The sequence below is a fragment of the Opisthorchis viverrini genome (genome assembly GCF_000715545.1).
Source record: "Opisthorchis viverrini unplaced genomic scaffold opera_v5_77, whole genome shotgun sequence".
Lineage (NCBI taxonomy): Eukaryota > Metazoa > Platyhelminthes > Trematoda > Opisthorchiida > Opisthorchiidae > Opisthorchis > Opisthorchis viverrini.
Window position 1 is genome coordinate 139,276 of NW_008751733.1, and position 69,387 is coordinate 208,662.

The window sequence follows — 69,387 nt, forward strand, 5'->3', positions numbered from 1 at the left end:
AATGTGGCCGATCTTATCGAAAACTCTAACACCGGAAAATATCAGGAAAGTTTTCCCACTTTGTTAAAAATGAACGACCCATTAGACGTGGAATATTTTGAATCGAATTCTTCTGGCTAAAATTCACAATTTTTTCAAAATCTGTTCTGTTTTCCAGTCTGTCAGTCTTAGTGAACTGGGAGACTCGTGGCAACCCCCTCTGTTGTCTTCGCAAATGTCGCGATAAGAACCTCTTGAGATCAATGTGACCTGACTAATCAGCTCAGGACTGAGACGCAACAAGCAACAGATATATGGACATTATCGCATTCGTCAGAACTTTTACTGCGGCAATGCACATGAAATTTCTTGCCAGTGCCAGTAGTTTTTAACTTGTCATTTGCGGCGTCTCTTCTATCGCATAGCCACCCACTTATCCAATAATGTCCTGTGCGCATGGAGGCACAGGGCACATCGTATTGAAGATTGGCACAGTGACAGACGAAGGCGCACATGTGCGGATAAAAGCACCATGGCCACCAACACAATCGGATCGCACACACCTTACTTGAAGAGAACGTATTCGCTGTCACACGCTGTAGTACTTCATCTATCACACAACCATATGGAGTTATTCAGTGAAGTGCCTGCTGTATTTTCCGGGGTGAGGTTACCCGTTTGTTCATCATCCTCTAACACACACACATACATATATATATCGTCCATCCCATTAACACATGATGCCAGAGGTGCAGCGCATGCCCTTGGTTCCTCGGGTGAAAGAACTGAGCGAAAAAATCAACTGATAAGCGACCAGCTATCCCATCATATGTGTGCACGATTCGCTCTGTCGAGTGTGTTGGCAACCCTTTATGTCCAGTGTGGGTCGGGTTGGGGGCTAACGTTGCTGTGTTTTCATTTCTGGTGGAGAGTTTCGTTATCACCACACTGACTATGCTGCCATGCCCATGAAGTCAGCTTTGCTGACAAAAAATCACCTCTTTGGTTTGCATCTTGGTGTGTTTGTGGGTGTGCAACTCGGATTTATAGTCTGCGTCACCTGGCCGAAACTGCACATTAATTGTCCATCAACCGGCTATTACCAGTGGCCTTCTCACTCCAGTGCGCTGTCCTTCGAAGGCTTCATAAATATTCACTTGTCAGCACCAGACGATGATGATGGCTCGATACAAAGCCATACCCCCAACCCCAACCCACATACCCCATCCCGGACGACGAACGGTTAGCGACAAAAAATATAACGACAATCGATAAACGGTGAAAAACAACTTCTTCAGACCACTTGTGGAAGTGACTGTTTTTTACTTTACTACCGTCTAGGTTTTGGATGAGCGAAGTCTTTGGATGTATGGTCCTCCACAAAAGTGAAGCGGCGGAAGATTGTGATTCAGAAATGGTGGTGAATTACTTTGACATTAGCTCGAGATGCCTCAATGGTTAACCCGCGAATTCACTGACCAGAAGTGCCGCGGTTCGAATCCAACTCCAGTATCTACACTTCTTTTGTCTATCGTTGGACGACCAGCCCTTATGGTTCCTTTGAGTGGCATGACAGGTGTGCACCGAGAGAATACTACATTTGGCTTGTAGCTCCCTTTTGGTGCTCAACTGCCATGCCACCCGAAGGAAGCACGAGGGCTGTAATACTGCCAGGTGGCCTTAGCATAGACAGGGGAAGTCGAGAGGCAAGGGTCGGATTCGAACCATGGACCTTCCGGTCAGCAAATTCGCGCCCTAACCACTGACCCATCTCGTCCCCAAAAGGGTGTTACAGATGAGTGTTTATTATTATTTCATTACTATATCATAGCATAGTGCAATTTTTGGCGTACAGCGCAGTCCACACAAGGAACGGATCTCATCAGAGCAAATGACATTTCGCAATTCCAGGCAGCCCAGTCATTTTCATTGATATCGATAATTTTGGATGTTTCTCTTTTTTAATGCGTCTGCTCACTGAGTATCTTTCTGTCACTATCTCAATGCAAAAAATTTTTATCCCTGTGTAGTGCAGTCACTGCCATATTTGGACGGGGAGTCAGTTTTGTGGCAACTTGACCGGCGGTCTCACGACGGTTTAAGGTCCGTCGATATGGTATGTATGTATCCCTACACTTTTCTCTTGCACCGATGAAGCGAACGCATCAGCCTCTGCGTCACAACATCCAGAGCCATCTATTAGTCCGCTATACCAATTCGATGAGGATGTATTCCTTCGCCAAAAAATGCACACTAGCTGTTCGTCTTCGACACGCACATAAAAATGTGATGAACATGTGGTGGTGGTGGTTGCATTCGCATGATCCATTGAGAAAGATCTTATCACTCCAGACAGCACTCACGCCTAAATTACAGGCCCCAAATCATATCAAAGAACATCAACCCTGAGTCAATGTAAGACGTACTTTCTGCCTGCAATTTATCATTTAAGTTTAGATCACAACCAACCAACCTATGTAGTGTAAAGTGAACGGCAGCATTGTTGAGCTCAAATCCTATCTTACTGGACCCTTGGAGCAAGTGCTTGACTTGCTACTGAAGTCAGCCGAAGAGCAGTGACTTAACCTGTCACAGCACACGTAGGTAGTGTGCCCAAGACAGCGTATTTTTAGTCATCTGTGCCATTTCCGGTGCAGTTCGCCTTAATGTCGCCATGGCTCGGTGAATCAGCTGATCTCAACGTGGTCTCGATCCCACATTATCACCGGAACAGCGCTAGACTACAATCAAACCCACACCCATTTAGCCTACACGTTAAGGATGCCCTACAGGTGGCAGCGAGCCTAACCCAGTCAAGGGGCTTGTTTACGCCATGCCGTTTGGAAGGATGCCCTCTGATAAGGTTCTGATTATCATGTCAATCCAGAGCCGGGTTAGATGAGGGTTTAAACAATCAATCAGTTTGTGTCAAGGCACCTATCCCGTGTGTCACACGCTCATTCGCCTCCGTCTTTTGTCTAAACTACTCTCCGGGACTTGGAGCCCAAATACGAAGTACCCGAACACTATTAGGTTGTCCGGTCATGGGTACCCTCTATCGTAGGCACTAAAACGCATTATGGTGCACATGTCTCCTTGAGAAAATAAACTAATTCAGCTAAAAGCATCAAACCCATTGTGACAAGGACCCCTGAAACTCAGTCGACCGACAGCGAGTGTTGTTCGAACCGCATAACAGCCGCATGTAGGCTTGGGGAACCTGAACAATAGCTCGGTAGTAACTGTCGCAAAACTGAGCTGATGCGACTATAGCCAAAGCTGGAACTGACAATACGGATAATAAAAGAAGCAAATGCGGCCAAGTTCAGCAGTCGAGATGTTCTGGTTTTATCAGGCACTAGACAACTTATTACACATGGTGATGTTGTGTAGGCGGTGCAGATCCAATGACAATGGGATTACGTGTTGGATCTGTACAGTTGTCGATTATGTGCGGCCAGTAGCGGAAAAATATGTTTTGGAAATTGCGGCGAAATATCGACTCGCTGACACGGTAGACAACACGGATAACGCGTCACTACGGACGAATTCGATTTTATTTGATAAAGCAGACTGGAAATTTAATAGGAGTACAGGGGAATCTTCCCAGCTGTGTAAGACCAAACGATATCTCATACGTCTCATACGAGGACATGATAAGAAAACGCTGAAGTTGATTGTACTCTAATCCGCTCTGATCGAAACAGTTGCAGTGTAACAGTCTGGAAATATCGTAGGTTTTCTGCACCGGTTTTCAAATCACAGAGACTCATTTCTCACCCCGGCCAATTTACAACTGAATGACAAGGTTTTACACGACTGGGTTTTGGACCAGATAAAAAAACCCAGACGGTCAAATGCTTCACATCAAGCTTGGGACTAAGTTGTTTGTTCAACTAGGCATTCCACCACCAAAATTGATGGATCACACTTTCTTTCCGGACAACGTGACCGTTAGAAGCTGTTGCTAATGCTTAATTGATATTCCTAGTGGCCAGGATATGCAAACACCTGCTGCAATACTGAGTAATCCCATTGTTGGTAGAAGCAAGCCCAATCAATATCATTTGGGTCTGAGAGAATGGTGCTCCACCACGCTAGGTTCGAAAGGATGCATTCGAAACTCGGCAAATCGGGGATGGAGAGCCCGTTGCCTGGCCGAAATCGGGTCATATGGTTCATTTCTTTTCACCTTTTCAAAGCAATGCATCTGCAGGAATTTATCACGAAAACCTCATGCAGACCAATTTTTACCTCAATCAGTATAAATGATTGCGTTCCGCGAACCAGCTTCATCGTTATACCATGCAATCCCTACTTGGATCCTGAGAGGGACAGGACTCGGAAGCTTCAAAATAAGCTACGGATGAGTGACTGATTTATCAAAGCCTAACGGTAGTCTGTTCATCATGACTCGACCCTTGCACGACCAGTCTTACGTTCACTCACATAGGCTAGCGCACTGACTGACTGATACAGCGGTTTGTTTACTACTCAGCATAACCTACCACAGTGCGAGATCGGTTACCACGATTGAGTTTGATCTGCGGGTTGTTGAACGTGCACACAGCTTATTGTGATAAGCCTAGCTTCCGAACAGGTGACTTGGAAATCTCGACGCGGGTGACCTAGAGGGCTCAGGCACCACCGGTAGGTAGCACAGTAAGCAGGCACGCTTGAGCAATAGAAATGCAAACCAAATGATCAGCGGATACCAGGAAGCCTTTTCCAGTTTTTTTCTGGACTGAAAAAGTTACTGGAATACACATTCCATTGGATGCATTCAAAAGGCTTGTCGATGATATCCTGCACAGTTTTGCAGTATAATGATAGTTATACCTTGTAAGTGCTCATGAAGTAATGACCTTCGTTGGATCACAACAAGCATATCAGCCGTAGGAGACGCGTTACCCTGTTCATGTTTTCTGAAATGACAATTTTGGGATGGAGGCGTCATGCAGAGTGAGGACAAGAGACCGATTTTCCTGATCAAGTAATATTCTTTGGCTTGACAATACGAATACATGTTTAGTCCATGAATCGATGGAACAAATCTGCTTCGATTTGACCGGTATCAGTACTTTTTTTCTCCACAGATAACTGGCTAGCTCTTTTCCATGTATCTGCTGATAAGCAACATAAGCTCTTGAAGTTGCACTCTCAAACTCTCTCTCATATTGCCGATGTAACTGGGTAAATGTGACACATATATATTTTTTTAAACTCCCACATAATTTCATTGTTTGATATAGCATCAGATTCCTGTGATTCTGCAACAATCAATCAATAACTAGGCAGTTTTGTTGGAGCAATTATCTGGGCCATCTCCAGGATCCATTGTATAGTTCAGTACGTCGCTTTACTTGCGGTGCTTCGAAACGATTTTGGTTTCTTTAGCTTGATAGGGACTTTTGAAGTCAGTCCATTCATATCCGGTATGCTCAATGTACTGAGGTGATAAGCTTGAGGAATTTAAAATGTTGATTAGAAATACGACAGAACAGAACATCTTTTGTTATTAGAAGAGGATAGATTAGTTCTGGTTTACATACCTCGGTCGTTGTATTAGCTATGGAACGCAAGACAGCTCAACCGTCAAGGAGCCAACTCACTGAAAGGAAGGTCCGTGGTTCGAAACTAGCCTCTGTGTCTCGACTGTTCCTGTCTAGGCTTAGGTAACCCGACAGTACATCAGCCCTCTTGTGATATGGCAGCTATGCAACGAAAGTGTTACAGCAGAACTGTCTGATTTCATCTTTGATTTGTATTAATTTTGATGAATAGGGACTAGTGAAGTCAAGGTACGAGTCTAAGTTTTCCCAGACTTTTATCGTTAAGAAATGGTTCGTTTCCCACTACAGTTTATGATTCGACCCCAGGGCGCGTTGTGCGAAATAGCCCTAGCGAGGATGAAGAAGCTGTCCATCGCCCAGCTAGTCTCTTTTGGGACAAAAATTGTCAAAACGCCTACACTTTGGTTTCTTCGTGATCTCTTCAGGCCAGGACGACACAATGATGTACAGCCATAATAACGATTTTTGCAAGTCGACCGTTTGGGTCGATTGTAGGCGGTTTGGGTCAAATTATTGGTGAGTGCATGGTGCGTTTATCGCATAGAATTTCTAGCAGCTTCCAGTTTGGAGCGAACATTCTGCTGAGTCATGTGATCTAAGCCAGGGATGAACGAGGAAGGGTTTGCAAGAGACTCACCTTGAACCCAGCTGAATCTCTGTTTGTAATGTTTCCAGGCAACTGAATTTGTTGCACTAGGCCGCCTCATGTTTCATGCTGCGATACTCTAGATATCACGATACATGTATATTCGTAAAGCTCTATTCATAAGACTGCTATCGACGAAGTTTCAGCAACCTTATGAGTAGTGCACTACGAATACTTAGGCTGTTGTTCCAATCAACACCTCACGGGATGGCGGTAGTGTGAACAGAAAACAGGTTCGCGGGAGGTTGAGAGGTCGAGAAAAGAAGGAAGTGATTTATTAAACAGTAGGTGTGAAACACCGTTTGAATCAGGTAGCGTTCCTCATAAACGTGATGCGTTTTTGTAAAGAATGAATGCAGCTTGTACACCACATCGCAGTGTGAATCATATTACAGTGTAAAATTACAATCACAGATAAAAATAGGAAAGGAATGTGAAGGTCACATCAAAAGGCCTAAAATGATTGACTGAACAGTGAGTTGGCAGGCGCTGAAAATAGAGTGTAGTTTTGCATGATTTAGAGGAATTGGGCAGGAAAAAATTGTGGACAACAGATTGAAGAGATACCGATCAACAAAGGGTCAATTTGAGCATGAAGAATGAGATGAAGTAGAGAAACTCCGTGATGCGCTTGTGGTTCGCCTGGCAAGTCTATTGTTCGTGTCCTCTTTCCGTTTTGTTAACTAAATCCAACCCACCAGCCAGTAGGTCCAATAAGGTTTGAAATAATCCATAGATATGTCCCAACACTAACATAGACATCGGTACATTGTTCCTGGTTCCCAGATTATCCACCACTGAGAATTCAAAGCATTTCACACCAGCTCTATCACGTTGGTTGTAAACTCGAACAACTCTGATAGTGAAACGACGCCCTGATCACACTAATTTTCAGAAGCATCCCAAATGGGCAATAATCAAGCGCTCTGAGCTTGTGGTGGATATGAAGTTGGGCCTTTGCCGGAAGCAAGGACTTCCTAAGAGGGTTCTCCTTAAATCAAAACTCACGTATACTAACCTCTTACTCTGTGATTTCGTATATCTGACGAAAAAAGAATGTCCCAGTAAACAAAGGCCTCTAGGGCATCGTCCCTTACAGAAGAGCTTTAGATCATGGAGACGAAGATCTAGAAGAGGTGTCTACTATTGTACTCTCTTATTCTTCGAACGAACATCGAAATGGACGTATATGGAGTTGTGCGTAAATTAGGGAGCTGTTACCGGGACAGTGAACTGGGTCTCTGGTTCAAACTTCGAAGCAAGGCGCAGGCCCACTTTCAAAGTCTTGTTTCGTAAAGGATAATGTGTCATGTACATTAGACATTGGGAAATGTGCCAGAATCTTTCAGTTCGTAAAGACAATATTTGTTTTCCCACAGCTCCCGTTTGAAGAGTCCTTCTGTTCCGAGTCAATTATTCTAGCCGAAACTATAATGCATGAAGTGTCCGATGAGGTTATTCCCATTTAACACAACTAGATACAACCTGAGATACAGCCTGAGAACATCACAAACGAGAGATTCAGCTGAGTTCCAGGTGAGTCCCTCGAGAAAATCAAATTAGTTTGCAAATGAGTGTATATTCGCTAATTTCGCGCAATTTGGTTTTAAGTAGAACATAAGATTGACGGAAACCCAGGGACTGCGCCTACCTGACGAGCCCCCAAAAGGGCAAAGCCGGTCGTGGGTTATCGTCGGATTTTCAGCAACCTTATGAGTAGCACATTACGAAGATATAGATACAGCCTGTTTTGTCGCTTGTTGCGACTGCTGCCCAAGCTTCGGCTTGTTCCTTTCAGGACTTGACACATTCATCCAGGAACAGTATTCGAATGCAGATTTTTTCTTGGACAGCTTTTCGTCCATAATGCTCCAGCAACTATCCTAAACCGTCCTTTGGCTCGGATTTTGGGGAGCATCGTTTTCGACCTCGGCATTCTTGGCATGTGGGGCATGTAGCTTGTCAATGCACACACAAACAGGCGCACATCGTTCGCGCCTATGGCACACAGCGTAGCAAGTCTATTTGCGGTTGCATCCATGTGACAGGAACACTGATTGTCATATAGCCCAACCGCGACCAGTATGGACAGTGACAACAAGGGTGGCAGTGGAGGGTGGAGAGTCACATATATATCCGACAGGGACAGTGCCTATGCGCATATTCTACTCGTATATTCCGGGTGAACGGACTATTCGATTGGCACCAGGATTGTTGTGCCCGTATACGGTCAATTAACACACGCGCATGCTGCCTGTGACGCTGATTGTCAAAGCGAACACGACCAGTCCCATTCTTGTTAAGATGGATTAGATAGAGCAAGTGCGCTAATATGTGGGGGAAGCAGCGTTTGGTTACTGGGCCGTTTTTTGTGTCTGAAGAGGCCTAGGGTGAGCCGGAAATGCTATGTGCTTTGTTCTTTTTACCCAAGGTGTGTGGCATCGGATGATATTGACAATGAAATCATGGTCTTCTAAGTAGTTTGCTATAATTTATAGCCCAACTAGAAGTAGCGAATACTTGAAACAAGTAACTCTGATGTCGTCAGGAGGATTTCCAAATCAATGACCTTATATGAAATTGCGTACGACTTGCCCCCACGCACAGAACCAGGGGATCCCGGTTCATCGACATTCGTCATCCACTACTCTACTCTAGTTTGTTCTGTCACACATTTGATGCGTCATATCTTGGCTATCTGACTAAAGCAACAGTTTTGCTGGCGTTGATGATCTTGCTGAGTTTCACATGCCTTTACTCTATCACCTATTCTGCGGTTTTAGATGTGATAAAACTGTACTGACGAAGTGAAGATGCACTGCCCGATCATTCACAGGTGAATAGGCTGCTTGCCCTCACCATGTCTATTGGGACCCTGATTTTGATCCCGATTAGATCAATAGTACGCGCTAAAGGCATAGATGGACATTAGCAGATTTCAACCTGGTTCTCTGACATCAATGTGGGGAGGTGCGGACACGCAAGTTATTGTGATCGTCACTTTATTGCTCATACACAAATGGTTTTAGCTACTTTATAGACAATGTTCAGCTTTTTCCGTTCGGTACTGGCCAGTCTGATGTCCAAAGTTCTTCTGTCGAATTATATTTTGTTCACTTGATATTTCGGATTGTAGCCAGCTTCCTCCAATATTTTTTCCGTGATGAAGAGAGAATCTAATGTGAACGCAACGTCCAACATAATCTATAGGTCTGGATTCCCAAGAAGGCTTAGTAACTATATGCGATCATCTACATAATATAGGGGCAAGTATCACCCAAGGCTTTATTGTTATCCCGAGGCACTTTAAATTAAAAAAAAAACAAATCAATTAAATTATCAGGATTTCTTTAAAAAATTCAGATCGTTTACCAAACCGAACAATGACAAAATCTGTCGATGGAATATTGTAAAATCCATAGTCAAGACTATGGTGACTGTGTATTTGAAATACCATCCTTTATGTGACAGAACCATTTGATGTGGCTTTATTTCTGCTAATGTTTACACATAAGTGTGACGCCTATTTTTTTCGAAGTTCATCTTCGTTATTACGTCAACATCGATTGAATGCCATATGAATAGAAATGTGGTGTGACGACGGTGAGCTGTACTCGACAATTTCTTGGAATAAACTACTCCAGCAACTCATGTTTTGCCCACAATGGTTGGTTCATATGACAGGTACTCATATCTGGGCACAATACAAGTCAGGTAGCTGTATGGCGGAATATAGCACCGCCTGAGTTCAGCAGAACATTGAAAATTGATTGAATCATCAAGGACGGAAATGTATTCATTGCTTAACTTACCACATGGCTCGGAATGTCACCTCGTTCTAAATTTGAAGTGTTTTATAGTTCCCTCTTAAGGACTTTCTAACATAAACAAACAACAATAGATTCACATGAGTGTTTGAGGATGTCAGCTTATGATAGCCTACTAGGCAGCCTTGAAGACGATTTCTTTGCGACGTGAAACTCAGTTGTGTGGAAGCTTGTACTTGTATTTTACCAAACTGGGTTATCTTACTCGAGTAACGTGTTCAGCTTTCCGAACAGCTGATAAATACGGTTCTCTAATGAGGAAAATTAAGCCTGACAGGTCTAATGGACTAGCAAGATAAGTGATTCCATCTTATCAGGGCATCTTTGTGCATGGCTTGAGGCTGACGCTGTCTGAACCTGAAACAGAGAAAAGGCAACTGGCAGTCCAATTGAGCAAGCTACAAGGTTGTTTAACACCGACACAAATGTGCTGTTCTTTGTTTCGGTGTCATTCAAAATAGTCTGCTCTAAAGGACACGGATTTATAGATGACAGGGGAGTAATTCTTACAGATCAATGGTCTGAACTCAAAGAAAGACTACAGTGGAAGGTGTGCCTGGGTGGCAAACCCACAGACCTATCCGAATGACTGTCTTCGAACCAAATGTGGTTGTAAACTAAAACCGATTTGCGCAGCTCCGGTTTAGTGATTTGGGCTCTGCGGTTGTTGTGTGATTCCATAGAAGCTCTATCAAAAACCAACTTTCGTCAGCAGTTGACCGAGTGAAATCCAGCCAGCGCGAGCCATTCAGTTGCTAGCCCGTCGCCGCGACACCCTAGCCTGTGGTGACCTTGCGCCTAACTGATAGGCGTGACATCATTTTTAGTTCCACTATTTCCGGTTGTTTTCACGTTGGCACATGACAACAAACCAGACAGTAACTCATTATCACGGCTATTCTACTGCTTCACCTGAGTGCGTGGCACAGATCACTTGCTTTGGTTACTATGGTCAAAGCTGTGTAGGTGTCATATCTAATCCTTGTAGAGTGTTGGAGCACATCCGGTTGAGCGTATCGGCAGGAAACCTGGTTTGGCAGATCTCCAATCGGTCCGCAATCAACCATTCTGGTGTTAATGATGTTGGGTGCTGTGGCATTTACACCTTGATATGGCTCAAGACAAGGACGTGGCACTAGCGCCCACCCAGTACAAACAATAAGAAAACTGGTTGTCTGACCCTGATTAACAAACTTTTTTACGGACCAGTTGGGTCAACAGAGAGACAGCAAAGAATTATGGAAGGGGACAGTGTGTTTGCCCGGGTGTGAACGGTCAAGCATAGTCGTGCATCAGAAAACGAAGTCAGGCGTAAATTCAACTGGTCGCTGATCACTTCGCCTAAAAGGTTCTATCCGATTCTGACAGTGGTAAGGTCAGCAGTGAATGTTCATCAGATCTTAAGTCACTTCAACGAAGCTCATTAGTTACTATGGTGAAAGGCAGCTTTAACCTAAGTGATGTTAGGATGAACAAGATCACTTTGATGCACTGATCCAAGCAAACTTGAGACAGCTTTTAATCTGGAAGTTACTACGCCAGTTCACAACTGTGTAGCCGTTACTCTTCAAAAGACCAATTATCGGTGATGTCTGGCCTGAATTTACTTACTGTATGGATAACGTATCAGAATGACGAGCTGATATTTTAGCGGCCTTGTGTCCTCCTTTTGACGACTGAATTAAGATTATGCAGCTTATTTCCACATGGATTTATACTGAAAATGTTGTCTTTATTGATGGCGTATCGCAGTATTGTCACCCTGCCAAAGGCGTTATCCCAAATCCTCCTTACTTGGTAGTATTGATCATGCAGCATGCAATATCTGGAACCGACGTACCTTCTGTGCATGGTTTATTGCTGACAGACTGGCTGATTGGCTGAGTGCGTGAGAGAGGGAGAGACTCTGGAAACAGTGGCAAACGAAAGCTTCGTACTCTATATGCTCGATTTGATAAATCTTGTGGCAAATCCGTGGGGAACTTGAAGCATTCACTCGAGATTTCATCTCACAAGACATCACACTTGTTTCATCCTTGTAAAAAACTATCAGTAACTACCAATTTTCCCCCATTAGACTACACTCGGCTGACTGGAAGTGAGAAGATAACCTCGTACTCTGATGATATAAAGTGCAAGTCATTCATCACATTTGACTGTTGATTGACGTTTCATGTTTTCAGATGAAGGCTCGTATTGCCGTCAGTTTGTTTTCCTCTCTGACTTACATTGTGTTCCGAATCTCAGTGGCTAGTGAAGTTGATGATTTTGAACAAATTTGAAAACGCCAAACAGTGAATTCCAGCTCCTGCGTATGGCTTGACTCCACTTCAGATTTGAATGTTCAAAATCTCTTCACTACCTAAAAATCTACTTCGCATTTGTTAGAAGTCATATGCAACCTGCAGCTCGCGAATCATGTGATGGACTCAAACCTGCCACCGTTATCGAGGCAGTTGTGTACCTATTTCGGGTGGATCATCAGTTTGGCGCTAGTGGTCTTCGAATGTGTTAGTGTCTGTTCAAGTACGTCGACATCATGCAAGAAGTTCTTCTGTTAAATTCACGACAAACGTAAGAGTAACATACGTGATCTTTCATTAACGGTATGCAAGCCTGGGTCAAAAAGACCGAACAATCTCTTACCGCCCAGTTCGTTTGAAAAGTTTATCTCCCGGAAGATTTTTCTGGTTGTTTGACACCGACGGAAAAGAGCTGAACCGAAATTTTGCCACTCAGTAATCTATATAATCGGGATCAGGAAGATCTGCGGGGCTAGATGCGTGTCAGTTGCGTCGGAGCCCCACATTATTCTGTTGCCACTTTTAGGTAATCCATTTTGTTCATAGCTTTAGATGAAAAACGTGTGTCACAAGGACATTGGTCAACCATCGCCTTGTATGAACGTAGTGTGACAAAGAGATAGACCACTCGAGTTCATCATCTATAGAAGCGATGGCTTCTGTTAACCACTGAAGTATCAAGTTTCATGTGCCAAAATTTTCGCTAGGCGTTGTCGTTTTGAATGGTGCTGCATCAAATGATGACCAATAACAATGGAGAATCCTACATTCTTTGTGAGAAACTTTCATTTTTTTACTTGTACGGTGTGAAGAAGACTAATCCGGAAACACTTGTTCCTACCAGATCCAAACGCATAGAAATGCTAACCTTTGTGAGTTTAAAACCCAGTGACTGGAGTTGACTTGATGAGGTATTAATTGAATTACGGACTGGCAGTGAGACAAACAGCTACGAAGTGTGTGTGCGACCCAGTCTTTTGGACTTCAGTTTGGGTGCTATAATTTATTAAGTAACAGCGGTTTTCTAATCATCTAATCATCACTGAATTGTTGATCGTTCACAGCTTGAACCGATGAGGGAGTTATGTGATATAATAGGTGGATAAACTGTGGGACTGCCAAAACACATAGGCTGAGATTGTGAAAGAAAAAATTAGTGTGGTTCATGCGGTGTATCATGTATCCGGTACCACTGCTAAATTACTTGAAATATGGCTGTCTTCCAAGAGTTGTAACCCGTCCCATTCAATTGTTAGATTGAGTTGGCACCCTGAACATCACAGATTAAGTGTAGTTGTTGGCCATTTGGTCATCGGGTCCCTAATGTGAACCACGAATCCCGTCATTTCACAATCGACCATTTAAGCCCTCAATAGGTCACACAGAGAGGCTAGAAACCATCTAGAAACTTGCAGCCTATTTGGACAATGATGGGAAGTCCGAGAATGAATACGAAATGGCAAAAGGTGATCCTTCAAAGAGGACAATAAGCTGACTTTATTATAAGGCACAATGTTTTCGATGCCAATTAGGTGCAGTTATTTTAACAATGATTTCAGGCTAATTTCCCCGAAGACTGGTGATGCAAAAGTAATTTTCTCATTAATCATATGCAGTGCTGAGACTTTGTGCAAACTTTCTACTCTTCTTTCGACGAAGATCACCCACGGTGAGCTGAATGTTGAGTTATAAAAATCTGTAATCATCATTGGGCTTTTCCAGCACTACTCAACCGAAATAAGTAAAATAGTTTATTTAGTGAAGCCCACGTATTTGCATCACGATTTGGATTCAATGGGAGACACAGCTGAATCTCTTGTTTATGCTGTTCTTCAGTGAATATGCTGCACGACGGCTGCCTGTTGTTCGAGCTATCGCAGTATATTTTCTTGAAGGAAACTGCCCACGAAGCTGCTGAAAAATCTTCGACAACCCACAGAGGGTTTCTCCGTTCTTGAAGCTCACCAGGTAGGTACAAGGATTCAGTTGAGTCTCCGATTAAGACCAAATTGGTGTGCAAGTGAGTGCATTTGTCGAATTTGATACAATTTTTGTTTCAATAAGAATATAAGATTAATGGAAACTCAAGGACGGCGTCTACTTGAAAGTCCAAAGAAAGGCGGAGTTACTAAAGTGCTGTCGAAGAGTTTTCACTAGCCTTCTGAGTCGTTTCTTTCAATCAAATGGTTTAAATTTATCTCCGCTGGAGATGACTCAATAAAAGTCATTTGTCTTGACAAATGGCAATGGGGATTGTACACCAGAATGTCAAAACCAATCCGTCATGTGCCTAGTCTTATATATCACTTACCACGTGTAGACCAGTTCATAGTTTCCAGTTGGCTTCATACCTCCTGACAAATATGGACCGATGGATCGCCCAAGGTCGACAGGCTAAGCAGGCCTGATTTCCGATATATATGTAACATTGCCGCAACCGTTCGGTGAACTTTCGATTCGCAGGTTTGATATTGCCCCTCCAAACCTCTGTTTAACTAATCTGATTATCTGATAGTTATGTTGGTTTTAATTGACTCTTTTTTTAAGATTTTGACGTGAGTTAGATGACAGGGGCAGTGAACGATTCCGGCCTCAGTAAAACACGAGCTCTGTTGTCTATTACAATAATTTTGCTAGCACTTGCTCAAAACCTTGTCATTTTTCCACCTTGATTACATTTACGTTATTTGTGGACTTCCTACACGAGACATACTTTGGTCGTGAAACGAACTGGGTAGAGCGGGTTTGCTTTGGCCCCAGTAAGCAGTGAATGTAACCAAGCCAAGAAGTTTGGTGGGTGGCTATTTTTTTTTTGAAGATCGTGGAAAATCCCACAGGGCAGGTGGCTATTTTTTTTTTGAAGATCGTGGAAAATCTCCACAGGGCAAAAGATCCGGATACCGATGTTTCTTAGCCAAAAGACAACGTGACTGCTCGTCCTACGCCCAGATAACCTCCTTCAGCGCGGCATGAGGCACCGAATGGCAGGGTATTTTGTAGTTCGAGCACATCCTTCGTATTGGCTACCCATCTTATCGTCTTAATTTGAGTCGTTCTCATGAGTCCGGTTTGATAATTCGGTCTTCAGTACCAACTGGTGAATATCTCCAAGCCATCGTTTGCCTAAAGCGCGACTCGTATTTCTAACCGCAAATACAATTCTCTCCAGACTTAAAAAAAACAACTGTTAGTGCATTTAAACCGAAATCAGAATGTGAACTGACATAAACGAACCTAAGTGAACCGGGAGCCTGCCGTTTTTAGTTTTGTCACCGTCGACGAGATTTGGAAATTCAAGTATTGATTCGATCTTGCAAGTGAATTCATTTGGTAGCAAAAAAAACCGAGATGAATTTCATAACTGTTAAATCAGTACCGCATCATATTAGATGAATTATGTGCATGAAGACCCGTACCCAAACTATAGGTAACAACATTGCTAAGGAGGGCTCGCACATACGAATGGCACAGGGCTCAGATACTGGCCGGAAGATCGCGGGTTCAAATCTCCCCCTAAATATTTTTTGAAATACGCACCGTTGAGGATTCCCAACAAGAGCGAAACAACTGTTCAGAGTTTCTTGGCTTTTCAGTATAGATTTGTTTTACTTGCAAGAAGTTTGAATTGAAGTAACCGAGTGTTTCCTTATATGAATTTCAGCTAGTGGATCGAACCCAAGTAGAGAAATGCATCATGTTCGAGGCATCACAATTTGATTGTCGGATATAGGCAATGAATAGAAGTGAAGAGGCCATTTTATTGTAGTAGGAGGACATGGCAAATTCCTAAGCGGATCAGTTAGAACCACCACACGAACTTCGAAGTGAAAAAATTTTGAAGGAGATTCATATCAGTCGGCACAGGGTGCTTCCCGGTAAACCCACCGAAGACCCTTTATGCGTAAATAGGCTTGGGTGAACCAAGCGTGGAACTTTAAGCCAGCCAGAGATTTGCAAGTAGCTGGAGGTATCAGACTCACTATCTGATCTGACGCATCTCCACACCTGTGCGATCTGTACAATGCGACTTGCGGTGATGACAATGATGCTGACGACCACGTAGCAGTGACCTTATGGTTTCCGTTCGAACCTGACTTCATACTGTTCGTCCGAGAGAGAGAGAGAGAGAGAGAGAGATGGGTACGCGCTACATGCGAGCGGACACAGCTTGTCACACAGGACCGGAAATGATCCGACCAGTCGACCAGTTCACATCCTTTTTACCGCTCGTCGTTTGGTCCAAGGTGTTCTCTGCTAGGCGCGTATTTACATGTGTGCGTGCACGTGTGTCCTAGTGGGTCATAGATTGCTTCGCTCCGTCGTTATGCTCTAAAACGAGTTGAAGCCTCTTCACGTTTATGCGATTGTGTAGTGACACTGTCCAAGCAGCACTTGTATGTGCATGTGTGTACTTATGTGGCCAGGTGGGTGCGGATATACACGGGATAAGTAATGACAAGAGAAAAAACAGTTCAAAAACCAAAATGCTACCAGTTCCTGATTCTTATCTCGCGTGTTTGGTAAAATGTGCCTACCTGCTAGCCGGCCTGCCGTCTGTCATTCTGAAAATTTGTTTTTTGCTGGATGTGAGTGAATTCCGACGAGGCTGCCAGTCATATTTACTTCCGTTCTGGGTTCTTCAGGATGGTGTTGAAGCGTGGTTGTTCAATGACCTCTTTCCGTAGGACTTTATGCTACTTTCGTCTTTCATGTTTCCTACGACATTGTCGGAGTTATCAACTAGGTTAGTACTAAGGGGTGCAATGAGGGCTGATAACGAGCGAAATTCGTAAAATCACCGGGACATTCTACCTCGAACATGAGCCAGGGTTTCTCCGTTCCTTTCTTCTTCAGGATAGACGGATCTTTAGAAGAGGTATGCGTTTCAGATATGCTTATGTAACATCCAGCCTACATAGCTTGGATATAAAGTACTATTGTAAACTAATTCAATATGAAAGCGTTATCTACTTCGAGCTCATTAACCCGTCTTTCCGCCACAAAAACGCTTGACTGAGATGAAATATAGTTTGAGTGTATACTTGCTTGTGAGTAACGAAGTTGGTGGAAAACAGTTTTCCGAAAGAGTTTCTCACCTAGTACCCAGGAATTCGTTAGTGCAACAAAGTTCGACTGACCTACACAATACTGTTCTTCTTGCAATCTCGTTGGAACAGTCATATGGACTGACAGGTGAGTAAGCTCAAACTGAGCAGTAAATCAATAAATGGTTACTAATCAAGGCTTGTGATGCACTGCTAAAAGTGCTTTTTTTGAGTATGTTATCTTCCCATAATGGGGAACCACTATGCTATCCATAAGTTGTCCCAAATGACATCTACAAATTCTTCAGTATAATGTCTGAAGTAGTTCCCTTGTCTAATGCAACCAAACTGAAGCGTTGCAGACTCCTTGGGGAATTTTCACTTGATACTGAAACATGCTTACACTCCTGCTATGGAATTTTAAGGTTCATATCTTATGGAAAACACCGGGATATCTTAGTATAATGTGTCCTCTGGGTCGCAGCTTTGTTGCTGCTCACCGTATGCACAACAGTTAAGCACCATCTAAGTGACAGACACCCCTCGCTGTTATTCCGGGTAAGTGCCATCGTCCAAGCCTACTAGAGTATTGAGCGAGTCAGCACTTAATACCTCTGCGTTTCAAAAATTATCGGCACATATCAGTGCTCCCGTAGGGGTCAGCCTACACCAATCATCTGCTTGCATTCCTTATCCAGATAATAATCCAAACAGAATTCCTAAATGAAATTACTAAGAGTGTCACTGGATGGTGATCGCGACAATGAATCCAAAGACTGAAAGACAGTTATTCGAGGAAAGACGCAAATCCAATGCGAACGACTGGGTTACACATCTCTCTGGTTACCTGATCCCGCCAACAAAGACCCCGAAGATTGAGTACCAATTTCTTGACATGACTGATTAATTTGCTAAACTGCTATGCTGTAAAGACGTGTCCGTTGTATTTCTTACATCTATTCACAAACCCGCTGCATATAATTAAATGACGTAAATAGCCATAAAATCTCGATTTCCACTCTACCTAACTAGATTGTTTGTGGAAAACTACAGCCTCTGGACCAGGTAGTTGGACCTGCACCTACCTAACAGGCTCCGAAAAGGAAGAATCCCGTAATAATTTCTATGCGGCTTTTGTGCAATAATTCCATACTACTTAGATCCCGAAACATTAAAAATCCATTAAAAATCCATTGGATATCTTCACAACAGAATATCGGCATTGTTTCAGGTATGGGCGCACTGACGGGTCTTCACATAGAGTAAATATTAGTGAACAAAAAATGCGGCAGCCTCTTCTCTATTCCGACTTCTAACTACATAAACCGACAGAGTCACATTAGATGAGTAATCATGTTTGAGGCAAACATATAGCCCAGCTCAGGCTATTTAAGTGTGGAAATCTATAGTCTATTAGGGGAATATTGTTGTCAGATACAGTAGGATTTTACGAGATAGGTGTTAATTATCATTAGAAAAAAACTGGGTTTATTTTTTCATCGGACAAAGGGAAAAAACCATGAGACCCAGTTACTTCGCCGGGAATTATGTTAGGGCTTTCAGTGCCACAAGAAAAGAGGACAGTTAAACTCTTTCAAAACGGCTCCCCTCGCATAAGTCGCAAATTAGCGAAATACACCCATTTGCAAACAAATTTGGTCTTGCGAGAGACTCGCCTGGAGCCCAGCTGAATCTCCTGTTTTTGGTGTTTCCAGGCAACTGAATGTGCTGCACCAGGCCGCCCCATGTTTCAGTTGCTGCGATATTCGAGATATCACAAGCATCAACAACTGGAAGACATTAATGTAGATTCTGACCTGTGGCAAGATTGCGATAATTTTTGGGATAGAACTACCATCCTGTGGTTCCCATTTCACATTCCTGGTTGATTTTGGCTTTTCTTTGTGTTAATATCTGATTTTTGCGGATTTACTCAGTGTGCGACGCCATACGAAAAAACGATCTCGATTTATTTTTAGTACCTGTTACATATTATACAATAGTTAACAAAGCAGAAGTATAATTTAAGAACCATAAAATATAGGGTTAAGTTGAAATAGAATAGAATACATTATTGTGTAAAATGTAGCATGCTCTATACAGCAACTGCAACAGATCAAATTTCACTGATCACGGGAACGCAAAGTAGAGACGCTGAGAAAATATAATCGGGAGAATTACGTCCATTCAACTATAGGGCAGAAAAGGTGGTCTATCACATAAAAGTGAGATTGTGGCGAACACCTTTCATCAAAGGGACTTGAAATCGAGAGGGAATTTAAGTAACTTTCGTGTACCAATTAATTTGCTGTGGGTACGGGCAGTGAGAATTGCTCATTAATCGCAGCGGAGTGAGTTGGCACATATTTCCTAGCAAGGGGCCGAGAAAGTTCAGTGGTTAGAGCGCAGATTTACTGACTGCAAGGTCCATGGTTCGAACTCGATCTCTGCCTCTCGACATCCCCTGTCTAGCCAACCTGGAAGTATCCCATCCATCGCGCTTCCTTCTGGTGGCATGGCAGTTAGGCACCGAAAGGATGCTACAGCTGAACGATTTTTTTTTATTTCACAGCAGTCTGCGGTAAACTGTCCAACATGTTAGAATTTACGCCCGAGAAAATTTTCTATCATGTCTTTAAACTCTCAGCCTTCAGTGAAAACCTCATACACCTTTCACAAGAATCCTCCTCAATTCTCGAACTACCTCATGGATACCCTGTTGAAAGTGTGTATTTGGTGAGCGCGAATCTCCCGTTTTTCTGTGTAGTAAACCCGATGCATTCATTTCCATCTGTATCGTGTAGTATCACATAGAAGATGTATCATCATTGTCCCCACTTAAGTTACGCATTATCTCTCACACTACGTATAAAAAGGGTACGGCTTTTTGGTGAGTTCCACAAAGGAGACACCTTGTTGTGTACTTGCAGACACCTTAACATCAGTGGCAACAAGCCTGTAAGCATCTGAACCGGAAAATGCACTTGAAACAAAATTATCTTTCTAGTGGGGCATTGCTCGTCGCAGATTCTGCGTATTATGTCTATCTGAGGAGCTTGTGATAGAATGAAACCGCCAGTAAACGGCTGGTGGATTTCGTTCCATCTCGTGCTGCGTAACTACAATGAAGACGTTTTCTCCATGTTTCCCTTGTGACCAAATCTGTCTCAGTGACATTTAAAGCCTTTGGCAGGCTACTTTTGGCTTAAAACTTGGAAACCGTGTTTTCAGGGATGGCGTTCAATCATGATGAACCTCTGTCCCTCTTAGTGGTTTAAAAATTTAGCTCCTCAAATCCAGGTGACTACTGTGTGTGACCTCTGAGATGTGGCATGGACGGTGTGGAGATTTGTTCAACCCCTCTCTTTGACAAATATAAGATACTTTTGGAGATATATGGTTGATGAAACAAATTGCGTGTCACTGTCCTTCCACTTAAGCTGGAAGAATGACTTCAGCCAAATAGCACACATTCTACTAATCCATCCTTTTATTCAAAACCATTTAGCGCAAAAAAGTAAGGTCTGGTTCCCTTCCCAAGAACAAACTTGTGATTCTTACCACATGGTAGATTTAGCACCAGTAGGATGACTTGTCCTACCATCTTCCCAATATTCATCCTACTCTTCATTTTGTTAGCAGATTCACACAGCTCATCAAAATATATCTATTGGGTGATCTCGCTCAAAGCACGTTTTGTTGCGTCTTTGTTGCAGTCTGCCAGGTGAAAACCAACATAAAATTTCAAACGCTCCTACTGTGGACTCGTAAAACCAGTTTTCCGCTTATGCCACACAACCTGATTTATCTGGTTACATCTGCGAAATCCGGCATTGCTGACCTTTTACTGATTAGCATTTGGGTGCGACAACCACACACTGTCATGCCAAATCGTTTGATCTGGCAATATGGCTGTAATTTATATATGCATGAAATATTCGGTTTTTGTACCCGCCTGTGTGTGTGCTAGCAACAGAAGCATTGAACAACGATAAAACAGCTTCACAGAACCACAGTGAATGTAAGTAAGGAAACACTGTCAAAAAGACACTGAGGAGAACACAACTGGTAGCAACTGCATGCTGTCGTCTGACATGTGGATGCATCGGCAAACGGAGCTGAATGCATTTGTGGCAGTTTCGAAATGCGGCTTGTCGTCTCATATCCTGACCAGGGATTACACTACTGCCCTTCTGACCACCAAAAATCGGTTGTATTAATACCAGCGATAATCTTTTTCAGATCATACATGCATAAGTCAAATACAGTTAGCGTAAATCCCACCAGTGATGAATAGAAGAAATGCATGTTCCAACCCATCGTCGAGTCGCGTTACTTCTTTGAGAATATCTTTTATTTCTCGGTCAATTACGATAACACCATTTGCTGCTCTGGTCGGAAACTTATCCAAAGAAACCACTGGTCGATAACGGTAATCCAACCTAAACGGTATCCTCTAATAACCCATGTGGATAAATGCATGGCATGTGATCGATTTTTGTCACGCCATTTCACTCTACAATCACCCGTTGTCGGATTTTCCCGGATATGGGATGTCGAAGAAATCAACCTTAAGTAGTACAACAAACAAATCAACTGCAAACACCGCGAACAAAGGGGTGTTTCCCACACGGTATGTCATCGTCATCACTACCTCCTCATTCAACAGTAGCATCCTTTTGGTACATGACTGCCATGTCACCCGAAGTAAGCATGAGAACTGAGATACTGCCAGGTTGTACAAGCATAGACAAGAGATGCTAAGGTTGGGTTGAAACCACCGACTTATCGGTCAGCAAGTTCGTGCCTTAACCACTGAGACAGCTCGAGCTCACATCATTGCGATGGAAATCTGGAGTTCTTTTTAAGACCATCAAAACCTATTTTGATGGAGTTTTTTGTAATCCCTCTACAAACACAGTTAGCTTACTGAACTCGAAGGAGCTCCGTGTACCGACCACCTGTTGTGAAAACGGATAGATATAACCAAAGCCCGACCACAATAGAGCAGCAACATAGCAACAGCAATACAGTAACATTTCACAAAGTGTCCACTTTGGGATGACTTTCATTCGATGTATTTTCCTCTCTTGTCGGGTTGCTCGTAAACTCCCAAAACCGACATCTTAGTGTTGTTAATCTAAGTAGGATGCATCACCCCATGGGGTGCAATTTATCGTAAGATGCAGACCAATGAAATTCTCTTAATTTCGTTCAGTTCATGGAATTCAAGGACGTCGTATGAAGCTGAACACTAAAACGAACCCAGCCAGAATCTGAAACTGCGTATCCGATGAACCAGTTGATTCTCCTTCAGATTAGCTTGTAACCCCCGATCTAGCTACAGATGTGTTATACTTTGAGGCTCTCCGGGATGCGTAGTGTTTTCCCAATGAGCCATCCAAAGCTAATCTCCCCGGGGGGAAGTGAACAGTTCAGAAATAAAATGTGATCCCCATCGACACTAATCCCTACGTCCTGGTTCTATCGCCTACCACCTCACCATATTCGTAGAGCCTAGCTTGTCGGAGACAGTAGTCTACAGGGTTTCAAGTAAACTGATTGACAACGACCTGGAGCAAACTGGGATTGAAAATGTTTTGAAAAATTTGTAGCCTGCGTGCATCCGCACGTCACCGATCAGGTGGGTGTTGATTTTTTCGCCTGGCTTGCAAAAGTGTTGCCATCAATCGGGGAGACAAAATCAGCATGTGCACTGATGTTGAGGGAGAATGCAACGCTTCCGATACCGTCGGAAATCACCCAGACCTGTGATGTCGGTAAATAACTGTGATCGGCTCGATTGGAGGCACTGTCTCAGCCAACTGAAGGTTCAGTTATAAGCGTGGTCATTCCAGAGAACATTTCAGATTTCTATAGCGGAAATTCTGAACTGCTTATCCACCCATATGTAAAATTCCGGTTCGTGTTTATCACAATATCTCTTTTAAGTACCAGTTATGAATTTGAAAAGAAACACAATGATTACTGGGGCCTAATTGAGCACAGCAAGTATATACAATGTACTACTTCAGAACCGGGACACCATACTACGGGCAGTACATTGTAAATTTGTTACTGTCCATTGATCTGGGGTTCAAGATCGAAGGATGCGGAGAAGATTCGGGTACATGTGTGTAGATTTTGTAATTTTACGTCCACCACCTGAATAGTTGAATGGCACAAACTCAACTGGTCAGCCTGATTGCATGCTACTTCAGCAACCAGTTCCACATGTAACCAATTTTGATCCATTGATGATGATATATACTGTGTTCTGTTTGAAAACCTGGGCATCTGGAGAATTTTCAGTGGTACGCAGCACAAACGTGCAGACCAGCACAGCACCCCTAACTTCCTGTGTTGCTTTCCAAACGGTGTATGTTGGTAAACGTTCGGTAACAGACTAATTAACCCGTGTCCACTCGAACTTGACAAAGTATATGTTCATTTGGTACGTACGGTATGCGTGACTGCGCAGCAGTGATATGTGGGAAGAGGCTGTGTGCATGACACTGCGCGCGCTTATTTGCACACCTGCAAAACTATTCTCCTACCCTGCACGCAACTTGTGGTGGCTTGTGAGCACAAGTCCACAAACCCCGGCGAAGACAGTGGCAAGTTCCAGTTTTCAAATGTCGATTGTTCAATCAATCACTGAGAGTTGGCAGTAACACTGGCGCCATTTGGACTGAAATATAATGTCGAACAAGTGCGCGGTTGCGAGTCTCTACGCCACCCTCCCGTCCGGTAGTCTCGTCTTCCCTATACACTCAACAACCACACAACAACCATACGATATTTAACGGAGATCGTCATTCTAACTAGTATGGGTCTCGTCTATGTCACACATGACCAACCAAACACCTTCACTGTCCTCCTCGTCATATGATGTTGTGGCTCTACTGTTGTTGTTGTTGTTCGGTCTGGTTGCTAGGTCGTCACCAAAACCACCCAAGGGTGGGCATACATACTTTCGGACATGTGCATAGGCGCACAATCAAGCAAGCACAAAACACATGGGCGCGCATACACCGAGTCATTCGAATGATCCCCTCGTTTCGATTCCTCGATTCACTTGGTCTCACAATGTTTGTGTCATGCGCAGCGATGCTTGAGATACGCAAACTCACACTTGAATGCCCAACGGTTCCGGTGATTAGGCTCGAATTCGGGGAACAGAAGGGCACTACTGCTGTTGTGGACTGGGTCACAATTCAGAACTAAATTAAGTCTACTTGAAAGAACATCCAGCGAAAGTGTACACAATATGCAATGAGATTTGGCGAATTACAGGTCCGAACTGGCGCATTAAGGAAAGGGTATAGCTTCGAATGTTTCTGTATAAGATCTTACTTTACCTGGTCACGGTTTGTTCATCACATTCTACCGACCGAGAGCACTTGAACCATATCATTGGCCAGGTAAGGTAGATTTTCTCTAAAACAGCAATCATCCGTATACTTAAGCTTCCAAGGCTGTATGGAAGCAGTATATATATATATATATATATATATATATATATATATAGAGAGAGAGAGAGAGAGAGAGAGAATAGCCTCCGTGAAGTGCGTAGAGTTGTAAGCTTCTGTGCACAGAAGCTGAGTAACTTTCCCGAGTAAACTCAGCAAGACATCAAAAAAGTCAGTCAACACGACAGCACAAATTTGGCATATAGGTGGTACTGTAACAGTAGTTACCCATCCTAAGACTGAAACCTGTCGATGCCGGACGACACGATACCTTCCTCCAGACTTTTGTTCTCCAAACCGCCCACATTAGCTACTCCACTAAAAAATTGTCTTCCCGGATAAGGGATACATTTACCACAGTTTTTCTGAAAACTTCATATTAGTGCATTGTCATCCTACCACAGAACAGTATCATCAATCTCATCAGTTTTGGATGCACAAGGATTATATGCAGTGAATTCCGGAATATTCTTCCCATGACAGCCTATTGAACCAACTATTGGGAGGTAAGTTAGACCAGGTCTTGTTTCACTGGGAGGATCAATGAAGTATTTTGAAAAAATAAGCGATAATGCAGGCTAGAAGCCGAGAAGAGCTGAGTCAATGCACAAATTAGATGATAATTCCTCTGGATTGCCGTCATTCCAAACAAAGAATCGGGAGCATTCACAATGTAAAACTAACCTTACTGGTAAAGTCACCGTCAAGAAGGTGCTTTTTCCTTGTTTTATACACTCATAGATTTCAAGTGTTATGTTTCTTCTCTCGCTCTTTTTCAAAGTAGTTCGATGAGATCGTGCTCCGTCGATACATTCCTTGAAAGGTAGAGACTGTGCTTCAAGGATAAAATGGGCATTGCATTTGCGGCGGGAACAAGTAATTTTAAGTATCTTTTATAGAAATCTGACTTACCGCTGAAACAATATTGATGAGAAAATTTTCTGAAAAGAAGTTGGCGGTAGCCGATCAGTAAATTATATGTGATTTTGTACCGACTTGTCGGATTCACTTTGTGCTGGTTTGATGAGGGAATTAAGCGGACTAGATCAGTAATATGGGTAATCGAAGCCCCCTAAGAACTTGTCGGAATCTCACCGTCAGAGAAGCTGACCATCATATTTCTCTCTAGGAGCTTGTTAAGTCATGGGTGATTCGACTATATGTTTGTCGGAATCACCACATTAAAAGGTATCATTTCTGTAGTAATAGAACGATATGATCAAACCGAATAGTCCCCATGGGAGATATAGCTTACCTCGACAAGTTGCCGGTCCAAGCAACAATGGGGTCATTTCTTCCGTCGAAATCCACCGGGTTTCGTAAGAAATACAGTTCCACAATTCTTGCTCAGAGGACACTGAGGTGAGGTGGCTGATATTAGTTTTTATTGTGGGTTATCTGAACTAACGATAGATTCTCCATATTCTCCACTTACAGACCTTCACTTTATTTACTGAACCACTTCCATTCGATGAAATTTGTCTTCAGTGCCATCCCGAATCCAGGTAAGCTGAGCGGACAGGCAAGCGTTTACATTCTGCCATCGATCTGCCCTACCTCTTCGAATGCAAACAGCATACTTGCGTCTGTGTTTACTGTAGAACGAAAATATAAGCAAACAGAATGTCTAAACACGTTTAGAACACTCTTCAACGCACATGACCAATCGATTGAAGTCGTGATATCAGCGTGACTTCTCCATATTTACACAAGGACACATTGCGACATTTCGAGTGTTTGCACAAATAACTTATCACTCCGATGCAGCAAACGCTTATACCCCGGAACCTTGCTGCATTGGGAAAGTGTGGACAACTGACAGTCATAATGCCAATATAAAGTAGATTTTTGATTAACAGTAGAATGGACGACTGTCGACTTTGTGGGGCTAGATGCATAAACAATAAAGACGATGCCAAGTACAGACCATGGTAGACCGCATTTGCTTTACTTGTCCAAGACCGTCCTATAGAGGCAGGACTATAGGACATACACGGTGAATGTCAAATGAAACATTTTGCTGACCACTGTAAACGAATTATTTTCTGGGTTTGGCTTCGCCAAGTCATAACTCTCACGAATTATCTATAAGTAGATTCATTTCGTCGGAGAATCTGTAATGACGATCCCTGAGACACATCGTGGGATTCCTCCTAAAGCTTAGTCATTTCGGTGGAAGAAGCCTATTCTTTGTATCCCTTGATGGTCTCGATCGCGGAAATCACTTTTAGAGGCGCTACTTGATCAGGAACTTGTAAATTGCTGCGCATTCAGGATAACTATACTCCTATTACCTTCAAATGTCTCATCATGGAAAGGAGTTGGTGTTATGTCCGCATTCTTGTCCGGCTAGTCCGTGACCTCCTTGAAAACTGCTTGTTACGCATCCTCCACGGATGTGAAAGCTGGTCTCTTCAGACTGATGGTATTCGTGAAGTTTCATCATTTGTCCGTCGCTGTTTGTAAAGTTTCCACCGTGTCAGGCAGAGCTACCTTGTTACAAATTTTTCACAATATCAGTAAACGAAAGGTGGGATTAATTTACATCGACTCTGGTGACTAGCTCGCGTGTTCAGAATGGTGCCTCAACGAGTTCCACAGCCTGCATCCTTCTCAGTTCTCAATCGAAAATGAAAAAGAGTGTGGTGGTTAGCGAACAGTTTGGCTATGGAGTATGAGGGCGTTTGGAGTTAAATCACATTCGGCCATGGCGTCTAGGATTCTGAGCAGGGTTCTAATGTCGAGGATTGTTAATTCCACACTTGCGCAAAGTTTTGGAAACAATATTTTTTTTACTGCGCACTGTTAGACCTATATGTTGGATCATTCTTCATATATATATATATTACCACTGACCAGTGACCTCATTTGGCTCGAGATAGATCAGTGGTTAAGGTGCTAACATACTGGCCCGAAGGACCTGCTTCGAACGAAACCCCGGCATCTTGACTACTCCGGTCTAGGCTAGGGCAAACTGTCAGTATCTCAACCCTCTTGCTCCCTTTGAGTGGCATGGCAGGGATGCACTGAGATGGTACTACAGGCGGATGATTATTTTTACCTATACAGTGACCTCATTCGTCATGACTTAAGGTGGTAGACTGATGTGTGACACTACTGTTACTTAGGTAGCTATTAGTGTATTTCAAGGATTTCATACCTCTGCACGCATAAAAAAGCAAAATATTGTGTCAAACAATGAACAGACGGACTGATAGATCTAATAATAGGCTAATGGGTGGGTCTGTGAAATGTGTTCTGCAACCCAAGGACTATATACCTACAAAGACAAGTCAGACTGGTGCGCTCTTCCTTCAACATTTCCACTGTTATAAACAATACAAATGTTCGTATCATGACTTCGCAACACACATCGATTAGATACATAGAACTTAGAAGCGTGTTCATCTGTCGGGTGTGTCACATATGCCTTACAAGGCTGCTGTTGACCACACCCATTGGTGCACAGTAACTCTGACGTAACTATGTGAGCTAATGGAAATCATCCAACAATGCACAAAACCTATTTTTTGTTCAGAACGCTTATCACCGACTGACCTTGAAGTAGTCGATAAGTTGCACATTCATTAGACTGACGTTGGGGCGACGGTTTTCATTAAACCGTTCATTTATTTCTCATTCGAATCTGAGCCAGAAGCTTGTTTTAGGGTTTCGTCAAACCTTGAATCACGGAAAGCTTGCATTGTAGCTGAATACTGAAACAAACTATACCAGAAGAACTTTAGAAAATGCATTTAATCATGCCCATAAGAGAAGTGACACTTCAAGATCGTCCTACATATGTGCATACCGAACTTCAGATTGTTCAGATTTTCAATGAGTTTAACACACAAACTACTAGATCCCCAAAATCTGAAGAGTTTTGATGCAAAAGATTTTATTGGCGTAAGTCTTCGACGGGCTTTTCGTATCAGTAAATTAGACAAGTCGAAGGTAAGTCGACAGGAAGCACAAAAAGATAAGTGTCTGTCCAAAGCGTTTTCGTTTCTGTCAGTCATGATGAACTGTCCATCAGCCACCGATGGAGAGCGAAGTGCTTGAAAATGATGGCAAATGGATATGTGCAGTTAACGAAAAACTGATGACACTCGTTTATTTGCTCAAGGAGCGCATCTGTATCTATTCTTCGACTTCAAAAACTTAATGATAGGCAGCACGCATACAGAGACGACTGTCAGACGAAACACATGTGGAAGTCAACTGTCGATGAAGCACTAAACGGTTACACATGAAATGGTATAAAGCAACCGAATGGCATGGAGACACCTGTAATGCCCACGTCAATCTCGGGGGCTTAGATTAATGGACAAAATTGAATGTGGTAATTGATGCCTCCTATCCGGTCTGTGAAAGATGAATAAAATTATTCGAGGTTGGCAATTTCAACCCCTTGAAGAAGGACGGACCATGACCTCATTTTCATGATGTTCTGCTTCAACTAAATGTGCTGTAGCAGACCGCCTCACGATGCCCAACTGGCGAGATCCAAGAAGGCCGAAACCGGTTGTGGGTGTCGAAGAGGGATGCCTCCTATCCGGTCTGTGAAAGATGAATAAAATTATTCGAGGTTGGCAATTTCAACCCCTTGAAGAAGGACGGACCATGACCTCATTTTCATGATGTTCTGCTTCAACTAAATGTGCTGTAGCAGACCGCCTCACGATGCCCAACTGGCGAGATCCAAGAAGGCCGAAACCGGTTGTGGGTTGTCGAAGAGGTTTGAGTAACATTATGAGTAGTGTGTCACGTCTATACGACACATTGCGCTATCTCGATTATCATACTAACTGAGACATAAGAGACAGCCTGGTAAGCACATCCAGTTAAAGAAGAGTATCACGAGAAGAGTGTCACGCCAGCCCCAGCTGGGGTGAGCCACCCGTGAAAATCAAATTGGTATGCAAGTGAATGTATTTGTCGAAAGACGTGTCCTGTTCAGTGGGGAACACAATAAATCCACAGAAGTCGGGCTGCTGTGAGCATGAGATGGTCCGTCCAGGTATTAGAAAGAATCACATACAGTTACCCTGTGCAGAATTTTTACAACCATAATATTGCATAGTTTGTATTGAAAATGTCTAAATGAGGTAGAACAAACTCTGCCTACAAGCGACGCTGATGAAACAAGTGAACCAGCTGGTTCAGTTAGAGCGAGACCACTTAAAAAGCCGTTCTTGTTACCCAAACTATCCTCTTTGTTAACCTGTCTGACTCAGATATTAACTGGAATAGTTACATCATTCGGGTATGAGCCAAAATGCAAAGCCTTGACGGTGTTGCTTGAAGCTTGCTTATACGTGGAAAGTAAGTCCCCGACGTACGCTTCGGTCTGTATTGGGCTTCTTTAGCTAAACCTGTCATCCCGAATCAACCTCACTTATTAATGGCGCGGTCATAGTTGATTGGGTTACTGACAGTCAGGTACTAATTTCCCGATCGGCTACTTAACCGATTTTCGGTGAGGACATGGAGCCGAATGAGCTAAGGGTGTCACTAACCGAAGTAATGTGCGGAAATTCTTGAAGGAACGGGTGAATCTGAATTCTCTCTAGCGGTACTCTAGCTTCGGAGGAGTTTTGCGCGAAATGGTGGCTGGTACGGAACGTTAGGAACGTTAGTACAGCTTTTTCATCGAAACGACCAGCATCCGAGAGACTACTGTACTGGCCATTTGACGCAGGTCAAGGTTTGACTGTGCGTATTGGGTGACGACCTCAGGGAATGCCTGCTGTTATCTTGCACGTCAGACAACAGGTAGGTGCGCATAAACTTAAGTTCATGGTATACTTCGACGGATCTTTGCGACAGTGACTACCGTGTGCTTTCTCGTCATAACACCGAAATGCACTTTATTAATAAGAGGCTGAAAAAACGCTACTGAATGCAAAGTGGAGCCGCGGGCACCATCTCCTGAATAACAATACGACTAAACTCAGTCGTGGGAAAACTCCGCTCAACCTGCTGCTGAAATCAAGTGAGGGGCCTGGTGTTACTCAAACCGTCTGCACGAGGAAATCAACTGCACTTACACGTAGTTAGGCTCTCCCGTTCCCCAACTAATGGTCAACCGAGTGTTACCGTCGAAATTTGGGATCACTAACAACCTCCAAAGGCCCCCTTCGAAAAAACTGTGATCTTAGAAACTCCTGAGGTTGTATGAAGATTCCCTTCATCTTGCAAATGAGTGAGTAGAATTAACCACGTGCGGTCATTTCCTCCACCTTACCGCCTCTCTAATCATTTAACAATTACTGCCCATGTTTCCCTAAACATCAAAATATAAGTTAAAAGTTCTCAAGCTATACCGAGCTATATGCAGCTTTCAAAATAGTACAACTGATTTATCAGATGTTACAACTATGTGAAGACATGTAAAACGTCGTTTTATTTATGACAGTGATCGATTATGACCATCAATATTCGTACGCACTCAGGCATAAGTTAGTGTGCGTTACCACTACCCGGAGGTAACCAAGTGCTGGTCTCCATTGTAGGCTTTTGTATTGTGAATCTGATGTAGTTGTCTTCTTGGCATTTGGGAACACTGCTCAAAAGTTTATTCGTTTTTTCCGTTGTCATGCTCTGATGTGATCTTTGCACACTTATGTCATCGACAGATTTGATCCTAGGGAACACTGCTCAAAAGTTTATTCGTTTTTTCCGTTGTCATGCTCTGATGTGATCTTTGCACACTTATGTCATCGACAGATTTGATCCTACCGCGGTGTGACGGTTTGTGCACCTTCATAATCCAGCAAGTTGCACTGGGGAGTGTATGTGTGACGCTCACAGAGCCTGTCACACCAACCTGGTCAAGGGGTAGGCGTTTGACTGACAATCTGATGGTCCTCCGTGCTAGGGGTTGGAACATGGTTGGTGAGTTGTTCCTTGAAAATGTAGACTAGACTGGCAGTCATTGTCCACCACCGCTGCTTTGTGGTTAGGCTTTTGAGCAAATGGTATTGTTAGAGGACGCTAATTGTGCTCTTGTATAAAGCTGGACTCCTTGGAAATATCACTGCCAACATACAGTCATGAGCTGCACAGCCATTTCATCTCTACGCCATCTCAAAAATCGAGGTTTAGATGATTGCAGTCAACAAAACAACATTTTCATTACTGAAACTCCAGTTAGTAAAGTATGCTTTATCGCAACTGTTCGAAACTGCCCTCAGGATTGTTCCTCTTATATAATGTAATGATTAGGGGCGAGATAGCTCAATGGTTAGAGCGCGAATTTACTAACCGGAAGGTCCGTGGTTCGAACCCGACCCCCACCTCTTGACTTTCTCTATCTAGGCTTGAGCAACTCTTGTGCTTCATTCTGGTGGTATGGCAGCTGGGCACCGAAGAGGTGTTACAGCTGAAAAGTAGTAATGTGGTGATTCCAGAATTCATTATTTGGTTTCAGGCAATCATGGCGACGTCCTCAACACCTGTATGACTATTTAAAAGAGAGATGCAGTGTGGTTAGTGAGATTCAGTTCTATAACTTCCACGATTATTGATTCAGCACACGGCACGGAATCATGCGAAAGATGTAATGAGTCAGGGTCGAAAAGAATTGACAGTCAGTATGATTCACTCGATTAAGGAGGCTTTTGCATCAGAAAGCACCATCAAATCCCCAGCGGGATATCACTGTCGTTCGCGAGGTCTCCTGTGGCGCATATCATGCGAATCAGGTGCAATTTGCCATCCAAGTACAGAAGACTATTCATAGCTACGTTACCAGGCAATAAAGGAGGTCGATTTGAATTTGTACCGAGAATGTTCAGTCTGATCTTTGACAACACCTATGCTCGCTGAACAAAAATGTCAATGAATATACACTCATCGAAAAATGCACACAGACTTTTCGTTAATGTAAAAAAATTGGGCTGCACGTTTCTGCGAGGATTAGAGTGCATGTACTTTATTTCATTTGACTAATTTATTGAAGGCCTTGTGCAGCTGCGTGACTCCAGGCAACTTGTACTCTTAAATTGGTGGCGCTGATGCATACCGAATCATGTCCGTCAGGCTCCAAACGATTGCTCCCATCTAGGTCAGTGGCCCCTCTTTCGCCGTATCGCCAAACTAGACTTCTTCACGTGAGGTCATTTGTAAGCAGGGTATTTCATCGATAGACTCACAAGGAAATCCCATCTATCTGCTTGACCGAGTTTCAAAACCCTATTGATCGATCTTTGAGTAGTATTACGAGCCAAACTCGGACATACAATTGGCTAGTTCCGTTGCTGAAGAGAATAGATTGGGCTTTAGTGCCTCCTTCTTGCCTTTCCATGTTTTCTCTTGGAATCACATGTTAGCCAAGACATGCAAAGACGTCCATTCACATCTGTGAAGTACACGGCCAGTACAGGCAATGATCATCGTCTGGTTTCTGTGGCAGATTAAAAACTTTCATGGAAGACTGATTATTATAGCAAGTGGTTGAATTCGCTTTAAACTGCCACAATCTGATACCTAGCAGCAACATCTCCTCAACTTACGGTTATGTGACCTGACAACCTGGGTTGTAGTGATCGACTGAAGCATATGATGGGCGCAGACTAGTTTGTTTCAAGACCCCTCCAGTTCCCACTGAAGTGGCCCAATGGAACAAGAGATCAAACCGAATTAGCCTAGGACCGTATCGTCTACTTTTCTGTGCATACTTTTGCAAATGGCATAAATTCTAGGTAACAGGAAATCTTTGGAATATTCGAATTGTTCAACCATCCGTTTACGATAAAATAACTGCATATAGCTTCAGGATGAGAAGAATTTGGAGATGACATTATGTGTCCAGATTAAAAATCACAATATGACACACAGGAATAATCGTTTGGACGGGAAAAATCACGACGGCAATAAACTCACAGGGAAAGCCTATCCATCTACTTGACCGAGTTTCAAAACCATATTAATCAATCTTTGAAAAGTAATACGAGCTGCACTCTTATATGCGATTACCTTGACTAGTTCAGTTACTGAAGCGAACTGATTGGGCTTGAGTGCCTACCTCCTGCTTTTCCATGTTTTGGAGATAATAGTATGTGTTTGAATTTAAAAAATCCCGCTGTGTAGCCCATAGGAATAACAGTTAGGACAGTAAAAAGCACGACGGGGGGACCGCTGAAAATGGGTTGCTTCAATGGCTCTGTCTATAGTTGGTGATATGAATCGGCGATTATCCATGAGAAGAATTAGATTTTTAGGGTGAAGTTTTAAATGCAAGAAAATTGAGGAATTGAGTAACATCCTCGATGCCGTTACAATTAACATGGAATTTAACTTTTCAAGGTTCTTAACGCTGATTGGACAAATCCGGCCCTGAAAGAAACTTAGGAGGAAATGGCGATTTTATATGTGCATACCGTCGAGCGGTTTCACTGTATTGCTCAAGCACAATTTCCTGCTTCCACTTTACTTCGTTGCGATTGTTTCCCGCTGAAAGATGTCATCATGGGTTACGGTGACCCAGGAATAGTTTCACAGGTGGAGAACCAGCCCGGCTTAGTTGGAGAACGCCGTACTGCCATCTTAGCTGACTTGGAAGACAGAACCAGCATGCACGAGAAGATAGTGGTGCTAGCGTTTGATTGGTTTATTAAATGACGACAGTTGTTAAAAATCTACTACTCAATAAGATTGGTTATCCGGTTATCTAATCCAGTTTTAGAACTCCATATTGGCTGAACCGATCTTCATATGGGTAACGGACACATGCTAAGCACCCCATGAAGAAAGAAACAATTCGTGAGCTGTCAAAGAATTTTTAACAATCACATGAGTAGTATTCCTTCTTGTAACTGTGCTGCGATATCTGGAATACCTTCTCATTTGGAACGTGATGTGTCTTTTTGCGGAAAATTCAGTTGAAGAATTTTGGGAACGAGGGATTCAGCCTCATTCAGTCGTGTTTCCTGTTCAGACCAAATCAAGTTGCAAATGAGCACAGTTCGCCATCGGTTTATCGAAAAGTTACAAGCCCGGACATCGAGGAGGTTCAGCGGTATACGGACTCGAAGTATCATGATTAAAAAAGGGCAGAAGTCGAGTCAGCCCAGAAACTCGATGAAATTTAACGACCCGGTCCTACGGTCGGCAACTAGTCCCATCCTTAATGCGGCTGGAAACAAGAAATACTACTTGCTGATGGTGATGCGCTGGCCAAAAAGAGTAAGGCAACGAATTACTACGAGCACTTGATAGAGGGTCTTGAATTCTGGGGATGCCTCAATGCCGCTGTCTCTGTACGATACGATCACTTTGGAGCCACCCAAGCAGCAGGCATGAAATTCGATGGCAAATCAGTTATATACCGGACTTGGATGGACAGACCCTCAGCACCTACCTGATAAGCCTTATTATGAGTGGAATTCGCTGTATGGTTGGGTATTCCTGGAATAAGCCAGGTTTTCCATAATTTTCTTTTTTGTTTGAACATATGGTTGGATTGGGTTTCATGTTGATATGCTCTGTATTGCAGAATATGAAATCTAGATAGCTCAGAACGATAGTTCATTTGCCGTGTACTGCCACTGGTTGTGTTATGGCTTGAACAGTCGCAAAAGTTGCTTAAAGTTGGGGCGGATTATTCAGCTTCACTCTGTGTGGCATCAATCGGTCTCTACAGCTGCTATCACTCTTCGGATTTGGTCATAATTGACAGCTGCAGGAATGGGAGCATTGAGGCAAGTGGACCGAGTAGATTTTAGATGCTCGTCGAGAGCAATTGACTCAAGCTTAGTAGTAAAGTGTCACTTGCTGCACTACGGGAGGTGACTGAGGTGTGCCCTATCAGGAAGAAGTGAATGACATTCGACGATTGAACCACAGGTGGTCTAAGGGGACAGGTCACGATAAAAACGCACACGCTGCAGGCATGGGGGCGTACAGCACAATTCGTGGGGACAGGATGATGTCAAGCAGGGTGCGTGTATCGCAAAACACGATTCCAGCTGCTTCAAACATGCCCACGCGCCCAACCCCGACTATTTGTTTACTAAGACTGTTTGTTTTGATTGTTCTTTCAATAGGTGCTTTTGGGAGCACTTCCGTCATGTGGTGTGAAAGTGACCTCCGATCAGTCAGCTGGAAAATCTGTTCTTTTTGCAACAACTTGTCTCCGTCTTATTTTCGTGTTTAACCAAGAAACCAAACTAGTTCATACTGTCCATCACATTGATTTGGTGTTCATTAATGTCCCTAAATGCGAGGAGCTTCAGAAATCACCGATCCAAGCACAATATGGTATACAAGACAACAAAGATTCTAAATTGAGTAGGGACGAAATGCATCAGTGAAACACAGAACAGTCGGATTCCAAACGCTTCCCACAAGTAAGTCTGGAAAGAGGAGACGACCAGCTAATGAGACGATTTCTGCATGTGATGTCGTTTTTTCCTATTTTGTGATGGCTGCTAGAAAACACCTCTAAACAAATAAGAGATCATTTTCAGATACCCTAAAAGAAGCAGGTTGCCACTGCGAAAAGTTAAAATCTGACGCATTCCACGGTAATCCGAATCTCTTCGAAGAGATCACACCAGGTCGTAACTATTGAGAAACACTTCCGAGAACTTTTCAAAAAGGAACCATTTCTCAATAGGGTACTCTGTCTATGATCGCTGCATCGTTTGTGACACTTGATTTTAAGCACAAGTGAAGTATCCTCCGTAACCCGCTCTTTGTTCATTGATGACGTCTTGAGCTGTCAGATAGATGAACATCTACTGAGGAGTTAGACACTCTACTTCAATTCTGCTATACTTCTGTTTACTCTGAGAATCTGGATTGGCTGGAAAATAAAAGATAGGACCGTTGGAGTAGTTTGAGAGTTATACTCCACGTAAAGTGATCTTCAAAAGTTGACGGAGGTAGGCTAGCTGGCTTTTACCCTGCCCAATAACAAAGTTTCATGGACTCACTCTGAATTTCTGATGACATTGTGGGGACGCCACAGTGGACGTCTGACACCTGGTTCATCAGAACACTGGATTGTTGGTGCCCATCATTATACAAGCCCACGACTATGCACAATATTATGACAGTCAAGGTGCGATATCTCAAATGATTACAAATATCAGCACTTCTCAACGAGTGCTCCTCAGATGTAATGGTCCGAGTAGAATCAGTTGGATGGCCTCCAGCGGATGTCATTTTGACCGATCATATGTGAAACTACCAATGCACATGTGTTAAGCTCTGAAACATTGGCACAATACAGCTTGGCTTGTTCTAGGTTCCCAGTGACTAATGGTGGCCTCAAATATCATCGCTGTCATTCAGGTAGGATTGATACAATCCTACTCATCGGGTCCATTAAAACTACGAACGTTCCGCTAGCTGAGACACATCAGGTAAACCTAGTTCCCTAATCTCCATCCTCCTGAATTCCTGCTTGAGCATTTGCCTGTGTTTAACGCAACAGAGGATTTCGCGCTACTTTGCCACTTAAAAGTCCAATAAAACTTTTCAAAGCTTGCGTGCTTCCAGTTAGGTCAGTCCCGGTGGTTTGTTCTTCTTTTTTCTACTTTCTTCACTGTAGTGTAAAATGGTTAAGAAGCACTACTAAAAAATCGTTGGGTCCCACCAGCTTGTAGCGTTAGCAGGTCTTAGTAGCCTGAGCAAATTTTAATGCAGGACTCATCACCGATGGTCCGTAAACGTGTTGGGTAGTTACTTAACCTAATCGTACTGTCCAAGGTCATACGGTGTTTGAACATCTTCGTTTACAAAAACTTGGTTTGGACACGTGTCTGCGTAAATCAATCTACATACAAGTTTTATATATCGTCACTCCACCCTAATAAACCATGCAAGTTGATACTTGTTGTGGGATAACTGGGTCACCAGTCCCTAATAAAGTATTTCCAAAGGTAGATTTGATCATATTGAAAAGTGGAAAGCCTTTTTTCCCGTGTTTCGCATGTTACTGGAAAAAGTGCGTTGTAAGATTCGTATCGACCGATTTGTAGTTGGACAATGGAAAATAATTCGGAGTAAAGTCGGAGTAACTAACAACTGTGAACAAAAACCACCACGAGCGATGATTTCACGTGGTGATTAGAATTATGTTGACTTGTTCACCCAAACGGTCCATGTAGACAGGTGGGCAAAACAGACAAGTGACAGAGGGCTAGTGTATTCGTCTAGGTCCAAAAACCATATCGGTTAGTCACCCCTATTTTATGAGTCCATTAGAGGCATAGGGGGAGCATGCAGCATCAACAGAATAATGAATTATAAGTAGGATTTCGGAAATTAGGGAAAGTAGGGTTTCGGAAATGATTAACGGGGACTCCTCAAGGTTTCCATATCATTGTTGTCGTATTCACTACCACTGGATATGACGTCAAAAATTTCTCTTTGTAATGAATAGCGTCAATAATTCGATGTGATTACTCTAGGTATTGGTGTCTTGGCACCCAAAAGAGCTATGGGGAATAAGGAATATTTCGCAACCCGCGAAACCCTCATAAATTTACCTTTTCATTTGTGTGTACGGTCTTGGTACTGCTATCAGTCGGTTCATGCACCTATTGGGTAGAAGTGAACGAAGTTTCAAGTGTCGGTCTGATAAATCTGTGGTGCTCTAGCCAAGAAGAAAACATCAGAAGTCTACATAGTTTGTTTGAACTATGTCTGTAACAGGCCGTGCAAGGCTGGGCTTCTATGAAATCTGTACCAAAAATGAAAAATAAGCCTATAGACAGTAGCGTTCAACAACAAGCAAGTCTTTGGGTATAGATGGGATGGTACATTCTACTGAATGCAACAAATATTCTTCGAAGAATGTTCTGTTACACTACCCTTTGGTCAACCCACAAACGATGCCTATTTTCAGTTGCAATTAACCTCATCTGAGTGAGGTGCGCGTGTGTACAGCGTCAGCCACTAGTGTGATTTGCTTAGGTTTCTCATTATTGACAGAATGTGTTGTAAACAGTAAAAAGCTGAAGTGATTATGTCTACACGTCAGCCCAACAAACTCGAAAAAACGCAATAATCACTATCGATTTCGGAAAAGAGGATAAAACTGTCTCTTCCCAAACAAAACAATGCCCTTGAAAATCCCTTATCTGAATGACCGATAGGAATATTGTGTGTCGAGTATTAACCGGCTTTTCAAGATTTTATTCACCAGTCCAATTAGAAGTTTGACAGTACCTTTGACAATACACGATAGCCGATTATAAGCCTCCTAACAAGTTATTCCGGAGTATCAGGTTCGTTGGATTCTCTTCATTTTCAGCTAACACCAAGGTGTGTGATATTACGATTAATTTTTCTCTTTGAGTCGATCAGGTCTGTACGATGTTCTTCTTCGGAGATGCAAGTCATCGTGAGCGTATGAACAAGGTCGTTTACTAGGAATAATTCACGAGCCCATTATTACAGCGAGGCCCGGGATGAGTTTTTTGACAGCTGTGGTCGTATTCAGCCATGTATTCAGATCATCGATGCGATGATGGTTGTTTGCTCCAAACCCAGACCTGAGTTTACGCTTTATAGGTGACGGGTGAGTGAAGCATTTCTCGCCACCGAAAGCAAAGTACCCGGGTGATGTACGCGGTTAACTGGTGGCCTGAGAGCAAAGCGTGCTCATTCGAAGACATTACAAGCACTGTGTGGTTATCGCAATTTTCACCCACTGGATTGGCGTCAATGTCGTACTCAGCTCATACATCCAGAAAATTGGTGCAGTGACATGTAAATGGAGCATTTACATAAAACTTTGACATTAGGCAGCGCATTTTCTGCCACTTAAGGCCAAGTAACACGATATCGCTCGTCCCATTCACCGACATAAGTGTTGTCCTCATAACAAGACGCCCGGAATAACCGAGTTCAGGAACCGAATGGAGAGGCTGATTTTAGCCCACTCAAAAATACGATGATAGCATGTTCTCATAGAGGAAACTACTCACAAGGTTGCTGAAAACTCTTCGACAGCCCACGACCGGTTTTGCCCTTCTTGGGGATCATCAGGTAGACGCAGTCACTGAGTCTCCTTTCGAAGAATGTTCTGTTACACTACCCTTTGGTCAACCCACAAACGATGCCTATTTTCAGTTGCAATTAACCTCATCTGAGTGAGGTGCGCGTGTGTACAGCGTCAGCCACTAGTGTGATTTGCTTAGGTTTCTCATTATTGACAGAATGTGTTGTAAACAGTAAAAAGCTGAAGTGATTATGTCTACACGTCAGCCCAACAAACTCGAAAAAACGCAATAATCACTATCGATTTCGGAAAAGAGGATAAAACTGTCTCTTCCCAAACAAAACAATGCCCTTGAAAATCCCTTATCTGAATGACCGATAGGAATATTGTGTGTCGAGTATTAACCGGCTTTTCAAGATTTTATTCACCAGTCCAATTAGAAGTTTGACAGTACCTTTGACAATACACGATAGCCGATTATAAGCCTCCTAACAAGTTATTCCGGAGTATCAGGTTCGTTGGATTCTCTTCATTTTCAGCTAACACCAAGGTGTGTGATATTACGATTAATTTTTCTCTTTGAGTCGATCAGGTCTGTACGATGTTCTTCTTCGGAGATGCAAGTCATCGTGAGCGTATGAACAAGGTCGTTTACTAGGAATAATTCACGAGCCCATTATTACAGCGAGGCCCGGGATGAGTTTTTTGACAGCTGTGGTCGTATTCAGCCATGTATTCAGATCATCGATGCGATGATGGTTGTTTGCTCCAAACCCAGACCTGAGTTTACGCTTTATAGGTGACGGGTGAGTGAAGCATTTCTCGCCACCGAAAGCAAAGTACCCGGGTGATGTACGCGGTTAACTGGTGGCCTGAGAGCAAAGCGTGCTCATTCGAAGACATTACAAGCACTGTGTGGTTATCGCAATTTTCACCCACTGGATTGGCGTCAATGTCGTACTCAGCTCATACATCCAGAAAATTGGTGCAGTGACATGTAAATGGAGCATTTACATAAAACTTTGACATTAGGCAGCGCATTTTCTGCCACTTAAGGCCAAGTAACACGATATCGCTCGTCCCATTCACCAACATAAGTGTTGTCCTCATAACAAGACGCCCGGAATAACCGAGTTCAGGAACCGAATGGAGAGACTGATTTTAGCCCACTCAAAAATACGATAATAGCATGTTCTCATAGAGGAAACTACTCACAAGGTTGCTGAAAACTCTTCGACAGCCCACGACCGGTTTTGCCCTTCTTGGGGATCATCAGGTAGACGCAGTCACTGAGTCTCCTTCAACCTTATGTACTGCTTGAACCCAAATTGGACTCTTTTCGAGAAATACATTCATTTGCAGATCACTTTGTTCTTCACGAGAGACTCAACTGAATCTCTCGTTTATGATATTCTTAACTGAATGTTGCCGCACACAGGCCGCCTCGTGTTTCAGTTGAATCTCCCGTGAAAACCAAATTGATTTGCAAATGGGTGTATCTCTAGAAAATGCGAACCATGTTTTTAGTCCTTGTAAGTCGTAAACATGAGGCGGCCTATGTGCCTTCACTTCAGTTGTAGAATATCATAAACGGCAGATTCAGTTGAATCTCTCGTGAGAACCAAATTGATTTGCAAATGAGTGTATTATAATAGCATTTTGCAAATGAGTGTATTTCTCGATAATAGCATGTATTCACTTAACGACTACACTATGATAAAAACGAGCATTCCATTTTTACTAGTCAAAGCGGGCACATGTCCTCCGTCCTATAATATTACCGGAATCCACAGATGTTGACGACGAGTGACTGGTTTGTTCCGTTAATTACTTTGCCAGACAGTAGCCATGACCAATAATCAAAAGCGGCAGAGCGCTTATGCTTTATTCAGCTAGTTCCTTGTGGTCGCACTTGTAAGGTTGTAGGTGAGCTCCCATCAAATCCCACCGAAAATACCTATATTCGCACGCTTATGCGCTCGATCAGGTAATATCTACACCCTCCTTTCAACAATCTTCTAAACTCAGAATTTGGTAACATTACAATTGTGCACAATTGTCGGCTAGTCTCCCGAATTCACACCAGCATGCACACATACACACACACACACATCCAGGCCTCCAGTGAAGTGACAGACCATTTGTGAAACCATTTGTTTTTCAACATCATCACAACTTTGTGATTAGATTTCTTTTTTCATCCAGCTGCGTGATCTCGAGTGAACGGGCAAAAAACAGCACTCCAACTTAACATGGAACGACGGAGAATGTCATCATCGGTGACGAGAACTTGGTCCTCTTCACACGTACCGTTTCAGTCACACACGGGACTCGTTAGATGCGCCCACCATTTGGTTCCACCTGTCCGCAAAACGACGAGGGTGAAACCATTGGTGTACGTCAGTATGCATACCGGTGGCTACTGGTCATAGGTAGATGTGTACAAAGACAATATAATGGGCTGTGATTTTCAACAGTTGGGTGATTTGGCACGTACGCGGCAAACATGTTGACCCAACTTTGAAGATTGCAGTGCGATAGCGTCAGGAGTAACTAGACCAGAATTCCGCTAGCTCGAAACAGCCTTTCGGAAGAAAAGCAATCAAAAACGGCTCCGAAAAGTGACGGTACTAACGGAGCAGTTTTCGCGCAGTCAGTACAGCGATTATTCGAGGTATACCATGTCGTCATTCCTTGGTGCAAATCTAGTGATGGGTAATTACTAGTCCTTCTGGTGTCTATACATAGATTTACTAAAACCATAAATTTCTAAGCAATTTCGTTACATATCACAAATATTTTGGAGCTCTTCTGTCGTTCTGAATGGGAATTTCGATAAGATCAATTCCGGATACACGTTTCTGAAGAACAGGAGCTCACACCATTAGACCGAGAAACCTCTTCGGACATTGCATACTCTGAAGTATCCCATTAACTAAATTAAAGACCAATGAAGTACACCGAAACTTCTAAGTTTTGGGGAGCAGTTCTTATTCAGGGATATTTTTCAATTTTCCATGGGCTTATTGTTGAGACTCTCATAGGAGTGGGGGCTACCTTGAATCGGACAAGAAACAGAGGTCAGGAGACTCTTCTCATGGACGCGCTTCATCGCCAGTGATAAACCTTTTCGGCCCGACATGCGCACGTTATTCATTCCAAATCACTAACCAGCAGATGAACTAGTTCACGCGTAAATTGTACTCTTACATTGTTGTTCTGATATCAAATGAACCACCCAGTGTTTATTAATTGCGCATTAAACAGACAACTTTGTATCATGCCGATGTTCCTGGGCTTGTTCTGTTGATGAAAAACTGAATCTAAATATGGCATCTGTGTATGCGTGGTCATCTACAAGTTAGGTACAACGTTCTGCCTACATGCTTAAAAAACCACTTCACATGCCCTTGAGCTAAATCGGATTTAGTGGGCCTAGGACAGTTTTATTGCTATTTGATGTTTGGACGTATATTTGCGAATTTCCTGAAGAAGAGACACTCCACACCCAGGGAAATGTTGGTCCATCCGATGGGTATCCCTACCAAGAAGCTTCAGTGCACACCCTTTCAGATAAATAAAATTTCCCTTTTCGTTTGGTTCGGTGCCGCACATAAGTAGTGTGAAATCAATGCACAAACAGCTAGTTCACAAGGTTCCCCTTGAACAAGCCAAATTATTTGCAGCATAAGAAGGCCTTTTTTGGGAATGGAGTGAAACTCCCCACAGCTACTATTCCACTAAAACGTCTGCTTCTGAATGGTTTTGTCAAATTTTTGTATCCATCCCTACAGTATGGTGTCGCGCAGTTCCAAAAAAGACAGTCACGGTAATTTCGCCTTGACTCTAAAGGAATATCCTTTCCCTTCCTAAAGTCAGGAGGAAAAATGGGGTAGCTTTTAGTCAGACACAGAGTGTTTTTCATCCTGGAGTGAACGTTTTTGATCGACGGCTGCTGTGGAGGGCTTTTGCCAAACCTTTCAGCCTTTACCTTTATACGTATAACACGGCGCAAGTAGACCCTCGGGGAAAATAGGCAAAGCACGGGACCAGTCATGGTAATTGCGGAAGTACACACATAAATATTGACAGTTGGCTTACACGGTGTGGGTTTTCTTAATTCTAGGAGAGTCGACATTCTGGGGGGCTGAATTCATTTCGCCACACTCATAACTTCATCTGAGGCGGGTTTTCTTCTAGTGGAGGATTTAAGACAGCCTGCTTTAGGAGTAGATTGAAGCTGTGTTAAGTTTTCTCTTTTTAGTGTTCCACGATTTTTGTTCAAGCCCGCTTGGTCATTGGCGTTCCATCAAAACTCTGTAATCAAGTTCCCGTCCAAATCGTGAGCATATACACAGATCTTGATAAAGAAAGCTGTAGCAGAATTGTCAGTCGACTGAGGCCAGTACCGCTAAGATAGAGCCCTATCTGGTCCCCTTATAACTAGTGAATTAAGCTTCCAGAGACCAAAAAATGTAGTCTTTCTTGAAGATGGTCCGCGCAGAGAGGGACAACTGTATATCTCTGTAATGTACTACTCATAAGGTTGCTGAAAATCCGTAGACAGTCCACGAATGGTTTCACCCTTTTTGGGGCTCATCAGGTAGGCGCAGTCCCCGGGTTTCCGTCAACCTTATATTCTACTTGAAACCAAATTGCACGAAATTAGCAAATATATGCTTATTTGCAAACTAATTTGGTTTTTCGAAAGACTCACCTGGAACCCAGCTGAATCTCTCGTTTGTGATGTTCTCAGGCGGCCTGGTGCAGCACATTCAGTTGCCTGAGAACATCACAAACGAGAGATTCAGCTGGGTTCCAGGTGAGCCCCTCGAAAAACCAAATTAGTTTGCAAATGAGTGTATATTCGCTAATTTCGTGCAATTTGGTTTCAAGTAGAATATACGGTTGACGGAAACCCGGGGACTGCGCCTACCTGATGAGCCCCAAAAAGGGCGAAACCATTCGTGGGCTGTCGACGGATTATCAGCAACCATATGAGTAGTACATTACAAAGATATACGTGTATCGCGATATCTCGAATATCGTAGCAACTGAAACATAAGGCGGCCTGGTGCAGCACATTCAGTTGCCTGAGAACATCACAAACGAGAGATTCAGCTGGGTTCCAGGTGAGCCCCTCGAAAAACCAAATTAGTTTGCAAATGAGTGTATATTCGCTAATTTCGTGCAATTTGGTTTCAAGTAGAATATACGGTTGACGGAAACCCGGGGACTGCGCCTACCTGATGAGCCCCAAAAAGGGCGAAACCATTCGTGGGCTGTCGACGGATTATCAGCAACCATATGAGTAGTACATTACAAAGATATACGTGTATCGCGATATCTCGAATATCGTAGCAACTGAAACATAAGGCGGCCTGGTGCAGCACATTCAGTTGCCTGAGAACATCAGAAACGAGAGATTCAGCTGGGTTCCAGATGAGTCTCTCGAAAAACCAAATTAGTTTGTAAATGAGGGACAACTGTAGTTTGGTAAATGATAAACAATGCGCCCATGAACTCCATCTTTCGAGACATGAATATCATGTTGATTGGTTGTACTGTGGATAATCGTAAACAACCGCCATCAATTGACGACAAGGTCAAAGGCTCGTTCGCTACCGAAAATCTACATCATCTCAGCAAATATAGTGCCTTGATTGAAGTAGAATGAAGTAGGAATAAAAATGAATACTGTCCAGTCATCCCGACAACATGCACTAGTCTGCCTCGGAGGGAATGATTTCAGTGAACCGAGAAAGCTTCCACATAGTGTAACCCTAAAAAGCAGAAACCCCTCGAGGCGCGATAAAAATCGCCCCCCCCAAAAAGAGCGTTTACCTCTTTTAACCTGAAATTCACTTCAGTATATTCAAAGGCAGTGTCACGTTTTGACAGCAATTAGGCCGAAGCTTATCACGTCCCATCTAAAGTTGTTTGAACATTGCCATGAGGGGGGGGGGAGTGCTACAACCTGGAAGCATGGTTTACTGATCCGTGCATATCAACCTGAATATCAGAATTGACTGGGTAAGTCATCACATGGGTGACACAAGACTGTTTAGATTGACAAGCGAAAACTACAAGGGTCACCCAACTTTCTGTAAAGTATATGCTCGGAAGAGCGTTTATCTGTCGAGACATCACTTGGCTTGGTGTATGAGCCGAGTGTGAACATTACTTCAATTATCGACGAGTGTCCACTGGGGCTTATGTGATGTACGCTCAATACTTGCGACCTTGTGAATGCTCCATTTAGTATTCCTCGCCATTTAGTATATTCCTCGCCATCTGCCGGTAATTCAGGCGTCCGTGCAAGGGATGCTGGCTGAGCTGTGAACGGCTGCATTGCTCCGGTAGTCAGTTAATAATGTTGAACATACTGTTCTCCGTTACTGCTCTGACCCCACATAAACCGAAGGAATTTGATCGCATTCGAAAGTGGGTTGTATTATGGACTAAAAAATAGTCTCATTTGGTGGTACCTGTGGTAGTCGTAGTCATGAGGACCAGTACAAGAAGATACGTTAGAGGGAGGCAGTATTGCATTGCCTGCATATTATGATATGAAGGGAAAATGAATAAACGAATAAATCTCTTGATTGCGGCATTCTTCGCCTAAACTTGGATTGCAAAAATTGCCCTTGGATTCATTCGAACTAATAATGAATATTTCAGGATGTTTTCCCCTCAAGATCACAACAGCACACACCTGATCAGTAATGGCTGATCTGACAGTCGATGTACGGAGCTGACTTCCCTGGAACTGTTCGAGAAGCGAACAGTTATCACTTATCGCTAAATATATCTCATTGCTTGTTTCGAAAATTTGAACCCAATAGCACTTTGGAAGTTTCTCCCAAACGGTCAACCTCAATGAAGCAACCGGAACCAAAGGGTATTATCTGTTACGGAGAACTAATATAATACAGAATGGTTTAAGAAAGTTGAAGGCAAAAAATCTCAAAGCACTTATACCAGTATCACATACAGCCGTTGTGTTCACTGAATTCTAATTTTTTAAAGGCGAAACTGATAGTTATTTCCGCATGCAACTACCAACTGCAATGCTGAAAACGGTAATGCGTATGGAGCAAAAACGCAAAAACTAACAGAGATACACAAGCTCTTTCCATCGTGATCCCAAATGAACCAGACTGATCAGGTTGGGTACTAATAAAGTAAACTGTGAGTCTAATCGTCCAACCATCTCTTGTCAAGAGATAAAGGAATTTTAAAAAATCGTAATCAGTTCCCTTAAAGTAGCTGATTTCACTCAGCAGTGTAATGCAAAAGGAAGGATAACGGTGCAGCACCCTTACTTATATTAAATTCTATCCAAAGCACAATTGCCCAACATTTTAAGTATTTACAAACTTCCTCTTGATATCACACCATATTCATTTTTAAAACCAAGTTGTCCATCAGTAAAACGATCAAATGATGAAGTTCGGCATCACAAAGTAAACCGACCAGTACTCCCAGAATAGCTCATATACATATTATGCAATCTAGGCAATTTGAAAACATAACGCCACATTGAGTCAAATCTTTCCAAACCAGGGTATGCGGAATAAATCCGATAAGAGGGAGGATGTATGCATACTGTTTACAGTAGCGCGAGGGGTTTCGTACAAATTTAACGACCGTTGGTCTGTCAGAATCCTCTCCAAACTATCCGCATCTGCGTCATTTCTGTGGCTGTTCGGACCCGGAAGTTCTCGATGAAGCAAGATGTTGTCGAGTTTGTAAAACCATCTGCCGAAACCTTTGGGCCGAGTTAAACCGACCGGTCACGTCTGATCCTTGGCTGATCCGAATGGGGAACAAACTGTTGTGCTTTTGTGTACCATTGAGACTGCTGTCATTAACCATAGGGTTTTTGTTTTTTACCAGTGGCGGAAAGATGACGCCAGATTTTGCTGGCGAGATCCGGGATTGTGATGGTGATCTGATCTCGGGAAGAAATTGAATACAATTATGGCACGGTTTATTGTAATACAAGTCAGTTACTGATATTTCGGTTAGTAGGCAGAATACAACGTGGAAAAAGGTGTGTAAGGCTGGGGAGGTCAAAGATGTTTGAGCGCTCACGAAGACAATTCTCAATCCCAAATTTATCTGATAATGGATCATGCATCATCCCCACCACATGAAAAGCTGTTTGGAAAACAATGCAACAGATATTGACAGTAGGAATTTTACCCCTGGAGTATCTTCTTCCAAACTACATGGTGTTGATTCAAGTGGCATTCACTTCACCGTGATAAAAAAAAGTCACGGACGTAGCGCGTCATTAGAAATGCAAGCTATCAATGACTATAAAATAACAATACGAACATATGAAAGGGTGCATGTGGCATTCTCACCATCAGAAGCCACATTTATTGCAGCTGTTGCTTCTGCTGATTCCGATGCAGGGTGATGGTTCTCGCCTCTGGTCGAATTCCCAGTTGTAACTCAACTCAAAACCCATCGGTCATCCAATGAAACATACCGTAACTGCGATTCCTCTGAAAACGCTTACTACACAAACATTCATTTCAAAGATTCAACCTCACCAAATGGCTATCAACATAAAAGCCTTCGTGATTCAATATGGAAGCCTGCTTCCTCACTGATTTTGTCGCCAAATCGTAGGGGAATTTTCGGGAAGAGCTGGCTTCTGATAAAAAATACCTGCTTTTCCGAGGGAGCTTTTTAAGGGAAATGCAAAATACTGCTTCCTATATAGTGGGTTCTCCAAGAAGCCAACTGCTAAGTTTGAGTAGTGCACAGTTATTATGACGTCGGATTATTTGGAAGACCCAAAATTTCAAGCCTCACCGAGTTATCCGGAATCGCAGACAAGGTATATTTGTATTTGTATTTGGCGGCCATTATGCTTGATAAGGTAAAGTGCCACAAGACCCACTTCGTAGAACAACTCATGGAAAAATTTCGTTGATCTTACTCATATTAGCCCTGTTTCAATTAAAAACACAATCGTGGATACGAATTCGTAAATTTCGATTTATTTACTTTTCTCTTAGCCTTGTGATCCAGTTTTTGAAAAAAACGTTTTGTCAGGATATCACAGACGGATGTTGTTACGACCTAAGACAAACTCACGACACATCTATCACCACGAGCCACAAAAACAATAAACCGTTTCATTCTTAGGCAAGATACAAACTGGTGGATATGGGGCTCAGTGGGCGTGCCACCGAGCCGTGTGCTTCTTATGATTTCGTGAAAATCCCACTCAGAAATTGAAGGACGATTGACGGGTAATCGTGATGGTCGAATACAGGCACTGTTGTCGTGTACGTTGGACTAAAGGATGGATAGATAGACTGGTTTGTGCCATCCTGTTGGCGAATCAAATGTGGAAAATACTCAGCACCAACTGATTTAATCTCTCATCATCTGACACTTTGAGTTCCGCACGTTTGTTACTTGGTGAACACGATGAATAAAGTGTCCTTTTCATCTCCCTGTTCTATGGGTGCCTTGCTCACTGTTTTTACTCGTTGTTCTTAATCACTGAAAATGTTAGAGGGTTATATCTGAAGAATTCATAGTAGCATTCAATAGCATTAGAAGAACAGTTAGGGGAAATTATCAAACTTCATACCACGTTCAACTTGGTCTACTATGGTTAGCGATATCATGATCCACTCGATGCCGTAAAGTGCCGGCCCATGGATTTGTATGCTGAGACGTCCTCAGTCCTCTCCTAAAACATCTTCTTTATCACCCCAGTGAACAGTGGTTGGCATTGTTTCAGAGGAGCTTGGTAAACATCGGTAGTTTAGGGGAAATTATCAAACTTCATACCACGTTCAACTTGGTCTACTATGGTTAGCGATATCATGATCCACTCGATGCCGTAAAGTGCCGGCCCATGGATTTGTATGCTGAGACGTCCTCAGTCCTCTCCTAAAACATCTTCTTTATCACCCCAGTGAACAGTGGTTGGCATTGTTTCAGAGGAGCTTGGTAAACAATCGGTAGTTTTTTTATTTGGGAAACGTTTCGCTTTTGACAAAAAAGCCTAATCAAGCCAAGTGAGCAGGTCACCAAATAGGCCAGGTTATGAGATAGACGGAGAACCAGTCAATAAGTCCTCTTCAGATTATCGGACTAGAGCAGTGTTGAGTGTTAATTAACGTCTCTTGTCTGTAAGTGTGGTTGTCAAAACTTTGGTGGAGATAAAATAGTGATCCCTTTGTGTAAAATGTACCTACCTCCTGGTTCTTGGCGATAGCCCTGGAGATCCATTCTGACACAGAGTCCGAGAACTTGCACTTAGTGTTTCCTTTGTCCTGTGTCGATACGATGCAGAAATGTCCGAGTCAGCGCTGATACTGGATGGTGTTGAAGGGGTTTTTAACTTAACATCAACAACTGATCTTGGAGACACAGAGGCTGATGAGTTCGCCGAGGAATTGGAAATCGATGAAGCGCTTGACACTTCTACCGCTTGCCCGGCTGTACGTGAAGTGCGTCGTTTGCTCTTCCTTTCCTTCCGAATTTCTCGATGTTCTGCTTTGCAATCTCCGTGTTGAATTACAAGGACTGGAGCTTCTTTACTTTTACCAAGCGCACAATCCCCTTCAGGTTCAGCCGGATGAGCGAAATTTACCAACAAAGATTCCTTCAAAGGACAAAAGAGAATCATCTCGATTTAAATGATTTGCGAATGATACAAATGGGTGGCGAAATCGGTAGTGTAAAAAGAGTAAGCCAGTCTCTCAAAATATGCACTGAGTAAATTATCAAACTCAAACCTGACTAGCATTAACTGGGTCGGTCTTTACTAGGATTTTCGTCCAACTTATTTCCGCATGCCGCCTAAGTAGTCTGACTGAATGTCTGGAGGTGCAAGCAGAACACTTGTGATAAGGGAGCGTTAGGTCCATCAACTTCTTTATGATAGGAGTTGCTAAAATAAAATTTCTGTTTGCACGGCAGTGAGAAACAAGCGTAAATTAGAGATCGACCGTTTAATCAATATTTGGAAAAGCTCCTCCAAAATACTTTGGATCGCACTGAAAATGGATTTCAAGATCTACTGGTTTTTCACTTTTTATCACAGACTGACCGATGAACCAGCCACTTAGCAAGACTAAGTAAATAGGAGGCAGATAAACTCATGAGATGACGAGATTGCTATTGAGTTGTGCCCCACGAGAACCTGTCCTCTGATCTGCCCCACTCTTCGATTAATCCCCTTAGCTGACTGCGGTTACTACTAATCACTGGATCATACTACAGCAAGAAGCCGGCCAATAGGACATTTTAGCTCTTAGTCACTAGTCAGGATTCGGAACTGTGAAGCAATCCACAGACACCCGTTTACTGCACGCAATTCATTGATGAGTCGATGCTTCCGGAGAAAATTGAGGNCTTAGTCACTAGTCAGGATTCGGAACTGTGAAGCAATCCACAGACACCCGTTTACTGCACGCAATTCATTGATGAGTCGATGCTTCCGGAGGAAAATTGAGGTGTATCCCCAAGTCCTGCTGACCAATTGTTCACTTTCCTGGCTTGGTGGAAAGCAATCTGTTTCAGTGTATCGGTGCCCAACTTCATCATTAGGCTGTCTCAGATTGCTACCTACTATTCGGCGGTTTGCTGTCACTTCTTGCCTCCGAAGTTGTTCCCTTTCACTTTCCGGGCACTCGTATTCTTCCGGCCTGCTTTTTCTGAGAGCTGTTGATCCCAGAATTACCATGAGGCTTCATCAGTTCACTTTACTACTCACAATGTGACTTCGGTTCTTGTGCATTCGACTGCCTACCTCCGAGTCTACCTATCCATTAGACTGATGCATGATTCTGAGGCGGTGTCAGCTGGTGATAAGTTACCTAATCTAGTATTCTGTTTGATATTTGAGGTTGCTCACTGACGCTATCGGTTAGGTAGTAGGTGATGGTGTCTAGTTGTTCCAGCAATCAGGACTAGGTATAGAAACTCCATTTTCATGTATATGTTGCCCTACCGCTAGTTGTTCATGATTTTCGTGATAAATCCCCATAGGATTTCGAACCCTATAGCCCCGATCGAAAAGCTTGAAGTGAAGGTTAAAAGGTGGTTTTATTTACTGCGATTTCTTCTGTAATTTTTGCACTCATGTGTTCAACATGGAGCTCTGGTGTCCCTGGCTGGTAAATTTTTTTTCCGTCACTAATGCATTGAGGCCGGCATCGCAGTTGTTTGCAACAAATCCTATGAGAACTAATCTCTTACTTGTAAATTTGGTTGCACACACTTGTGTAACAGTATGTAACCATTCGAGGTAGTCGTGATACCAGACAAAATTGATGTAGATTGTATACAGGAAACCCAATCAGTATCGATGCTCGAATTCTCAAATGGTCCAAGTCCAGTACACTCGTTAAACATAACGCCAGTTGGGCGGTAACCGGAGCACAGCTAAGCTCATCCAGGCAAAGGTGTCAATACATAGGTACAGAACGCACGACTTTTGGACGGAATAACAACAAAACAAAGCACCGAGAATGCCGATATTGTTTAAAAAGGAAGTCATGAGACGTGTACCTGTAATTTATTTAGATACTCCATCAATGCTTTGACTTCCTCTTGAAGCACCACCCTAGAAAAAAATACAGGAAAACATTAGAGGACTTCTAATACAAAAAGACTGTACAGATATTTATTTCGAGTGACAAGCAGATTGTGTCGGATCTCTAAGGAGAGAAGTGACTGGACTTGAAAGTAACGGTCATTATTTTTATCTCTTTTGGAGCAAAAACAGATGCTCGTTGAGTGAACGGTAATATTCGATGGGGAATTATTTTGAGTCGTGAGTTCGTGTCCTGCTGGAAAATGTTATTTTGTAGAATTCAATCCCAGCTCATCGCACATAAATTTTTCGACAGGGAATATGGAAAGTGAATTTCATCGTGAATAGGGCAATGATGAATTCACCACTGACGAGGTCACTCGTTTTCAAATTGCCTTGATAAACAGGAGAACTCACAGAATCTTTCGTTTACGATTGCCTTCAACTGAATGCGTTGTGCAGAGACTTGCGCATTTTCAATTGGCACAATATTTGAGGGGTTGAAGTTGATCGTCTTGATAAGGCTACTAAAAACTTAAGCAGCCTACCACTGGCTTCGTTCTTCTTGGAGCTCATCATGAAGATGTCTAATAAACTGACAACACACGCTATATGAAACTCCGCTGTTTTGAATAACCGACACTACAATAACGACAATGCCATTCAGGCAATATCGATCCCAACCTCAGTTTTTATCTCCTATCCAAACATTTGGATCTAAGACACCTGGTAAGGACTCTTGAGGTACTTGGTGACTTCAAGTATAATAAATGTCTGATACATGTGGCATCATAAAAGATATTCTGGTTCAAGGTTCTGCGTTATAGTAATCATCAGATGTTAAAGTCAAGGTTATGACATTTCATCCATCGATCCCTAGAGAAGCTACCAGTTGAAGAGACCAATCGTCAAAACCCATTTTCGGCCTACGGGGCGTATCTCAGTAGTATACTTCCCCAGGGGAGACCGATTTGCAGGATAGACCACTTTTGGTCGGTACTTTGAAGTGGGTAAGTGAAAAATTGTGCTGTTTCACACGGATGCATCTTAATATACAAATGAACGTCGTATTATAGGGTCCTCAGTTAGTTAAAAGGAACGATGTTACGTGCATGCCATTGTCCAGACAATTGATCGGTGTGAGCATGCGTAAAAGCTTAGTGTACGAATTTCACGTCCCGGTCATTGTTTTTTGTGCGATGAGGACATCGAGAGTGGTCTTTTTGGGGAAGTGGTCCTTAAAGAGGCCCAGACTTCAGTGATAATAATACAAGATGGGAGTGGGTTGATCTTAATTGCAAGATGTGGTCTCTCTTTGTGGATCGCCGTATTTTTACTATCGTGATCATTTAAGCAACTGACAGTCAGCTGTTTATCAAAATGCTTACTGGGTTTTCAAGTGCCCCATGAATGGAATGAATGTACAATGCAGTCGATCTGCGAGATTTATTGACTTTTCGTTGACGTAAGCATTATCGAGTACCCACAACCCGGCAGGAGATCAACGTGGCCGTATGGCTGCGAAACCAGTGGATGAAATGTTGGAGGTTCGAAACCAACCCGAGTTTACCGATTGTCCCTGTCCAGCTTTAACCATTTTGACACCACCTCAATTTGATATCTCCCTAGAGTTGCACAATAGCTGTGCACCAAAAGCGTATATCTGACTAACTGCTGGGATTTTCATTGTAAACATGGTTATAAATCTTTTCATGAAAAAAACTATTCGCAAGGTTTTTCACAAAGGAAACTACTCACAAGGTTGCTGAAAACTCGTTGACAGCCCACGACCGCTTTCGCCCTTTTTCGGGCTCATCAGGTAGGCGCAGTCCCTAAGTTTCCGTCAACCTCATGTTCTACTTGAACCCAAATTGGGCTGTGTGCAGCACATTCACTTGTAGAATACCATAAACGAGAGATTCAGTTGAGTCTCTTGTGAAAACCAAATTGATTTGCAAATGAGTGTATTTCTCAAAAACAGTCCAATTGGGTTCAAGTAGAACATAAAGTTGACGGAAACTTGGGGACTGTGCCTACCTGATGAGCCCCAAGAAGGGCGAAACCGGTCGTGGGCTGTCAACGAGTTTTCAGCAATCTTGTGAGTAGTTTCCTTTATGAAAATATACTGCGATACCTCGAATATCGTGCCAGCTGAAACATGAGGCGGCCTGTGCGCAGCACATTCAGTTGTAGAATATCATAAACGAGAGATTCAGTTGAGTCTCTTGTGAAAACCAAATTGATTTGCAAATGAGTGTATTTCTCAAAAACAGTCCAATTGGGTTCAAGTAGAACATAAAGTTGACGGAAACTTGGGGACTGTGCCTACCTGATGAGCCCCAAGAAGGGCGAAACCGGTCGTGGGCTGTCAACGAGTTTTCAGCAATCTTGTGAGTAGTTTCCTTTATGAAAATATACTGCGATACCTCGAATATCGTGCCAGCTGAAACATGAGGCGGCCTGTGCGCAGCACATTCAGTTGTAGAATATCATAAACGAGAGATTCAGTTGAGTCTCTCGTGAAAACCAAATTGATTTGCAAATGAGTGCATTCCTCGAAGATAGTTGTCAATCATTGTTTTCATTATTTTTGCATTTCAGTAGGCCTCCAAATTATACTCTGATCTTTCCGTCTAATCCTGTATGACGGAAAATGCCACTACGTCCCCTTCAGGACAACAATCTGTGTTTGGAGTTCCCATTTTCGAGACTCTGCTTTAGTTCTAAGACTCAAATAGACGTAAGGCGTGTTTAGAAACCCCGACTAAGTTGAAGACAGGCCTAAATAAGCTTATTTAGTGTCTAAATTTAACGCCACCCAAAACATGATTTTTTACGCTGAATTTTATTGCTAGGGAAGATTGCTCTTCGCAGGAAAAAGAGCGGATTTTACAGGAGGTTGGAAAGTGGTCTTTCGGAATGTATCAGTTTTAGGTTGTCCCCGAAGAAAGGAGTGAAATGTCGTTGGTTAGAGGATGGTCCTTCTTAAGGGAAGACTACTCTATATTTCCATATGCGTTACCGCAGTCCAGTTTGTTTTGCAGGAATGATTGTCTTCACCCAGCAAAACTGACACTTCCGTGGGTATGGACAACTAACGAACTAAGGTAGTTAAGACGGAGTTCTCCCAGCTTTTAGTTCTTCAGCCTAGCTTCCGTAGCATTTGCACACCGTAAAGCAGAGGGTATGGAAGAACAAATATACTTGCCGTGTTTCGGATAGGATACTGAAAGAGTCCTCTGTAACGCAAGGGGAATCATCTGGAATAACAGAAATGATTTTATCAGTGATTTAAAAACATACCAAGTTTGCACAAACACATGGTAAAATACCCACTGAATCTGGTACGCTGTCGCGTTAAACAATAAAGGCTGGGCACTGCATATGAATAAATACGACATGTGAATTCATCAAAAGGACACGGGACGATATCATACATCTTCAGGTAGGAAGTGCGCTTTCAACCATTACAAAGGCGTGCGGCAGCTGTAATGTTCCCATCTATTTGTTTTGCTAGTTGAATTTGATAGACTGTTTCCATCTTCCTCCAAAGACCATAAGTCTTACTTGTTCAACTGACCATAAACACAATTCCCTACAACCATGTTATTTACGATAATATGATTTGGCCATCATCCACCAACGAAAACTGGGATTCGTGAGACACTTTTGTTATATATATATATATATATCGGTATCGCAGTTACTTATGAGGTCGTTGACACCATTCACACAACTTGAGGGGAACGTTTGTCATGCTTTTAAGTACTCGGAATGATGACTGCGTGTGTTCTGTGAATGCTAGCATTCCGAATTTGGTGCTGGCAATGTAGCCTGGCATTGCTTAATAGGTCTGCAATCGGATTCTGGTAACGCTGTTCACTTGGATAAATTTGTTGGATAGTCGTATGCCTCCTAGTAGAAACGGGCAGGCTTTAATAATGGAATGTGAAGAGTTCCTTTGAATGAAACTACTCACAAGGTTGTTGAAAACTCCCGTGATAACCAAATTGATTTGCACATAAGTATATTTCTCGACAATCCCCCTGAAGCTTTCAGATCGCCCATTGCCCACCATTCTCATAACATGTGCACAAATCTGGCTTAAATAAAAGGTACTAATAGCATAATTACTCCGTATACAAGCAAATTCAATCGTTTTTGGGGCAATCCTAGTCAGTTGGATGTCACTTCCGTCCTCGTGAACCAAAAAGTTAAAATGAAGCGAAAACAAACCCAAAATTAAATGGATGAACGATCTATGCCATCGGTTTGGTCAGATAAACTGACCAACGACAGTTTAAAATTCCATTGCTTATCACTCTTTACCACAAATAAGTTCTTCGAATGGGCGTAAGCCGCCCATACATAATTAAAGAGGTATAAACTGCGAGGTTTACATGTTACTTGGGAGAAGGACGCAACAGAGATTAGGCGGGCCTCGGGTTGGACTGTTATGACTGGACTTTCCGGACGGAATCTTTTTGTTGCTTCCTGATTGTAGCTAAAGATGCTGCAGAACATGGTCACAAAGCCATGGTAACTGCATTTGTGGTGTCAGCTGTTACCCAAAGTGTCTAGCTGAATAGTTCATGCTGTCGGTACCACGAGGTGTTTGTAACTAACACAGCGGGTATCCAGTAATTCGCAGACCTGAATCGCATTGGAGCACCGTACCAACTTTGGTGTTGATAGAATTTAAACAGTAAATTCAGTAGCTAATCGGTGGTACTTCGGAGTTTGTTTCAGGTAAATGAAACAACATAAAAGCATCAGGAAGGCACTAAAAACACTTGCATTTACATAGAAAAGTTTAGCTACTTCATCAATTTGATCCAAGTAATAATACCACAGTGATACGACAGCAGCATATCTCCGCTGGAACAAAATCAACCACTTACCATCGTCATCAGTTCCTCTGTATTGTAATAGAAGAGCACTGAATCACATTAGCCTACTTTTCAGAATGAAAATGATGCTCTTTCTGATAGAAACAGATAAACTTATCCAAGTGGGATTCGATTCCTGCCACATGGGAAAACTTTGGAAATGAAACTTGGAACGCTTGATTAATCACCCGTCCATCTTTCATGAGCGCAATAAATGAAGCAATCTGTGAAAATAGCAACGTGGTTTAGATGAGATACCTCAGTCTTCAGTTCATACGTCTGTTCTATCAAGTCGTTTCCCACTAGTAGTCGAGCCTCATAATGGTCACTGGAACGCAGGCGACGTTCAACTAGCTCCCAGAACAACGTAGGTAGGTTAGACGGTTCCATTTTGTTGCAGATTCATGCAGGTCACAAAAGAGTGTGACCTTGCACATTAGTCTTCTTTTGCACAAATTTTCACCGGGAATGAACAAAACATCCTGTTCATGAGTTGTAGACAAAAGGCTGAAACGTGTTCAAAAAATTTTACGCGTAGTTAAATAGGCAATGGAAACCCAGTCAAAACTGACGTGGTAACGAAAAACAAACGACCAGTCCACGTGGGCTGGAATCACAGCAAAAACATCACCAGTTGACAGACACATTACATGGTGATCATCATCATTGGAGGTAACGCTACACGAAAACAATGGCTTTTTAATACCATGTCAATGCATTTAAAATAGCTTTATTATGTAAAGAAGAAAATGGAATAGGAAGGGCAAATTAGGGACGGCGCAAAAAAACATCCGAAATGCCTAAATCTCAAACACTCAAGCAGACAACCTGGACAGAGCTTGACAGCATGAAAGACACTGACTTCGATTAGCTACCATAATGTTAAGTGATTTCAGCCAGTAGAAGAGTGTTACGTCGATCCAATTCTGGAGAGCGAACAGAACAAATGGCGCACAAACATTTAGTAATATCCTTTAACCCCTTCTGCCGTGTCAAGTTCTGTCCACATCTGGGTTTTTGCCACAGCAAATTGGGCACGGAAAACGGCACCATTCTCGGTAGGTGACATCTCGGCATGCGCGACATATAACCCACTCACCTAGTTTTGTCGTACTGGATGTTTGAGTCAACTAAAGCCTGCTCAACAGAAAAGCCTACCCCCTGAACATCTCATGTCGAGTTTTTTTGGTTCCAACCAACTCCACATATACTTCTGAGGTATTTGCGGTCAGGGACCAAAAGGAGTCCCCGATCCTCTATCCGAAGTGACCAAATCTCGCAGTCAAAGAAAAAAACTCAGCCCACACTGTAGTATTACATATATTACAGTCCTTTGGGACCCACCACAATTTCGTTTCGGTGCCAAAAGTAATGCGAATTGGCAGAAGAAGTTCTGGATTTTGAAATTAGTGTGTTGAATTCGTCTGGTTCACTATCTTCAGTATTAATATAACTTCCGAGATTTGTATACCATTCCACAAATACCAGTGTCACTTCTTGAATTCATTGAGGTATGTTCAAAATTTGCCTGCAGTGGGACTCCGTAATTTGTGAGCGCGAAGGGCATGCGGAAAGGATGTATGATTTAGTGTTACGCCTTTTGTTCTTTTTCAAGAATGGGAAATTTGTTGTCTGCATATTCCAGGCTGACAAATTTCTCACTCAGAGAGATCCGAACAACGAGGTTTTGTAGACCTTCCAGGGTTCACATCAATACAAGCGTAGACAAAAAACGGAGGAAGTGGGTGCTTTTGTCGGAAAACACTGCTTGTAAAAAGCCTTTAGAGAGCTCTACATACGCTCTCACGAGCCCACAAACGCACCAAAATGGTCATACGAAAAGTTGTAGTACGTAACTCAAGTGAAACTCTCGATTACCCGCCAGCCAAAAACAGCGTCAAGATATATCCTGCCTCTTTTTACTTGTCCGTTTCCGAAAACATGTTCCTGTGTGTTAAAAGTAAAGTGTAGATAAAAGAGTGGCTCGTACGAATGTTGCCTCCGAGGCACCATCCTCAAGCTTAGATGTACTAGATCAAGCAGTTGGGACCCCACATCACCACATCACGCTCCATGATTCATTTGTGTCTCACTTTATCTAACTACTGAAATTTACTGTCAAAGACAACTGGTTGCATTGGCTCAACCGTTCATTCTTGAAACACAAGGAGACCATTTCACTTAATGTAGCGAAGTGACATTTCGTCAAAAATAAACTGTCGACAGTTCGGACGCGCAGCACCATGTGAGATGCTATGTGGACCGTTAAGAGGACACAGTATGCTAGTAGGCTTATTAGCGCGTCAAAAATGCGGTTTTAAGTAAAAAAATACACATAAATGGATGTTTTCAGTAAGGCTTTGCTGGAGAAACAGATTATGTTGACAAGAGAAACAGATGTGATTAGTGAAGCAGCAGTTTGCAGTTCAGGATGGAGAGCCGTTAGGAAACAAGTAAATAGTCTTTGGCCATGCGTTTTGAGGAGCTACCCACAATTAGCAAGGAACATGGCTCTAATGCGAGGGTTTAAACGTCAAAACTACAGTGGAATACCGCCAGCTTTAAAAATGACAGTTGACAACAAAACAAAATAATAGACTAGCGTTAAACCAGAACCCGTGAAACGGCTTATTACAACTTGTTGTGAACCACACAAATCAAATTTGCATCCGTACTACGTGCGCAAAGCAGTTCTGGTCAATTAGAAATCCACTGAGAACGCATGAGAACATTTGGGTATTCACTTCATCCCCTATTCTAAGCAGTCAGCCGCCTTCCAACGCAGAGAACCAAAATCGTAAACAGAATTAACTGTGCTTACCTAGTATCAGGTCTTTGTTTTGATCAAGAAAGGTTTACGTGAATTCCGTTAAGAGATATCTTCTGAGCGTGCGTAAAATACCAGCAAGTCTTTATTTGAGACAACTAAATGGTTTGGCCCACAGCCACATTAAAAGGGAAATGGGTGGGTTTCACTTAACCAAAAGATGACCCGCAGTTACCAAGACGCATGTTAACTGTGTTTACCTGTAGATTGTGTCAAAACATTCAGATGGAAGAACCCTTTGGTTTAGCTTACTGACAGCAATCGGTTACAGGTTAAACCGATTCTAATGAATTGTGATACAGTGGTACAGCAGTTGTCATGCTTGTTGTCGCAGGTGCGATTCAGGATTACAAACAAGGTTCCTTCAGCGCAGGGCGTCACAGCAGGAGATATCACCACTCACAACTTGCTGATGATTCCACTTCGACTGGTGATAAGATGCTTGCAACCGAATTGCCCAGCTTAGCGGACAAACCGACATACATCCACATCTTCTCTAGCTGGCGTCTCAGGAGCCTAGCTCGGGTAGGCGGGTATCAAGGAACCCTCCATTAGGGAACGATCGTTTAGCTGTGCGACATGGAATTAAACCAAAGAATGTAACCAATACAAGAAAACGCAGGCGGTAAAGCTCATGTGAAAAGCGGTGCTGTTTTCCGTGTCGAATTCAGAGTCGTGCCAGCAGACAGTTGTTCAACGTTAAATACGTAGGTGAGTATGAAGAAAATTCTGAAACGTCGAGGTATTTTCAGTGGAATCCACCTTACTAGGATGACGACCACGTGTTTATCCCGGCGTTTGGGTGAAGGATGTGCAAGGAATAGCCACTATCTGATGCCAACAACGCTCTTGTCATCTGTTTCTATTAAGATTATCTGAATGAGTGTCCAGATGCTTAGGTACATCGAAGTGCATCCGGTATCGCAGTTACTTATGAGGTCGTTGACACCATTCACCCAACTTGAGGGGAACGTTTGTCATGCTTTTAAGTACTCGAATGATGACTTCAGTTACTTATGAGGTCGTTGACACCATTCACACAACTTGAGGGGAACGTTTGTCATGCTTTTAAGTACTCGGAATGATGACTGCGTGTGTTCTGTGAATGCTAGCATTCCGAATTTGGTGCTGGCAATGTAGCCTGGCATTGCTTAATAGGTCTGCAATCGGATTCTGGTAACGCTGTTCACTTGGATAAATTTGTTGGATAGTCGTATGCCTCCTAGTAGAAACGGGCAGGCTTTAATAATGGAATGTGAAGAGTTCCTTTGAATGAAACTACTCACAAGGTTGTTGAAAACTCCCGTGATAACCAAATTGATTTGCACATAAGTATATTTCTCGACAATCCCCCTGAAGCTTTCAGATCGCCCATTGCCCACCATTCTCATAACATGTGCACAAATCTGGCTTAAATAAAAGGTACTAATAGCATAATTACTCCGTATACAAGCAAATTCAATCGTTTTTGGGGCAATCCTAGTCAGTTGGATGTCACTTCCGTCCTCGTGAACCAAAAAGTTAAAATGAAGCGAAAACAAACCCAAAATTAAATGGATGAACGATCTATGCCATCGGTTTGGTCAGATAAACTGACCAACGACAGTTTAAAATTCCATTGCTTATCACTCTTTACCACAAATAAGTTCTTCGAATGGGCGTAAGCCGCCCATACATAATTAAAGAGGTATAAACTGCGAGGTTTACATGTTACTTGGGAGAAGGACGCAACAGAGATTAGGCGGGCCTCGGGTTGGACTGTTATGACTGGACTTTCCGGACGGAATCTTTTTGTTGCTTCCTGATTGTAGCTAAAGATGCTGCAGAACATGGTCACAAAGCCATGGTAACTGCATTTGTGGTGTCAGCTGTTACCCAAAGTGTCTAGCTGAATAGTTCATGCTGTCGGTACCACGAGGTGTTTGTAACTAACACAGCGGGTATCCAGTAATTCGCAGACCTGAATCGCATTGGAGCACCGTACCAACTTTGGTGTTGATAGAATTTAAACAGTAAATTCAGTAGCTAATCGGTGGTACTTCGGAGTTTGTTTCAGGTAAATGAAACAACATAAAAGCATCAGGAAGGCACTAAAAACACTTGCATTTACATAGAAAAGTTTAGCTACTTCATCAATTTGATCCAAGTAATAATACCACAGTGATACGACAGCAGCATATCTCCGCTGGAACAAAATCAACCACTTACCATCGTCATCAGTTCCTCTGTATTGTAATAGAAGAGCACTGAATCACATTAGCCTACTTTTCAGAATGAAAATGATGCTCTTTCTGATAGAAACAGATAAACTTATCCAAGTGGGATTCGATTCCTGCCACATGGGAAAACTTTGGAAATGAAACTTGGAACGCTTGATTAATCACCCGTCCATCTTTCATGAGCGCAATAAATGAAGCAATCTGTGAAAATAGCAACGTGGTTTAGATGAGATACCTCAGTCTTCAGTTCATACGTCTGTTCTATCAAGTCGTTTCCCACTAGTAGTCGAGCCTCATAATGGTCACTGGAACGCAGGCGACGTTCAACTAGCTCCCAGAACAACGTAGGTAGGTTAGACGGTTCCATTTTGTTGCAGATTCATGCAGGTCACAAAAGAGTGTGACCTTGCACATTAGTCTTCTTTTGCACAAATTTTCACCGGGAATGAACAAAACATCCTGTTCATGAGTTGTAGACAAAAGGCTGAAACGTGTTCAAAAAATTTTACGCGTAGTTAAATAGGCAATGGAAACCCAGTCAAAACTGACGTGGTAACGAAAAACAAACGACCAGTCCACGTGGGCTGGAATCACAGCAAAAACATCACCAGTTGACAGACACATTACATGGTGATCATCATCATTGGAGGTAACGCTACACGAAAACAATGGCTTTTTAATACCATGTCAATGCATTTAAAATAGCTTTATTATGTAAAGAAGAAAATGGAATAGGAAGGGCAAATTAGGGACGGCGCAAAAAAACATCCGAAATGCCTAAATCTCAAACACTCAAGCAGACAACCTGGACAGAGCTTGACAGCATGAAAGACACTGACTTCGATTAGCTACCATAATGTTAAGTGATTTCAGCCAGTAGAAGAGTGTTACGTCGATCCAATTCTGGAGAGCGAACAGAACAAATGGCGCACAAACATTTAGTAATATCCTTTAACCCCTTCTGCCGTGTCAAGTTCTGTCCACATCTGGGTTTTTGCCACAGCAAATTGGGCACGGAAAACGGCACCATTCTCGGTAGGTGACATCTCGGCATGCGCGACATATAACCCACTCACCTAGTTTTGTCGTACTGGATGTTTGAGTCAACTAAAGCCTGCTCAACAGAAAAGCCTACCCCCTGAACATCTCATGTCGAGTTTTTTTGGTTCCAACCAACTCCACATATACTTCTGAGGTATTTGCGGTCAGGGACCAAAAGGAGTCCCCGATCCTCTATCCGAAGTGACCAAATCTCGCAGTCAAAGAAAAAAACTCAGCCCACACTGTAGTATTACATATATTACAGTCCTTTGGGACCCACCACAATTTCGTTTCGGTGCCAAAAGTAATGCGAATTGGCAGAAGAAGTTCTGGATTTTGAAATTAGTGTGTTGAATTCGTCTGGTTCACTATCTTCAGTATTAATATAACTTCCGAGATTTGTATACCATTCCACAAATACCAGTGTCACTTCTTGAATTCATTGAGGTATGTTCAAAATTTGCCTGCAGTGGGACTCCGTAATTTGTGAGCGCGAAGGGCATGCGGAAAGGATGTATGATTTAGTGTTACGCCTTTTGTTCTTTTTCAAGAATGGGAAATTTGTTGTCTGCATATTCCAGGCTGACAAATTTCTCACTCAGAGAGATCCGAACAACGAGGTTTTGTAGACCTTCCAGGGTTCACATCAATACAAGCGTAGACAAAAAACGGAGGAAGTGGGTGCTTTTGTCGGAAAACACTGCTTGTAAAAAGCCTTTAGAGAGCTCTACATACGCTCTCACGAGCCCACAAACGCACCAAAATGGTCATACGAAAAGTTGTAGTACGTAACTCAAGTGAAACTCTCGATTACCCGCCAGCCAAAAACAGCGTCAAGATATATCCTGCCTCTTTTTACTTGTCCGTTTCCGAAAACATGTTCCTGTGTGTTAAAAGTAAAGTGTAGATAAAAGAGTGGCTCGTACGAATGTTGCCTCCGAGGCACCATCCTCAAGCTTAGATGTACTAGATCAAGCAGTTGGGACCCCACATCACCACATCACGCTCCATGATTCATTTGTGTCTCACTTTATCTAACTACTGAAATTTACTGTCAAAGACAACTGGTTGCATTGGCTCAACCGTTCATTCTTGAAACACAAGGAGACCATTTCACTTAATGTAGCGAAGTGACATTTCGTCAAAAATAAACTGTCGACAGTTCGGACGCGCAGCACCATGTGAGATGCTATGTGGACCGTTAAGAGGACACAGTATGCTAGTAGGCTTATTAGCGCGTCAAAAATGCGGTTTTAAGTAAAAAAATACACATAAATGGATGTTTTCAGTAAGGCTTTGCTGGAGAAACAGATTATGTTGACAAGAGAAACAGATGTGATTAGTGAAGCAGCAGTTTGCAGTTCAGGATGGAGAGCCGTTAGGAAACAAGTAAATAGTCTTTGGCCATGCGTTTTGAGGAGCTACCCACAATTAGCAAGGAACATGGCTCTAATGCGAGGGTTTAAACGTCAAAACTACAGTGGAATACCGCCAGCTTTAAAAATGACAGTTGACAACAAAACAAAATAATAGACTAGCGTTAAACCAGAACCCGTGAAACGGCTTATTACAACTTGTTGTGAACCACACAAATCAAATTTGCATCCGTACTACGTGCGCAAAGCAGTTCTGGTCAATTAGAAATCCACTGAGAACGCATGAGAACATTTGGGTATTCACTTCATCCCCTATTCTAAGCAGTCAGCCGCCTTCCAACGCAGAGAACCAAAATCGTAAACAGAATTAACTGTGCTTACCTAGTATCAGGTCTTTGTTTTGATCAAGAAAGGTTTACGTGAATTCCGTTAAGAGATATCTTCTGAGCGTGCGTAAAATACCAGCAAGTCTTTATTTGAGACAACTAAATGGTTTGGCCCACAGCCACATTAAAAGGGAAATGGGTGGGTTTCACTTAACCAAAAGATGACCCGCAGTTACCAAGACGCATGTTAACTGTGTTTACCTGTAGATTGTGTCAAAACATTCAGATGGAAGAACCCTTTGGTTTAGCTTACTGACAGCAATCGGTTACAGGTTAAACCGATTCTAATGAATTGTGATACAGTGGTACAGCAGTTGTCATGCTTGTTGTCGCAGGTGCGATTCAGGATTACAAACAAGGTTCCTTCAGCGCAGGGCGTCACAGCAGGAGATATCACCACTCACAACTTGCTGATGATTCCACTTCGACTGGTGATAAGATGCTTGCAACCGAATTGCCCAGCTTAGCGGACAAACCGACATACATCCACATCTTCTCTAGCTGGCGTCTCAGGAGCCTAGCTCGGGTAGGCGGGTATCAAGGAACCCTCCATTAGGGAACGATCGTTTAGCTGTGCGACATGGAATTAAACCAAAGAATGTAACCAATACAAGAAAACGCAGGCGGTAAAGCTCATGTGAAAAGCGGTGCTGTTTTCCGTGTCGAATTCAGAGTCGTGCCAGCAGACAGTTGTTCAACGTTAAATACGTAGGTGAGTATGAAGAAAATTCTGAAACGTCGAGGTATTTTCAGTGGAATCCACCTTACTAGGATGACGACCACGTGTTTATCCCGGCGTTTGGGTGAAGGATGTGCAAGGAATAGCCACTATCTGATGCCAACAACGCTCTTGTCATCTGTTTCTATTAAGATTATCTGAATGAGTGTCCAGATGCTTAGGTACATCGAAGTGCGGTTGGGCTTAATTGTGACTGTGGCATCCAATCATCAAGATTGTTCCCCGTCAACTTTCATTGTTTTTCCGCGACGAACCCAAATAAATCGTGGTCATACGGAAGCGAGGTATTGATCCTGAACACCGACGCTCTGTCGATAATTGACTGATTTGCCGATGTCTCTGGAGTGGATCCAGAAAGGCGACATAATCGCACAGCACTTCCTTGTGTGCTCTGTGCAGCCAGTTAACTCATAGTACGCTACAGAGATAACGGAGATTAGCAGCTGAGGGTGTTACCTGTATCAGAGCGATCAAGACTTACAATCACAAAGCAAGATCAATATTAAAGTTGTCTTGTATACATGGCCCTTTAGGTTCACCGAAATTCGTTCCTGAAATTAAAAAGTACGCAAGGTTGTCAATGCTGCTTGCGCTTCCATTTTATGCGCATGAATCTCATCCGGTACACCACAATCACGCTTTATGTAGGATCAGCAAACTCACTTTAATTAATCTTATGTTTTAGGGAAGCACAACATTATGTGTAACACTCAAGTAAGTCTGTACATCTTCAAGGTGCACGAAAAAAACCGCGATTGTTGTCCGTTGGCCCAAGTGCTTAAAGAGATGTGAGAACGTGGTTAATCCACCTCACACCGGGTTAAGATCCTCCTTGATACTATCAGGCTTCCATTCCGTGTGCTAAAGAGAGGCGATGTGATAAGGAAACGGCCAGTAGCCGTACCGCAACATTGGTGAGACATATGGCTCTATGATTAAAACAGTCAGTTTGGGTAAAGACATCAGTTTTTTCAATCTAACGCAACATGTTTTTGTTTCTGAATAAATTACAAACGGCCCAACTGAGGCGAAGCACAAAGGTTATCCTGCATCCTTGGATTATGCCGGTAGAAGCTCATTTGTTGAAGCAGATCGATAACGCTTAAGGCATAAATTAGGATCTTAACCTAGAGCACAGCTCACAATGAGCGGATCAGACGAAGGGCATAGGCATGGGGAAAGACGACCAACTAAATTGTCGGTAAAAATATTCCGCCATGATTTCTAACGTTATTTTTGATTAAATCCTATACAGAAGACATTTTAGTACCCGTTTTAGGTCCCGTTATCACAATCGCATTGGCATCTTTCACTTCCTTACCTTTCTGGTTTAATCGTGCCTCCACTGCCATATGTAGAAGACGTTTGCACTTTCAACTGATTGGCTATCTAGTCGACTTGTACTCTGAGCCCACGAAGATAGAGTGCCTCACATTATGGAGTGATAGTGACTGTTCTGAGATCGAGCATCCTCCGTGTACATCGGCTAAAATACCGCATTCAGAAATCCAGGTGTTACGTATACCATGGTTATATCATCCTTGTTATGCTAAATGTTATTTTGTAAATCCACATGTGCTGCACTGCATAGTAGGTTTTGATGCTTTTTGCTAACTTTTGCCTCACAATTCTTTCCTGCTTGTGAGTGTGGAGCTGGTCTGGGGGGGTTGCCAACGATAGTTAATTGAAATCCTCACTAAATAAAGGCATGGATTTGAATCAATCTGTGCTTTACAAGACAGTTAGAAGTCGCTATTCGTAGCTGATATCAGTGTGGCCGATGTGGTTCCAATACTGCTCAGTTGTAGAGGACGCCAGATCATACAACGGCTCCACTGCATCTGTATACAGAGCAAAATTGCAGAATACATCCACTATTATTCTTTCGTTTCACTTCCAAACTAAGCGGACAATCAAGATGTAGTTATGATTACCTGAAGTGTCCTACTTGTTCACTGAAATCTTATGCTACTAAAATAATTTCTAGTTCCGTGTGGTGGAAAAAAGAATATACCGTTCTGGATGCAAAATAAACAGAACGAAGAAGTACGCGCAGTATTTCGATCAGCGATTTTTATCTAAACAGAAAGCCGGACAGTGCACAGTCAGCTGTGTACGAGTATCCAGTCGTGCAAAAAAGCATCAGCTCGTATATACTGAAGTAAACCATCGTACCAGCCGCAGGATCACAGAAAGGTCACAGTCTGTAGCTTCTGGATGGATAGGTTGGGGTAAATTCAGCAAGTCTATGTGGAGCCGGTATTATGCGTTCCCAAAATACACTAGGCGTCAGTCAATAAAATATATAGAATATGAGGAACCGCAGCTTGTCAGCCTATCTGTCCAAGAGTTCACACGTTGAAGATTTCAATAAAGAAAGGAAAACGAGGCCAGAATGGCGGACATGGGGCGGTATATGTAAGTGGTGGCGTGCAGTACGTCAATTCCATAAGTGCCTGGCTGGTATGTCTGCAGCTTGGTTGTACACAAGAGTTCATCTCGAGCGAGACGGGGCAGGAGTCAAGAAATACTAATAAAGAAAGAAGGCGAATGTCAGTAGTGGCATCATTCCACTCATTGGCCCTGCTATATACAGCAGTTCGGACAACCTGGCTAATGTCAAAACGCGGCAGCCGATGTGGTATAATGGCACTTCAATCAGTAAATTTCATGGTTACCTCATCATCAGTTGGTATTTTTAGTTGAGATTATCTCCTGATCACTTTTATGGTATAGTGCAGAGACCAGAATGTGCCAGTTGATTGCCCAGATTCAATTTCAAGGGAAGAAACGACCCAAAAAGTTCCATTAGACTTACCCAGCGTAAACGCCGGAAGAGATTGTAAATAGCCTTTGAAATTTCAAGGTTATCAAAGGTAGACCCCTCCAGGTTCTGGTCCAAAACCCCGCGTTTGGGTGCTATTCCATAACTGCGAAACATGCAAGCGCCTAAAGGCTTCTATTTCATCATGTCAATATCACGGATACTGTTCGTTAAATTTACTGCCACGAATACCACTGCATGCTTATACCTCCACACTGTCACCTTCATTTTATGGTTAACGATAGGCTACACTAGTGAAAACTTTGCTCTCTTTGGACCCGAAAGAAAGATACGCGTGAACCTATCTGGGGCTATTTGGAGATAGATAATTCAATCCTGGTACAGTAATAGACGTAACTGCAACCTCTAGATCAGGCGAAATTTATGACCATTATGTCGGCTCGACCATGAATTCCGTATGTTGGGTGATCGACTGCTTCACCGTGACTCGGCCATTAAGGCAGGTGGGTAACGCAATGTATGGAGACGCAGAAAAAAGGGTCTTGGCCGTACTGATGCGCGCCCTACACAATGTTGTGGCATCAGAGACCTGTAGCACTTGCAAACTGTCATTTTTCATGCTCATCATCATCACAGACAGCAACATCAGCGTTGGCACTGGTGCTTTATTGCAGCAAAACCACAAGGTTAGTCAAGTTATATATATATATATATATATATATATATATATATATATATAAAAACCTC

At 42.8% G+C, this 69,387-nt stretch overlaps 2 protein-coding genes across 2 annotated transcripts; both read right to left on the reverse strand.

Moving 5' to 3' along the window:
• Positions 1–19,764: 19,764 nt before the first annotated feature.
• T265_04565 (hypothetical protein) lies at positions 19,765–26,137 on the reverse strand (the record flags this gene model as incomplete). The annotated part of the gene is made up of 2 exons (XM_009169340.1): positions 19,765–19,949; positions 26,101–26,137. 2 exons carry the CDS (start codon positions 26,135–26,137, stop codon positions 19,765–19,767), a joined length of 222 nt encoding a protein of 73 aa, XP_009167604.1.
• A 6,348-nt stretch (positions 26,138–32,485) lies between these two features.
• Positions 32,486–57,657, reverse strand: T265_04566 (hypothetical protein; the record flags this gene model as incomplete). The annotated part of the gene is made up of 11 exons (XM_009169341.1): positions 32,486–32,662; positions 35,209–35,410; positions 38,345–38,451; positions 45,048–45,204; positions 50,034–50,443; positions 52,354–52,408; positions 54,137–54,210; positions 55,583–55,638; positions 57,280–57,296; positions 57,337–57,491; positions 57,526–57,657. The coding sequence occupies 11 exons, from the start codon at positions 57,655–57,657 to the stop codon at positions 32,486–32,488; spliced, it is 1,542 nt and encodes a 513-aa protein (XP_009167605.1).
• Between the last annotated feature and the right edge of the window lie 11,730 nt (positions 57,658–69,387).